The sequence below is a fragment of the Pinus tabuliformis genome, chromosome J (genome assembly GCF_031772625.1).
Source record: "Pinus tabuliformis cultivar Carrire ecotype Pingquan chromosome J, CPIR1, whole genome shotgun sequence".
Classification (NCBI taxonomy): Eukaryota; Viridiplantae; Streptophyta; class Pinopsida; order Pinales; family Pinaceae; genus Pinus; species Pinus tabuliformis.
The window spans coordinates 198,103,507-198,175,595 of NC_142295.1; positions in this window are offsets into that span (position 1 = coordinate 198,103,507).

A 72,089-nucleotide genomic window follows, 5' to 3' on the forward strand; every position below is an offset into this window, starting at 1 on the left:
CTTTTTTTGAAATGAGAAATGGTGCAAATGGATTCGAGCCTAGTATGAAATAATCCCTTTATGGTAAAGGCTCAGAGTGCTTTAGTGACATGGCACATACACAATTTTTTGTTTTTTAACTGTTGTCCCCACTCCTTGCAATCATTACCCTTCTCCTTGTGATTATCACCTCCCCCCTTGTAAGCACCACCCTACTTCATTTGACATATCCACATTGTATGGGTGACTTAATATGAACTCAATTAACTACCCTAGGGTGGCCAAGTTCATTGGCCACCTCCACCTCATTAAAATTCCTTTCTCAACAATTAACACATTTTAGCATTTTATGCATAGGGAAGAGGTGAGGGTTTTCATACCTGAGCCTACCCATGGATAGAAATGTTGAACATGGTTGCATGCTGGAGTTGGGCCTCATAACATCATGATCTTGAGGGAGTTTATTTCCTTGGCTTGTTTATGTTCAAGTCTTCATAACTTCATGATCTTCTGACTGATAACCTTGTTTTGTGTGTAGGTTCCTTCCCCGTGTCCAAGTTGTTGTTGGTGGAGTAGATGGCCTACTTCATAAGGATTATGTGCCTCCTCCCCATTGTATAAATGTCTCCATGATGCTCTTTGTAGATGAAAAAAAAGAATTTCAGGTAGTTATGTTGTGACTATATGGGATGATATAGGAGGAGTCTCCTTCATGTAGCAGTCATTTAATCCTCCCTTCAAGTCTTAATTTTGCATGCCATCTTGAGGGAAGTGATGAAAGGCATGTGGAAATGATTAGGATCATGAGGAAGTGGTGTAGGTGATAGAAGAATAGAAAATAGGGATTTTCTTTGTTTTTTAGATGCATGATAGATTGGATTTTTTTAGAAAATTTTGGCTAGATGGAGTGGATGGGTCATGGGGTTGACATTGTAGGATCCATCTTAACATTTACTAGAGACAACATGGCCTTCTGGTCTCTTTTTTCATTGGATCCTCCTCCTATACCCTTACGGGTTCCTCTTATAGTATTATAGGACCTCCTGTAGCATCATAATGAGGTGGCACAATTTGAGTATTTTGTTGATTAGATGATGGAGAGAGGTGATTATGTGAATAGATATTTAGGATATGAAATTTATAGGTGGAATAATGGAGGAATACATTTGTAGATTCTAGTTTGTAACCATGATTCTATCACAGTTCGAAGTCCTGCAAAAATACAGTGTTAGTAGAAGTGGTGTAAGAACTCCTTCCTTGTATTTCTCTTTTTCACTTTTGTTTCTTATTTCTAGTTTTTCTAGATGAGCAACATGCCTCTGTAGAGGTTTTCAACCAGCATTCCTACCCTAGGCACCTCAGAGGAGGTTTTCAACTCACGAGTTGTCCTCAGATTCCTCATGGAGGTTTTCATTTAGGTCCTCTTACTATTATTATTATTATTATTTAGAAATTTGGTCAACTGAGGTCTATAAGCCTCCCAATCACATTTAACTCTCTCCTGACTAAACTGACAAATTCTTCCTTCGATAAAGTTTTCTTTTACAACTTCAACCTATTACCATTTCCAAGTGAATCCCTTCCTCATCAATTGTTATTATTTGGACACACCCATTCTCATGACAATTCTCTACAAAATATGGGCCAAACCATCTTGTCACTCACTTCCCCTTGAAATCCTTGAATCTAGAATCATAAAATAGGGCCCAATCTCCTTCTAGAAAATTTGTTTCCCTATTGTTCTTATCTTTCAAAAACTTCCTTTGTACCTAGATTACCTTTGTGTGTAGGAGAGCTTGCATTGTGAATTCATCTAGTTCACTAAGTTGGAGCAACGTTTCCTGTTGTGTTGTAGTGAGATCTAATTATAATTGTTTTTCCATCCTCGAGGTGTTGTACTCAAATTCAATAGACAACAAGGCCTTATTCCTATATATCAACTCAAATGGAGTGAATGCAGTGTTGGTCTTCCAAGTGGTGTTGTGGGCCCAAGTGGCTTCCACAAGTTTGTATGCGTAAATTTTTCTACCTATACTAACAACCTTAGTAATAATGTTCTCCAATGCTCTGTTTGTGACTTCGATTTTCCAATTTGCTTTAGGGTGATAGGAAGTAGATGTCATGTGACTTACATGGTGGTTCTTCATAAGATATTCACTCAAATTTGATGTAAATTGTGCTCCTTGATCAATGACTATTTCCCTTGGAAAAGCAAAGTTGTAGAAAATGTTTTCCCTAAGAAATCTAGCCAAGTTATGCTTAGTTTTCGCCTTTACTTCTTTTGTTTCATCCCATTTCGTAAATTAATCAGTTTATACCACGATAAACATTTTTTGTCTTGATGGGGGATCAATAGGTCCAATGAAATCCATTCCCCACTTTTCAAATGGATCTAGAGTGACTTGAGGTTATACGTCAATTTCACTCTTGGGTGTTGACTTACCCATTCTTTGACACTTATCACACCTGGTGGTGTAGCTATTTGCATCCTAATGTAAAGGGGGGAAGTAATAACATGATTGTGAAACTGTGAAGGCTATCCTCTTAGTAAAAAAATTTCCACCACGGGGTCCATCAAGGCATGTTGAGAGGATATCGAAGACGTGTTTTTCCCTCACACATATTCTCAAGATATGATCTGGCCCTAATATGAAACGGTTCCCCCTAATACAAGTGAATGGGCAACTCTTCCTCAGGTTCGCTCCTAACCTATCCTCTAGGGAGAAAATAAAACAAAGGAGAATGCACCGAAATGGAAAAGAGATGTTCATCTGCAAGTTGATCATCTATCAGTTCTAGCTTTCTTGTAGGCAAGGTGAGTCTTGACAAGAAATATGAAACCACATTCTCTTTCCCTGGTTTATCAAAAATAGTAAAATCAAATTGATGTAATAATAACAACCATCTAATTGTCATAGTAATGAAAGCAGGTTTATTCATTAAATACTCAATGGATGTGTGATCAGTGTGAACCAAAATTTGATATGCAATCATATAATGCCTAAATTTGTTTAAATAATGTACCACATCCAAGAATTCCTTTTCAGTGGAAGTATATTTTAACTCAGCTTTAGAAAGGTTCTTACTGGTGAAATAGGTAACATAAGGAAATTTGTCTTCCACTTTCCATAAGGCAGCAACTACAACTTTGTTTGAGGCATATGTGTACATGGAAAGGTAATGCCCAGTTGGGACCCCTAATGATAGGTGAAATGGTTAGCATTTCTTTTAGTATTTCAAATTCTTCCTAACAATTGTTTTTCAAACAAAATCTCAATCTTAGGCCAATAGGCCAAATAAGGGTGAAGCGATTTTTCTAAAATATTTAATGAACCTTCCATAATACCCAACTAATCAAAGGAAATTCCTGACATTTCTTTTCTTTCGAGGGATAGGGAGCCTTTTGATGATGGGAATCTTGTTTGTACCAACTTGTATTCCTTCCTCAAATATGGAATTGCCAAGCACAGTCCCTGTATCCATAAAAAACTCACACTTCTCACAACTCAAGGAGAGATTCATTTAAATACATTTCTTCAAGACTTTGCATAGATTAGAAAGAGCTTCCTGGAAGTCACACTCATAAGGAGTGAAATGATCCATGTATATCTCAACGGAGTCATGAACAAGTTCAACAAAAATACTTAGAACTTCCCTTTATGAAAAATAGAAAGGGCATTGCATAGACTGAATGAAAAATTTCTTCAAGACTTTGCACAGATTAGAAAGAGCTTCCTGGAAGTCACACACATGAGGGGTGAAATCATACATGTATATCTCAATAGATCATGAAAAAGTTCAGAAAAGATACTCAGAACTTCCATATGAAAAATAGCAAGGACATTGCAAAGACTGAATGGAAGAACTCTACAAGCAAAGGTACCCCAAGGAAATGTAAATGTCGTGTTATTTTGGTCTTCAAGGCTGATCTGGATTTAGTTGTATCCACTAAATCCATCCAGGAAGGAGAATTTCTTTCCTGTAAGGCCATCTAGGACTTGGTCAATGAAGGGAAAAGGAAAATTGTCCTTCTTTGTAGCCTTGTTAAGTTCTTGGTAAACAACATAACTTCTCCACTTCCCATTCTTCTTGGGAACTAAAAAAAGAGGTGACACCCACTCATTATCTGAAATGGGGTATATGCACCTTGCATCTAGTAGCTTTTGCAATTATTCTTTCCTACTGTCCTTAAGAGTTGGGTTCATCCTTCTCTGGCATTGGTGCATAGGCTTGAATCCCTCTTTGATGTAAATACGATGAGTACAAACTAAGGTATGCACACCTTTCATTTCCTTATAATCCCAAAGAAAAAGCATTCAGGTGTTGCCTCAATACATTGAACATATGTTCTTCTAGTTTTCTCAAGAGAGGGGTTAATATTTAAAGCTCTGGATGGGCCAAACTCTACAATATTGACATGTTCTAGAATAAATTCAATAGATCACAAGTCAATCCAGGTACTACTCTTATAGTTTTTTAGCAATTCATCAACTGGTATGGTAGGGAGGCTGAATTTGTAAGATATGATCAATAAGGTCATCTTCACCAATTTATCCCCCTCCTATAACAATATATAAAGTACTAAGTGGGTAGGGGGTTGTGTAATATAATTCATCATCTTCCTCATCCTTTAACCATATGCGTAAATCATGTTCAATAGAAGGTTGAGAAAGAGGATAAAACACAAGTTGTCTTGATAAATGTCCATTCTTGATAGTCATGTTCCCAACCCTACAACTAATGTAGGTATCAGGAGTGACCCACCAAGTCCTTCCTAAGATGAGAGGATAGCCATTAAACTTGCTTTTTGGCTGGAACACCAGGAAATTAGTAGGTTCCTCCTAGGAGTCAATGGAGACCATGACATACTTAATAATTCCCTTAGGAGTTTCTATGGATATGTTTGCAAGTTGAAACACTGTGTTGGTCTTTCTCAAATCCCCTTGGAGATTGAGATTCAACATGGTTTCCTTAGTCATCACATTGATTGAGACCCAAAGATTAATCATGGTATTAGGAAAGGAAAATTTTAGGGGCAAATATTTGTAGGTGGGCAAATTTTCCATGCTTTTCCAAAAACAATATTTGCTAACTTCCATTTTTTCTAAAAATGATTTGTGAAAGTTTTATAGTATAAAATTATTTCACCTTAAAAGTCACCAAAATTTTATATAGAGAATATACAAAATTATTAGAAATTTGAATATCTTTATAAAAATATTGTCAAATGTTTTATAGATTGCATATGATACACTATGATATTCGCCAATGTTTCTAAACTTGAAGATAAATTTACATCCTTAAAATTTTTGCGCATTAGGGACCATAATGCCATCGATGTGCACATCCACTACTAGAATACTAGGGTATAGGTATTTTGGGGAGATCACACTCCCAAGCATCAGATCAGATAGTTTTTCAACAACATTGATGGTAGGGGTATCTATTCTTATTCCCCCATGCCCGTTGAAACATTTTTCCTTAAGAAGATTGTTGTAGATGGGAACATCTTCAATGGCCTAGAGAAGGCGTATCTTGACACACAAATTCTTCAATTATCCCAAAAGTTAAACCTCTTCTTGGTTGTGTTGGTTAGGATAAACCAACCTTTCAGGATAGGGGGTGTATTCAATTTAGGGTCACTCTCTTCCTTCACTTATTCAAGCTATTCAGGTGAAGAAGGTGGGTAATTATCCAGGAGCTTCCTTCCAAACGGAAGGTTGATCTCTTGGATTTCCACAGCATAGGAAGGATATAATGTCTCTCCAATGTAGACCCGTTGTGCCTACTTATTGTTCGGGTTTGGATTCAGTTGAGCAGGAATTTGACGTTTCTTAGGTGGGGTATGATGAGTTAGCTATGGTTGAGGTCGGGGTGGAGGTAGTAAAGTAGGAGGCTAGTTTGTTGGAGGCCTCCACCCTTGTGAGGGGTTCCCCCATTGAGAATATTGTTGTGGATATGGCTGAAGAGGATGGTTGAAAGGATGAGGAGGATATGGAGGAGCATAATTCCAAGGAGGATGTGTGGACCATGATGGATGACTCAAAGGGTACCAAAGATAGAAAGCTGCATTTGGATTTAGATTGTACTGAGGATAGTGTGCACCTCACATGCCTTGTTGATATGGCTAAGGTCTTGGTCATTTCATTTAGTTAATGAAGCACAACTTTTATAACCCACTCTCTACTCCTTCTTGGAATACAACCTTTAGGCTTAAGAAAGAGGGGATTTTTTCTGTTGCATGATTCTCTTCACATACTAGGAATACTTCTAAGAAATTTAGTGGGCATTCATTCCTAACATGTCTTTTAGTACATCTAGGGCATAAAATAGATAGTTCCCTTCCTTATTCCTTTTTCTTTCTTTTGATTTACATAATATCCATTTGCAGGGAAAAGGTATGCAACATTTCACTCTTGAAATCCTCCAACATATTCCCTATGTCAAGCTTCATGGATGTTGTGGAGGGAGAGGAGTTTATAAAGCTTTGGATAGACCTACCCTTCTCCTAACAACCCTAGAGTAATTCTTGAATATATTTTTGATGGTGTGGAAATTAGTAGATATCTCCTCCAGATAACATGTTGAGGGTACAGTTGGCCCTCTTATAATTTAGTTGAAACCTATCTTCATAACACTCCAAATATTCATCAGGTCCAAGGTTCATCCTAAATATTTCCTCCTTTTCTTCTTTGTACCTACAGTAATCTCAATATCTATCGTTGAAGTTTTGGTACATTTGGGCTTAGGTAGTGATGTTTCCTTCAGGTGCACTCATAAACTAGCACAAGGCTGCATCTTTGAGGGTAGAAAGAAACAATTTCAACTTCGTGTCATCAGAGGAATAGTCATAGGTCCTATAGACAACAACAAACACAAACATGAAGGCGTGAGGATCTTGACAGGTTATGCCATGGAAATGTGGAAGGGTAGAAGGGCTTATATTTTTCATTCTAGCCTCTCTATTTGTTTCCCTGATGGGAAAAATCCCATTGTTCCTATTTTGAGCCCTCGTTTGGATAGGTGAGGTGTGTTATTCTTCTTCCCCAATAGGTTCTTCATGAATTTTAGGTTGCTCAACTAGAGGGTCTTCTAACTCCCCTATAGTCAGAGAGGGAAGTTCACAACCACCAAGGAAGGATTAGGGTTGGCTTCTTTGAGGGTGTCGGTATTTTTGGTAAGAATTTCTCTTGGTTAATCCCTAATTGTACGAGGCATGAAATAACAAATTTTTTAAATTTGTCACTTTCTTTAAGCAATAGGACTGATGAAAAATGAAAGAAAACAATGGTTAATCAGAAACAACACCTACTTATAAACCTCCCTGGAAAAATGCAAAAAAGTGGTGAGCCTTGGTATTGCACAAAGAGTGTTCAACTCCTAAGGGCTCCTCATATTAAATTATCAACTCGGGGTTTGTAAAAAATTACAGGTGAAAGTTTTGTATGCATGGTAGGTCAGGTACTACTCATGCCACGCTTAGTAATGACATCATATCAAGGTGTTCAGATACCATTCTTCTAACTTAACTAGATTGAAAATTCCTGATGAAACTGATTTTAACTATGAAACTGGAAATGTCATTCGTTCAACTTGTAGATGCTAATTGACATTATAGGAGAGGGAAAGGGCTAGTCTAATTGAACAAGTGAAGCCACTCTATTTTGTACATTTCATCAAATCAGTCACTTACATACATGTACCATCGATCTACTTTACATTTGCTTGAAAATCATAAATCTAACTTGTAACATGCTTGACAATAACAACACTAATTCTACTATGTTTTCTAGTGGGTAAAAGAGGAGTTTGGTTTGGTCTAAGAATTTATCTTAATCATCAAATCACATGTTGTGTGTCATTATCCATATTAACCAATCTAAGGTTGAAGTAGGGAGCAAACCAAGTGGAGGAAAATGGTACTATAGGCCTGCTATAGGTGCTACTAAGGGATGTCTTGTATTGCTAACAAGGCCCCTTATTGCTACAGGAGGGGTTCTGAGAACCTATTTGGGGTGGAGACGGTTTTTGAGTGTAGGAGAAGATGGATAAATGTAGGAGGGAGTGAATGAAGGTTCGAGAAGCCTCCTATAAAAGTCGAGGACCTTTTAGAGGTCTATCTTGCACCACATGGATGACCATGGTGTCCTTAATTGCCTAAATAGAATGACTGTGGACATTTTTTTTGCGAGAAGTGTGAAGGGTAAAGGGATAAGATGGAGAATTCAAAGTGGAGATAAAAATATGCACCCACCCTTGCAGATTAACAAAACCCTGTGACTAGCTAAATGGATGCATCAAAGGATCAATAACATAGTGAGATAACTATCAAATATCATTTTTGGGATTCAACTGCGTTAAGTAAGTCATTCACGTACGAACATTTCCATGACAGGTAGTCGTAACTGACTAATTTCTCATGATTTTTGAATAGTTCACATAGCACTCATTTAATCGGGTGATGCTCACAAGGGTGAAGAAGTGGGATTGAAACTAGTGAAATGAATTACATAGCATCAATCATCACTTCCGGGGCTTGCACCTGGTAACCAGGACTTCCCAGGAGGTCACCCATCCCAGATCACCTCTAGCTCAAGTGCGCTTAACTGTGGAGTTTTCCCCACAATCAAGCCCACTTAGCTTGCTACCCCATTTGCAAAACATTAGCAAGTATTGTGCCTCATGAACCATTCAAGTAGAGATCCCTTCACCCTTTTTGAATTTAAGTATTAGTGGGTTTACGTAGTATATTCTATTAGATATCATTTTTGGGATAACAATCATGAAAAATATCAGTTGAATTTGACTAACATCTATTATGTTTCATAACGCTACTCTGATCACTAAAATAACTCCTAATTTTCATAAAGTAATCATGCAAAAGGATAACTAACATCTATATATTTCCACAAAATCACAAACAAATGTTTTTGGAATGAGATTTTGAATCCTTGGTAAATAATCACAAGTTTTTATAGCTTAACATCTACTGCAACAAAAGAAATACATGAAATGTTTTGAAACAAGAACAACAGAGAAATACAGAACAGGGACTAAAGCCTCTAGGTTGCGCCCAAACCCAAGGTTTTTAGCCCTCTAGAACTATTTCAGATGCAACTCAATAATAGGCTTCTCATTAGAATAAAATAGTACTCTCATAGATCACATGAAAGTTAACAATAACAAGGTCAAGCCCTGGCCTCAATATTTACTCTCACCTGAATAAAATATTTGAATCCTAATGATATTTCCAGCTGATATTTATACAAAAAGGTAGATGATGGCAATTCCCTTGAAAGAGGAACAATTCCTTCCAAGAGCTATAAAATTGTGGATTTGCCCCTTATTGAGCTTCACTTGCACTTAGTGTTATTCGACTATTAGTTAATTCGAGCTTGTGGGTCAAGATTTGGTGATCTCGAGCCAAGCTAGAGAGTTGAGGAGGTGGATAATTCTACCTAGATTCTCTCCTGGTTGTCTCCATCAAGCCCTTTCATATTAAATTCCTAAAAAATACTTATTTTTCCTGCAATTTAATCACATTATGCCACATGGTATGACAAACACCATTTACTCTTCTTATTAAGCATATTACGACTAAAATTGTGAATTAATGTGAGAAATGTACAATTATAAGGGTTGGAAGATAGCATAACTAACCTGGAAGATAGCATAACTAACCTCAAAACATACTTATTAATGGGACCCATCATAGTGTAAAAGTAAAAGTGTTAGTTTTCATAGTTATAACATCCTGTTATTCCCCAAGGTTCTAGGAGGATTGTGTTGGAATATATGGACTTTTAGATTATAAATTCTTTTCCTTCTCTTGATAGTTACTTTTGATGTTAGATGGTATTTCTTTACGTCTTTATTTTTTTCCATCAAAAAATTACCAAAACAAGAAATTCACAAAGAGATATAGTACACAAGATATAGGCTCCAAACTAGGGTAAAACTGCTCCAAAGGGAAAACCCTAAAAAAAGCTTCTCTTCTTCTTTAGAACCTCCTTTAGAAAGAGACTTCTAAGACACAAAGAAACAAATCAACTAGCCCTCTAAGACCCAATTCAAGCCCCAAAAATATCTACTTCACAAAAACTAAAAACAATTAATATTGTAGCACATCTACTATAAATTTGACCCCAACTACAATATTTCAAGCTTGCAACTTTGACCCCCAAAAGATGCTTCAAAATTTTGGCTTCTTGTTGTTGGAAACTTCACAAAGCCTAGAGAGATAGAGACAAAGATAATTCTTTACCCACTTTGACTTCTTATCCTCTTCTTTGTCATCCAAACTATCTTATTCACCTTCACTATTGTAGATCAAACTAGCTTGAGGTGAGTGCCCAAATGAGGTCAAGCTTTCTTCTATCTATAGCCATTCTTGACGGTCAAATAGCCCTCCCTTAGGCCTTCTTTTCATTTCTCTTGGGTCGACTAGGTCTTGGGCTTATCCATGGATTTTACATGATAAAAAAAATATTTCCCTCCATTAAAATGAGTCTAAATGGGACTATGCAACATGACCAATATTATTCTTTAGCCTAGAAAGGCATGGAAATACCTAGAACAACTAAAATCATGAAGAACATGGTTTTGACTCAAACTTGAATATGAAACCCATAATTGAAAATAAAATACAATTTCTCTTTCTTTGATTTTTATTTCTTTATAAAGAATACACAATGTCATGATTACAGTTACACCATAATGAAGACCGAACCTTGTTACAATTTTCAACACTTCATCTTAACTAGGGAGGTATTCATGGTACAAGGAATATAAAAATTGAAGTATTCTAATAAGAAGAGTCAGAATTATCAGCCATATTTGTTCAAGCATCTTTATATCGTAACCAACATTGTCCCCGGAGGCCATAACTTGACAAGCTCATCATTAATTATGAGCATTTTGTTGGGAGTCTTTATGTACGTTGCCACACTACCTATTAAGGTACATAGCTCATATGCATGTCTATAAGGAATGTCCTTTTAATACTATTCTTATCTTGGATTCCCAAACTTGGATCCTCAAAGAATATCTATCCTCTTCGACCTCTATTACCTTGGATTCCCTACTTCATCCCCAAAGAATATTGGTCACTAACTTCTTTCCCTAAATTTTCCAGTCCATAATAAGTTTCAATCTAGATGCTTATCCAATATCCCCAGTCTCCATTATTTGTTTATGGCCTTCACTAAGGCTTACAATTGTTAGTCCTAATTTACTACTTGACCCATAAAGACAATAAATATTTGATATCATTCCCTCTCAACTAGGGAAGAGATATCCACGAAACCATACCTTCCTCTCAGGTAGTCAAGCTTCTCGTTTAGTAACACTTTAGTCAATATGTCAACTACCTATTCATCTGTAGGTAGATATTGCAGCTCTATGACCCCATCTTGTTCCAAGCTTCTAAGGTCATGGTACTTGTTTATATTTTTTCTCTTTGGATGAGACACTAGGTATTTCGTCAATATTATGCAACTTTGATTATCAAAATGTATCCATGTAGGGCTAAGTGGTCCTTAAAACAAGTTTGATAGTAACTTCCTGAGCCAAGCTTCTTCCTAACAAACCTCACCTACAACAACATATTCAACTTCAACACTACTCAAAGCAACTGAATCTTGCTTTCTTCCCATGCATGAAACCATGGAAGATCCAAGGATGAAACATCCTCTTATTTTTCTACATTTTTCTATCTCACTACCACCCTAATATGAATATGTATATCTTGTAAGTTGGATTTCATTCACAGTACACCTAAGAAAGTGATGCATAGCCCCATGCAAATACCTTATGATATGCTTAGCCTCAATCGAATGATGATGTTTTGGATCAATCTAAAACTGCCCAAGGACATTGAACTCAAAACAAATGTTCAACTTGCTATTCACCAAATACATTAAGGACCTAATCATTTGTGTCTAGCATTTTGTATCTACTCGAATGGACTATGAACTCCTTAATTTTAAACTTTCTAATCATAGTAGTCATCATGGGCTTGAAGTCCATCATGCCATACTTTTGACGTATCTTGATCACATACTTACCCTAACCAAGATATATATGTCATGGATTCTGCCATACTTCTAGTCCCAACTAATAGTGCATAATCACAAGATCCTTCACATTGAATTTTGTTTCTAACTACTTATTGAACTCCTAAATCTGAAGCTCTACACCTGTAACTAGTAGATCATCCACATTCGCTCTCAATATCCTCTCTCTTCCTCACTCAGAATACCGATCTACATAGATGCAATACAATTCCCTCATATATAGCGAGGGGTTTCCTTATATGGAAAAAAAACCCAAAATTAAACATAACTTCTACCGTCATATTGCTACCCCCGCCCCTGGACCCCCTGCAGCGAATATTTTACAGGCAGCGTTGCCACCCCATTATGAACTGGGGTCCAATGCGGTGATGCCTTTGAATACAGAAGATAACCAGGTTCCACACCCAACAAATTGAATTCGATTGGAATGCTATTTGAAGGGAGTTTATTTAAAATATTTGTGTGGATAAGTTATGTACGTAAATTCATTTAAGTGAGTGTTTATATTGATCTTTGTGACCTCAATATGGTACAAATTTATTTTGTTAGAATCGATGATTTTATAAAATTGCAAAGAATGTATATAGGTTCAAGATAAATGGTTAACAAGATGAAAGGAGAATACAAATGTAGATTTGACAAACTCGTAAAGAAGTAAAGAAGAATTGGTGCATTATAAAGCATAGTGGGCATATGAAGGGGTTGTAACTTGCCGAGAAATTTTTAAAGAATTTAGAATTCTTTTTGTACCTAATATGTATTCTAAGGGGGTACATTATTGGTTGTTCCCGGCACTGAGTAGTTTTTCTTTTTTTTAGGCATAGGAAAATTGATTTTACCAAATATTTTGTAATCCCTTGAGCCAGTCCTACCTAGATTAATTTGGTAGCACATGTAATAATGTAGCATGCATGTATAGAGTGGATGTGACATGAATCTATGGAATTAACCACCCAGATAGGTACAAGGGTGTAAATTGGACTTATATCTAAGCTTGATCTGAATCAGAGAAGCAAAGTCTTTGATTACAAGGTAATGTGAGAGTAAATAACCTCATAATGTAAGTTACCAAGTTAGAGCAAGTTGAAAAAATTGATAAAATATGTAGGTAAAAAAGATTCCTAGAGAAATGGAACATACAGTAGCTGTTACCCATGTATATCAGTAGATGTATTTATTTTTATATTGACATCAATAATCCATTTTATGTAGGAGCAAAATGAATAAATCCCATAGTGAAGAAAGCGTAGGTGAAGATTTGATCCTTGATGTAGTAGTAAAAAGTAGCTCATTGGAGTTCTTTTGGAAGAAATGAAGATGATAGTAGCATAAGTCAAATGACGATGGATAGTGAAAGAAAGTGTTTGTGAGTGTCATGAAATATGCACAATATCACATTGTAATATGATTCACACATTGTGATTGTAAGCAAGTAAATAATGTCATGTTTGATTTGATGTAGTGGCCTTGCAAATTTTTTGAATATGTACATGGTATCTACATGAATGGAGTTGTAGGTACCTAAATAAAAGATAATGTATACCCTCGAGTAGTTCACAATAATCTAGAAACCATCTTGTAATGCATGGATTGTGGTAACCTAAAACAACTTGTTATGAGAGAGGTAAGTTTTTGGTCAGCTAGAAACCACTTGATGTGATGGCTTATGGTCACTTAAATCCACTTATTGCATTGTTAGTGGTAAGTGGATATCACATTACAATTTGATAAAGAAACACATTTTCGGGAGGAACACATTTTTGGGAGGAATAGAGAAAGTACGGACAATGATTCCTATAGTGTTTTTATTCCATTTGAATCTGACACAAGAGCGAAATGAGCATCATTGAGGGTAAGCTAGAAAAACCTAAAGCATGGTTATGGGTATCTCATGAAGACCCATGATTATGATGATGGTAATTCTTGGGGAATTAAAGGTATAGGTAGAGGTATGAAGGTATTATGGTTAAATGAACCATGTGCTTGAAGGAAAATCCTAGTAGACCTATGGTTGCATTAGTTGGTAACCCATACATTCCAATGCATTATTATTTATTTATATGGACTTCAACGTTTTCATAATATTTAATGCATAAATACTAGGTGGAACCATAGATATACTTCTCCAATTGATATTAAAACAAATAATGATTAAGGCCAGGTTGTTGGAATATATAACTACTATTTGACTTAATTGTGATGATTATTTTGAGAAGAAATATATTCCTATGATTTAGGAGTTGATTAGACATAGTTGAGTTTAGAGATATTCTTTAACTAGTTACTTCATATATTGGTGTGTGGATGAGAAATTTTCTCAACTAGTTGATTGTGTGATCACTATAGTTTATTTATCTTTATGTAGCATATGTGTATTTATATTTATGTATTTTTATTAATGTAAGTGTTTTTTCTGAATTTTGTTATTAAATTTATCTCATAATGTGATTTGTAAAGTACCTATTAACATCAATCAAAACATGCACATATGATGCATGAAATATATGTTATCTACTTTGTTGTCTTGTATTTTCAAAGAAAAATTAATAGAGGTAGGACTGTAACAAGGAATATTTGTGAGTATTCTTTAAGGTAAACCGACCTTAAAATATTTTATCACTATTGCGTTAAGACTTGTAAAAAATTGAAGAATGAAATAAGTGAAATAGAACCCTAATTATATGTGAACTTCTAAAATAACTATGTTATAATACTTAGAATAGTAATACTTACATTTGAACGCCTAATAGTGAAATTCCCACCACTTGGAATTTAAGGTACTAATTTAGTAGAATCATTGATTGAGAGGCTGACAATGTGGTATCGAGATACAACTAGTGCCATAGGGATTAAAACACAACCATGTTTCTCTTCTAACCAAGAACCCTTCATTTCTGGTTGGTCTAGACTTTCTCACATATTCAACCATCCCTTCTTCGCACTTATGTCTACACGAAAAAATTATAATTTATATGCCAATATATATCCAAAATTTTGAAAAGATTTCCTTTTGAACAATGGCTACAACCCATAGTAGGGATCAATCTCTCCATCTAAGCTTCAATATTCTTAGTGTGTAGTAGAGATCTTTTATTTTGAACCTCAAATTATAAAATCCATAACTTTGTCTTACAAGCATATTATATCTCACTATTAATCGAGAAAATGCATTGAGAGAAAAAAACTTGGCACAATATTCACATCGTGGATGTCATCCCTGACCTATTAAGTAGGGAACAATGCAATGATACAACATACTAAAGAAAAGAGAGCTTAGAGTATAATTACAATAGGGGAAATGGTAAATATTTAATTGGAGAATGGGATAAACTTAGAGTAATCTAGGTGTGTCAAATATATTATCAAAAGAGATAGCTCATAAACATGACTGACCATTTTCATTAGAGTGAAATCAATGGTTGATAAATATCTTATTCTTATGTAATAGTTATTACCGTCTCATAATATCAATGCCACTAGTGTGTGGTCCATGATGCCAATGAAAAGAAAACATCAAACTCATGAGTTCAAAACAAGTTCGCTCCTACTCATTAACTCATGATTACATATCCTTGAGTCAAATGGGAGGTGGAGAATGGAAAATGACCAGAGAAAGAGCCATGTGTCACTTTGACATTACAATGTGTGCTTCCAACAATCAACTCATCTAAAGTAGTTGATAACACACACACACACACAGACATTGTAGTTCTTCAATGCTTCACAAGGTCAAAATATTGGTGTACCTATCGAACCACCTACTACCAGTATTAACGTATTCATTTAGTTGAATTCTTAACTAAATCACAGTTATTCTAAATACAGAATTATGCTAGAAAACATTAATCGATTTCATGTAGGTGATTCACCCCATGATTGATACATGGTCCATTATCACAAAACATTACAAATATAAGCATAGTCATGGCCAAGGTATAAAAAAGTTATTGATAATGTGTAACCTAGTAATATATTATTTATTTGGTTTAATCAATGAGCTTTTTTTAATTACTTAATATAGATATTTGCAACACTGATTTATAAAATATCATGGATATTCCATTGGGTAATTTAAAAAAAAAAAACTATTGAAATAATGAGAAGTATATACTATGAATGGTCATTTACTCTATATTCCATATATGTTATTATTGATATTTCTTGATTTATGAATGCAATATATAAAATGCAGAAACTAAATAATGAGTAAAATCTAATCATTGAAAAAACATACCGAACATTGAGATATGCTTTATGAAACCATTTCAAGAGAATACCTAGTTGGAAGGTGAGATTTATAAGCTCACTTGTGTCTATAATGGAAATATTGGAATTATAAAGGAATTGGAACTCTCTATAAAGTTGCGTAGGACCCTTGTCTTCTGCGAAGCTATATAATACAAATTTCCTCTACTAATATATATCTTTATCCACACTTAGCTACTCTAATCTACTATGGATCATAATGCACTTGAATGGAATTGAACCCATTTCCCTACTAGTGGCTTAGTAACTAACATAACATGATATCCAAGTGGGTGTTATATTTGACCCATTCAACTCTAAAATTTAGTTACAATTTAATTATTCTAGGGTATTATTCATATCCTCCATGTGGCTATCCCATTTTTTATGAGTAGTGGAGGTTAATAAAGTATCCTCTCAAATTATATTGTTCAATAATAATAGGTCAGATTACTAGACGCCTAAATTTCTCATACAATATTTCATTGAGGCAATTATTACACCGTTGTAAAGGTATTAGTGTGAATATAATGGAGTACGTAAATTAATATTGAAAACTAAGGCCTTAAAATAGATCCAAAAATTTTCACCCCCATGTTTTTACAGTAAGACTACCAATAAAAATGAGCCTACAAGATAATTCCTCGAATTGTTTCCATCTAAAAGCATTGAGATGAATGTAACATAATGTTATAATGAAATTTGGATAATATATCCCAATTTTTGGATGATTTTGATCACCAAAATATTTTATTGAATGAGGTCACAAATTTTCCCTCTCCCTTCTCCAAGGAGTACCCTTTAGTATTTCTTAGAAGTTATCCTTTCTAACCAATCTACCAAAGGTAGTGTTTCCTCTATATTGTATTTTTGGACCTCTTCTATGAAATTGTAACCATTTTTCAACTTTACCCAAGCATTTGGTGCTAAATCCTCTATAGAATGTAGGACCTACTTGTTATAACCCAAAATGTCACAACCTCGGGTTTACCAGACAAGGACAATATCTAGAGACTAAATATGAAAGAATTTATCTATGGAATCTCTATAAGAACCATAATTAGTGCCTTCAATGCTCCCATATCACTAGCAAACAAAATAAATATGCTCAACAATGCTACAAATGGTTTGGTAAGGCGAACTAGTTGGCTAACAATGCACTAGTTGGAGTACAAAACAGAGTGATAATGATAGTGTGAATGGACAAGCCCAAACATGGAAAAAATTGGTCAATCTTAGTGGATAATGATGGAAGTATATATATGGTAAACAAGGTGTCTATATTTAATGTGACCACTCCCTAGAAATATTTATAAAAGCACTGCTATCCATAGATCAAAGAAGAGGAAATTTTTACATGTCGAGGTGTTGTCGAACATAGACCTAAGGGACTCCTTGCAATCAACCAACAATATTGTTCATCTCAATAACAGGTTGTGGTGATAGGGAGACTAGGGATATGGGCTACAAAGTGATGACCGTGTACCATAATATCATCAATTGATGATGTTTCCCATTATATCATTATCTCTTGTTGGTTTATGCTAATGCATTTGATTTCAATTATGCATAAATTCTAATAGAAATTACACAGTGTTGTATTTCGTAAATTAATTGTTTTTGTCGAGATATTGAGTGTAATAAATCAAGGAGTAAGGAAATTGTCTATCCTTTCAAGCTGCTTGCAACAAACATAAGATTTTCTCGATATAAGGTGTGTCTTATTCCTTCACGTTATCGTTTCTTTGTTTTCATGCATGTGTGTTATATTTGCTTGGATGTAAAATTTACTATAATATTTACCATGTGGAAAAGTTAAGGGGAGGCTTGTTGGAATAGAGTAATCTACTCTTGCAAGTGAAAACATCTGCAAACAAAATTAGTGACTCCACTAGGGTAATTTGAGCATGGCCTTCTTTGCATTCCTTTTCTAAAGATTTAGCAACATTTTTTTACTTTTCTTAGTATTGTACATTGTTTAATATCCATGGAATTACTTAGGTTTAAATCCCCATTGCGTGAAATCTATAGATATGGGTTTTACTCTATCATTTCTCCATTCAAATTCATACCAAGTGTTGTTCATCCTAAAAATTCCTTGTTTCTTTTGTGATAGAGAATTGTTGGATGAATAGTGCTAAGTTTGTTTTCTGACAGAGAGTTAAAGCCTCTAACCAAGGGTGTTAACATTGTTTTTCCTACAAATTGTTCAGCTTTCTTCCATATATTTTTTCTTAGTTGTGGTTTCTCATCACACTTGTCTTTTGATGTCTTGTTTGTATGTAAAAAATTCATATCTACCTCGAATAGGTTGATTTATATTCATTTTTTAGTTTTTTGAATCCTCTTAGATTTGATTTCTAAAAGAGGCACTAGGGAATAGATACCACTCTACCACAATTTTCTTGCAACCATTTTCTTGTTTGTTTGCTTGTAAGTGTGTCAAAATAATTGGATACTTCCTTTTCATACATGTTTTCTCATTGTTAGGGTTTTGATTCTCACTAGGTTTTTTGTCTGTTCCCTTTGGTTTTTTTTTCTTATTTGATTTCATTTGTGGCTTTGATTTTCACTATATGTCTGATTAATGAATGAGGTGGTGTAAGGATCATATTTATATTTGCATTTAATAGAAATATTAACTTTCGATAAGCACGTTCCATTGAAAAGTAGAGATTGCATGAGCATTTTATGCTCCGTTTTCCTTGATGACAAGTCACAAACACCATGCAAGTTTTATGTCATTTACCTATAACTTAATCAACAACAATTAAAATGAATTCATAGTAAAATTAATTCAAGATTTTTCCTTTTAATGGTAGCACACCAATAACAGCTTAGGTTGTAGGGAGTTGGAATAGGTCAGTGAGGTATACTCTCCAACACCACTAAAACAAAACATACAATATTGAGTTAGCAAGGGAAAATCCATTTGTAGTTTCACATTGCCTCGAAAGCTCTTCTAACACAAGGTTCAATAACGAGGTCACATCAGGGTGAGCTAACTAATATACCCCTCTTAAGTTGGTCTTTGTGGCATTGGTCTACATGTATTTAGGAGGTCTCCTTAGGCAACCTTTATGGTTGATACATTTCCTATAAGTGTATACATAACAAACGATCCCCCCCCCCGCCAAGTTGCTACATGCAGTAACTATAGTGGCCATAGTCTTAAGGACCTTACATGGGTAGCGACGGAGGGGGGGGATGCTTACTATACCTACAGAAGAAATTGGTTAGTAATCAGTTGGTTCTCCTGGAGGTTTCCAATGTATAATTGTGGGTACTTTCACTAAGTGTAAGAGTCATTAGGTGGGAGAGAAACATAATTGTCCCAATCATATCTTGATAGTCAACTTGGGAATTGATTAACTAAGTTCCAAATGTGGGAAGATCACTTTGATATCTCACTTTGCATGCTTGTTGCTTATATTTGATAAGTTTGTGTTATTTGTTTGTGTTTAGTGGCCCAAGGATATTTATTTAACACATTTGTAAATATATTTTGCAACCACTATATTGGAGTTTATTTTGCATTATTATCGTCACCTGAATGGCCCTACTCAACATGAAGAGGGTCACAAACACATAGACATAGAATTAACCCTTACACCACCATAGGGACACATGTTTTAGTGGTCACCTTGAGTGATACTCAAGGGGGGAAACCTTTAATTCATAGAGTGGTTGGCCAAATTCTTCCATGTCATCCACACTCCTTTAACACTAATACCTCATCACCCATATCTCAAGTGTGTAGACTTCTTTAAATATTTTCAGAATCATTTCCTAGATTTATTTGCAATGAGTGTGACATCCATGATAGAACCGAATGTGTCCACATATATTATCAATAATGGTCTACCTCTAACTACCTCTATAACTTCCTTTATGACCACAAGTCTTATCCACTCTACATCTTCCAAGACTACCTTCTCATTATAGTACAACATTCTAGTATCTTTTTTTGCTCCACCTACTACATCCAGTATGAGTACCTCCACCTCACTAACCATGACCCTTTTGTTCATCTTTGCTGGAAACTCTAGTTCGACTATGAGTAGCATATCCACATCCTATGTAATAGGTTCAAACTTTTCATTCACATTTTCTTCCACAAGGCCCACTATAGGTTTTAGTATTTCAGTGGGTAGTATGTTCATACCCAATGGCATGTTTCCATTTGGTTGGAATCCTTTCTTCCAATGCATGCCATTTCCTAGCTAACCTGAGGGGGCTTTTTTTCCTGGTGGGTTCACATCTCCTTATGGGGGTCAACCATTATGGGGATTTATGTTCCAAGGGATGAGTCCTTTTCCTTGGAATGTCCAAAGGGCTAGGAACACTTTCCCAAATAACATGTCTAATCCTTTGTGTACCAATATTTTTGGTTAACATGTGGACACACTCTTTGCCCGAGGAGGTCAACAACCTTTGAGGAATCCATTTTCTGCTTGGGTAATTTAACATCACATAATTCACCATTATAATGTATACATGGGTGATGGAGTCAACACCTATATTCAACCCACTTCCCTGATTAAAACCACCACTTAGAGCCATTCTATTGGTGGAGCACCTCCTCCAATAGGATCACAGGGGGCACCTAAAACCCCAAAGCATCATTTAAGTTTCCCTTCTTGAAATCACTTGCATCACTTTGTTTTTCCAATTTAATGAACGTTATAATTAAGGAAAATCATGCATGGTTCCTAGTCCCCACTATATTTCCAAGAGACATACTTGATTTCAATGGTAAACCTAGAGAATACCCTACAACCCACATTACCATGAACCACTTATGGTGCATGACCAACTCTTTCATCAATGATAGCATTAGGATGCATCTTTTCCAGATGACTCTTATTGACAGTGCCACAAATTGGTACATCGATCTAGAGATAACCTCTTATGATAAATTTGTTCCTCTAGCCAAGGCATTTGTTAATCATTATCAATTTCATGTTAAGTATGAAAGTAGAACTGACATACTCACTATCTTCCATTAGGACACCTCGACCCAAATTTTCTATTATATTGATGAGTGGAGAAGCAGATGAATCATGTTCAGAAATAATTTTCCTCATGAGTTGTTGCATGGGCGGCTTACAAACTCCCTCTTTCCTATGATTTTTGAAGATATTTCTAAGGTAGGGGCCAAAACTCGGGAAAAAACCATCATGTGTTCCCACAAATTCAACTTGATTTATTATCAAGTGGGTACTATATATGAGATAAATTTTAATTCTCCTTATTCATTTATTGATCCATCAAATCACAAGCCCAAATCTCATGTCAATGGTGTAGTGGGGTCCATATCCTTAGGAAACATAGGCCAATTATCCACAAATATTGGTTAAATGAATATCTCGTCTAGTGCCTTCACCACTAAAACTAACACTGAAATTCCTAGTGCTCCAATTCAACCCTCAAAGGTAAACATTTTGTAGTCCATGCCTATAACTAATACCCACCAACCAAGAGGTAAGAACAAGAAGAACATGTATTATAAAATAATTATTATTGAACAAAAAGCACCTCAATCCAAGATATTGTTGGGAACGACATGAAAGGGAAGAAGAAAAAGAATGCTTTTCCTTACAAATTTTTGGGGAAGACCATATTACTCATGAGTGTCCCTAGATGGAAGAGATCCACCATTATTTCTCACAACAACCAAATTCTTGTCAACCTATTGTTTTGACAAATCACTTTTCAGCCACAGGGGCTTCACTGACAAAGCAATACAATATCACGTGCATTCATATTGGGGCATAAAAAATGAGGAAAAAATGAAATAATATATTGAGCATATAATAGAGGGGTAAAGGGTTTTTATATGTTGTATAACAATATGTGTATTATAAGGTATTTCTTATACAATAAATTGGCCACACAGAGGCAAAAAACAAGTGGGCTAGAAAAATAAATGTTCAAGAGTATTGTAGGAGTATCGAGAGTGAGAGGGAAAACGAAAAAAGTATGGTAATATTAGCTGCATAGTAGATTGATATTCAAGCCTATGTCCTTAGTATTGACATGCAATTCATGGAAATGCTAAATTCTTAAATTAAAAGGGTGAAAATGAAAGATAAAGGAGAATTTATCTTTCATTTTCACCCTTTTAATTAAATTTGTAACATTACCATGAAATGTCTTAGGATGTTTGAGAGTGGTTTTGACCTCATTGTATTTCATATAGAGAAAGTATAATTTTATATCTCACTTAAAATATAGAAGAATTATTATTTTTTTAGGATTTTAGAATTGAGGGGGATTGCAATGTTTCCATTGGATTTTATCATTTACTAGGGTATGGAACTCATATTTAATTAAGATAACAAAGCCCTATATGTACCTTTATGTTAGTTACATTGGTTGTCAAACTCCTCTATCATGACCCTAGAAAAAATGTACCTGTCACTCAAAACAAAATATTTACATGACAAGTTATGATTTTTCTATCTTACATTATTGCTTAGAGGGTGATATTAATGACAAAGATCCCATGATAGGAAATGATTTTGATGATATGTGGGTATTTGTTTTAGCATGACGTTTTTGGATCCTAGAGGCCATCAACAACCTATTTTTGGTATTTTCAATTAAGATATGGATTGCACTCAATGTTATTTTGGTTATGTGCACCCTTACATGCTATATAAATGAGAGCTTGTAATTCGTGGACCCATGGTTGATGATTATTATAACTACTATTTGAATGATGTTATATGGTTTAATCCATTCCTTTATGTTTGTAATTAGAAATTCATAATTATACAAGCTTTTGTTGAGATATATGAATAAAAAGATAAAAAAATACATATTATATAAAATTGACTCCCAAAATTACACCCAGTTTGGGAGCTTTGGAAATGTCACTCCTCACTCCTCCTTCCACTACCACTTCCTACTTCTACTCTCACTTCCTGATTCCACTCTCACTCCCAAGGAACATTGCTCCAGGACAAACATGCATCAGATTACTAATACCTCTATGATCTGTGTCTAATGTGCGTGTTAATATTTTTTACTTGTTGCTAAGCTAGTAGGCCTCCCAATGGTGGGGTAGTAGAGAAGACAACATACATGGCACCTTCACCCTTTCCTTACATTAGTGATGAAAATGTTGAATGAAAGTGAAGGAGACAGTGATAATGACTATTTCTTGGTAGAGGGCACATGTATGCCATAGGAAATAGTGAATTAGACTATTGTCTAGAAGAGTGTGCATGCATGATAAGGGCACACATCTTAGATGTTGTTTCAAATTTAGTAATTTCAGTTTTGGATAGAGTGTTTTTTATTATTAGATATTTTATTTTGTTATTTTTAGCATGGATGATCTATTCTTACTAAGAGGTTGCAGATCCTTAGTCTATTTGAATACTTACGCATGAGAAATTCCAATCTTAGGTAGAGGACACATATCTTAAGGAAGGGATGCATGCTTGCATGCTCCAGCTCATTTTTTGATGGACACAAATTTACTTGGCACTCTTACAATGTAACTATGGTGCACTAGATGATTATGTTAGGGATATGAATTGACAAAGTCCAACCAAATATGATTTTTCATGTGCCCATATTGATTGTAATTTCTCTTCTCTTCCTATTCTATAAGAAAGGTGAAAGGTGAACCATTGTGTCGGTTATCGAGGTTTTATTTTGCACCATTGTCATGTATTTTCTTTAGTATTCAATAGAATATAGATGCAATTGAGAGTTCATATATATTTATTTTCCATTCAAATTTTCTATAGTATGTATTTATAAATAAACCAACTTATATCTGCCTCTTTTTTATTGACACTTTCAACTTTTTAGCTACCTAGTATTTAGGTTATTCTTTCTAAGTGCAAAATTTTCTTAGCATCGTTAATGAAAATAAAGGGTTATACAAAATGTTAATGAAAAAATGGAAACCTACAATATCTAGTGAATTTAGGGGCCTTTTAAACTGGGAATGTGTATTGGGTTTGTATTGGTAGGGGGTTAAATAAAGTAATTTTTAGAAGTATTTTCCAATATGTAGTCAAATTAAGGGTATTGTTTAGTATGCCATGAACACATGTGTTATGTTATAGGTTCACTAAGTGAAGCCTCCATATTTTCATCATAGCAACAACACTTGGTTGTGATATCTACACCTCCTCAGCAAGGACCGAGTGGGGTAAATCATTCTCAGAATGCATCATCATCTATGCAAGACATTTTCATGGTGGAACATTAACTAAATATGTTATAAAACCAGCTCAAGAAAATATAGAAAAGATAGATCAACGCCTTAGAATTTAGCCTCTTCGAGGGGGCAACCTCCTTTACATTACATAAATGAACAATTCTTGGATGATACAAATGACAAAACCTCCTTTCTGTATATAGGAGTCTAAGGAGTCACAACATAATCTAGCCGACCTAACAATAATAATATAAAGCCACAAAAATAACAATAGAGGGATTCTATGGGGCACAGTAATAACAATATGGGGGCAATAGGGGCACAACAATATTAATAAGGGGTATAACTACAATAGTAATGGGGTAATCACTAGTATTATAGGGACCCAACATGCCCCTCTCCTTCAAAAAGTGTTGTCCTCAACGCTTGAGTAGTTCTGGATACTTCTGCATAAAATTCTCATCCTCCCATGTGGAATCTTCAGCGGATAAGTTCTTCCACTTGATAAGATACTCTGAAATTGATCGATTTCGTAGCTGTCGAGTTCTTGTTTCTGTGAATGCTTCCAGTTCCAATATAATTTTTCCTTCCTCGTCAAGTTCTGGCAATATTGTTTGAACTGGGAGCTTGTCGCCTATAACCTTCTTTAAACATGAAACATGGAAAACTGGGTGCAATCGAGAAGCTGCAGGAAGCTCCAATTTGTATGCCATAGTACCAATCTTTTGCAACACCTTGTACGGACCATAATACTTTGGTGATAATTTATTATCCTTCTTAGCTTGCTTGAGGGACATTTGCTTATATGGTTGTAGCCGTAGGAATACCCAATCACCTACATCAAAACTTCTTTCACTGCGATGTTGATCTGCCTGTTGTTTCATTCTATTCTGTGCCAACACGAGGTTATCCTTTAAGAGTTGGAGGACTTGTTGTTGATGTTCGATGTGATGTTCCACTGCCTGAACCTTAGAATTTTCTCTTAAATATGATGTGATGGATGGTGGTTGATACCCATAAAGTGCCATAAATGGGGTCATTTTTGTTGCTGTATGGAAGGAAGTGTTATACCACCATTCAGCCAGAGGCAACCATTTGACCCATTGTGTCTGTTTATCAGATACAAAGCAACGAAGATATCCTTCCAAACATTTGTTTACTATCTCAGTTTCCCATCAGATTGAGGATGATAAGATGAGCTATGAGCTAACTGAGTACCAAGACAAGAAAATAATTCTGTCCAAAAATTTCCAGTGAAAATGGGATCTCTGTCACTTACAATAATCTTTGGGTTTCCATGTAGCTTTTGAATTGTTTCCATAAATGCAGTAGAAACTGTACTGGCTTTAAATGGATGTGATAATGCACAAAAGTGTGCATACTTGGTAAGTCTGTCAACTACCACCATGATGACACTCTTTCCCTCAGACTTGGGTAAACCTGTGATAAAATCCATTGAAACCTCCTCCCAACGTTGGCTTGGAATGGATAAAGGTTGTAATAGACCTGGTGTCTTAATTGTTTCAACTTTATTTTGTTGGAAAACCAAACATTCCGCCACAAACTTTTGAATATCTGATTTAAGGCCATCCCAAAAAAATTCCTTCTTAACCCTGTGGTAAGTTTTTAAAAATCCTGAGTGCCCTCCTAAGGGAGAAGTGTGCAATTCCATAAGAATCTTTTGTTTTAGCTGGGAATTCTTACAGAGGTATAAGCGATCTTTGTACCATAACGAATCATTTTGCCAGCTAAATGTATCAGACGTACTGGAATCTTGTTGTAACTTTCGAATAAGTGCCCACACTTCTTCGTCATTCTTCCATTCCTCCCTTGCTTCGTTTATCCAATCTGGTTGGATAATAGAAATGGCGCACAACAATGCTTCCACATCCTCATCCTTTCTTGAGAGTGCATCTGCCACCACATTTTGCTTCCCTTTTTTGTAGATGATTTCAAAGTCATAACCCAACATCTTTGTGACCCACTTTTGTTGCTCTTCAGAGGATAATCTTTGTTCTAAAAAGTATTTAAGGCTATCATGATCCGTTTTTACCTTGAAGTGTCTTCCCATTAGGTAGGGTCGCCATTTCTTAAGTGCATGGAGTATTGCCAACATTTCCTTCTCATAAATAGCTTTGTGTAAAAACTTTCCCTTGATTGGACGACTTTCAAAAGCAATGGGTCTTTCATCTTGCATTAAAACAACACCAATTCCATTTCCTGAAGCATCACATTCCACAATAAAGGTTTTTGTGAAGTCCGGTGTAGCTAAGACCGGTGCTTGGCACATTGCCTCTTTAAGATGTTCAAAGGCCTTTGTTGCTTCTGGAGTCCATGAAAATGCATCTTTCTTCAATAATGTTGTTAGAGGTGCTGCTATTCTCCCATAATTCTTAACAAACTTGCGATAATACCCTGTCAACCTGAGAAATCCTCGCAGATGCTTTATGGATGTGGGGATTTTCCATTCCTTAATGGCTTTAATTTTGCTAGGGTCTACCTTAACTCCTTCATGAGATACAATATGACCCAGATATTCCACCTCTTGTACTCCAAAGAAACATTTGGATCTTTTTGCATATAATTGTTTCTCCTCCAATAGTTGTAGCACCCTGTCAACATGTTCAACATGATCCTTCCAAGACTTGCTGTAGATTAGTATATCATCAAAAAATACTAACACAAATTTTCTAAGGAATGGTTTGAAAATTGAATTCATCAAACCTTGAAATGTTGAAGGTGCATTGGTAAGGCCAAAAGGCATGACCAAAAATTCATAATGACCCTCATGAGTTCTAAATGCTGTTTTCGGAATGTCTTCAATCTTCATTCTGATTTGATGATATCCTGAACGAAGATCCAACTTGGTGAAGTAAATTGATCCATGCAATTCATCCAGTAATTCATCAATGACAGGAATGGGAAACTTATCTTTAATAGTGAGCTTGTTGAGCTCCCTATAATCTGGACACATGCGCCATGATCCATCCTTCTTGTGCACCAATACTACTGGAGCAGAGAAAGAACTTTGACTCGGTTGAATTATACCAGCCTCTAGCATTTCTGCAACCATACGTTCAATTTCACTCTTTTGGGCATAGGGATATCTGTACGGCCTGATGTTTGGAGGAACACTTCCTGGAATCAGATGAATAGCATGATCATGATCACGCATAGGTGGGAGACCTTTGGGAGTCTCAAATACCTTGGAATGATTGTCCAAGACTTTTGGAGATCTGGAGAAATAGATGATTCCAATGTGGAAACATCTAGCGAACATAATTGTGCAATTACACCTCTTTGCTCCTTTTTTAGAAGCTTTGTCATACCATTAGAGCTGATTATCTTTCCTGGTTTCCCTGCAATACCCCTTAATTCAACTTCCTTTCCTTCCACAGAAAATTTCATGAAAAGTTCTTGAAAATTAAAAGCTATTGTACCCAAGGATTGTAGCCATTGGACTCCTAGTACAACATCAGCACCTCCCATTGGAATGGAAAGCATTGGGCTAGTCAATACATATTCTCCCATGGATAGCTTGATATTATGGCACTTTCCAGAGCAATTTATTGTTCCTCCATTTGCAATCATCACTTGACACTCTGGTGCTGGATATAAAGCAATTCAATTCTTTTGCTACCTTACAATGAATAAAATTGTGGGTGCTTCCTGAATCAATCAACACTATTACCTTTTTCTTCTTGATTTGTCCTTCTATCTTGATGGTTTGAGGAGTGGTAATTCCCGCCAATGCATTACAAGATATGGTCGGATTCATTTCTTTTTTATCTAGGCTTTGTTCCTGGAGTATATCCTCTTCTTTTGACCTTTCTTGCTCCTTTTCTTCTTCCTCTTCACAATCTATGTAGAATAATTTCTTCTCAGCACACTTATGACCTTTAGTGTATTTGCTATCACAACTGTAACAAAGCCCTTTTGCTCTTTTTTCTTCCAATTGTTGTGGTGTCAACCTTATAGGTTGTGGAAGACTAGGGCAACAACACTTCCGTCTTTATAGTTGTGAGTGGTATGCTTCCTGGTTGCCATAATTTTGCTTTCCATTTTTCTTGCTAACCTGAATGCCTTCTCTAATGAATCAGGTTCCCAAAGGCAAACATCATGTTGGATATTATCCTTTAAAGACCCTATGAACACATCAATCCTATGCTCCTCTGGAATATCTTTTACCCTTATGTTCAATTTTTGGAACTCCTCAATGTGCTCCATTATTGAACCCTTTTGTTTGAGACTTATCAATTGGCTAAAAAAAGTGTTGCTTTTTGTATCCTCATAATGTGCTATCAATTCTTCCGTAAAAATTGCCCAAGTGATAAATTGTTTACGAGAGCAAAGCCATTGATACCATACAAACTGATTTGGTTCCAAATATAAAGTTGCCATACGTACCTTTTGTGTGTTTTGCACATTATTGAGATCGAAGAATTGCTCCATCTGTAATATCCATGTGGCGGGATCCTTGCCATCAAACTTCCTCATATCGATTTTTGGAATATGGTGAGTCTTCGATCCAACATTAGAGTCTATGGAATCATGATTAACATTTCTTTTGTTCTCATCATGAGTTTCCTTTAGTACCCTTTCACCCTTAGTGACCATTTCTTGTAGCAACTTATTCATATTTATCTTCAATTCTTCCATCTTATCATCCATGCCATCAATTTTAGCGTCCATGCCATTCACCTTAGCTTCCATGCCATCCATCTTAGCTTCTATGCCTTTCTTTAAACCATCCATCTTAGCTTCTACATCTTTCCTTAAACCATCCATCTTAGATTCTGTTGCTTTTTGTGCAAGTGACACTTGTTGCACTTGTTCTTGTAATTTTGATATATCATGTAGCATTTCTTCTTCTTCTTCATGAGTCATGCTAGAGCTTTCAGGTTCCTTACTAGGTGTTTGCATTTTCTTTCCTCGGGGCATCAGTTATCGATAATAATTCTCTAATATGCCCTTTGAATTCATTCAAAATAAATTTTCAAACCAAGCTTAAGCAAAAATTAAAGAAAATCTACACACCTTTTTTCACTTTGTAGGAGCTTGATATTTCCTCTGATGTATCTCTATATTTTCTAGTTATCTAGTTCTGAATTTGTGACCTATAGTAGCCCTTTGTGTCCTCTTTCCAATGCCACAAGTCTGACCCAAATTGGATTCTCCAAGGAAGAGTTATGCGAAATCTCCCACAGTGACTTGATTATAGACTAGTTCAGTAGAGCGAAATTGTACGACGTGCCACGAGTCACTGTTTCTACTTTTGGATCTGAAAAACACCCACAAGAAACTACAGTCCATCCTCTTTCTGTACCTTCTTACAAAATTTCAATCCGATCCCCAGAGAGAAAGTTATGACGATTTTCCCCAGGTCACCTGTTTTGAATGTAATTCAGGAGTCTGCAAAAAGACCAACTTCCTCAGATCATATCTCCGCAAATATCGTGCAAAAAGCTCTGAAATTTGGATCCAAGGTTCAGCACAATTTCTTCTCAAATGGGTTTTTTTTGTGACTTCGGAAACATCATAGAAAAAAAGTTATAGCGAAAATTCCATGATGACCTGTTTGGAGCAGCGAAACCCTAGAATCCAAAGCTCTGATACCAAATGTTATAAAACCAGCTCAAGAAAAGATAGAAAAGATAGATCAACGCCTTAGAATTCAGCCTCTTCGAGGGGGCAACCTCCTTTACATTACATAAATGAACAATTCTTGGATGATACAAATGACAAAACCTCCTTTCTATATATAGGAGTCTAAGGAGTCACAATATAATCCAGCCGACGTAACAATAATAATATAAAGCCACAAAAATAACAATAGAGGGATTCTATGGGGCACAGTAATAACAATATGGAGGCAATAGGGGCACAACAATATTAATAAGGGGTATAACTACAATAGTAATGGGGTAATCACTAGTATTATAGGGACCCAACAAAATGTCATGACTAAAGAGTATAACTATGAGACTCCTGAGAGTGGTACTTCCATGTAATAACCCATCAATCATACTTTACATAATGAACTTATTCAATTTGATAAACCATTATTCAACATTTTTTTGCATCCTCCTAAAAGCACACTTCATAAGACTATGCATAATCCAAATGCAAGCGAAACTCACAACTATACTATTATTGAGGATTTGAACCATGAATATTCTTGTGTAATGCGCTCCCCCTAATTACCCTAAGTTTGCTGGTCTATCAGGGTTGACATGTAATGAAGGCTTACTATGATATGACCCAACCTCCTAGATAAAATTAAGAAAGTTGGGCCAAAAACTAGAAACTTATTAACTTCCTCAAGAGCTACAGGACCCCCAAGGTCTAAAGAAAGACTCCAATTTCCCTAACCCTAATATAGACTACTTTTCACTGACCAAAACGCCCTGTCGAATGCAAACTTATGTATCCATCCAACTGCAAGCCTCCAATTTCTCAATTCTAAGATTCCAACCACAACATCAGTGCCACCCTTTCAAGGATAGACTCTGGATCACTTATGAAAACTTAATGAGACTTTTCCAAACAATAAATGGCATAAAAACTAAGCCTCTATCACAAAATTTGATCAAGTACTTAACCTAACCAGCCCTAACGATGACAACCATTTCGTCAAACATATAGTGAACTTGAAATCTAGATGTCATCAATGCATATCTAAACATAGGGGTCTCATACTTATTTGAGAACCACCAAGAAGGTCTAATACCCTCTCATAATAGTTGCAGTAACATTTGTTAGTCCATGCATTCATCAACCATTCATATATTCATCAAACATGTCAAGATACATAGATAATACACATCATAATCAAAATATAACCAACATATAAACCATGGAAAGTGATCCATAATATGATCATCATAATTAATACATATATGCATGAGTGACAATAGAAGAATTTTTTTTATTAAGAGATGAAATTACCAACTAAGTTAGGGACTTCCATGTACCACCTGACTATATATTGGATTGAACGAAATATCTCTTTCATCCTTTCACGCTCACACCATATTCCAAGTGTGAATGTGGAATCTCGTTGAATAAACCAATAAAAACCAAACCAGGGCTTTCACAAGCCAAACCACCTCAACCCTCAACTAGTGCTTCAACCTCACAGTGAGAAATCAGTAACACTAATAAGATTAGTCTCTATCCAAGTTTTCTAGGGATCTAAAGTGTTTGTCCCAACTATGGCTTGAAGAAAAAATAACTCAACCCATGACCTTCCATGGCTCCATATATTTTTTCCAACCATGGCTCTAGGACGAGTAGCTCAACCCACCAAGGGATGCAAAGAATTTTTCCAACCAAGGCTCTAGGACAAGTAGCTCAACCCAAGTTTTTCCAAGGCTTTAGAGTGTTTTCTCCAATCAATGACTCTAGGAACTAGTAACTCAATGCACAACCATAGGAACCTGAGCACGAATTAGAAATAATAAGTAGAAACCCACAACACCCTAGCTATCTTAGAAATATAAAGGCTAGGAAAAACCACCATCAATCCAAAACATCCTCCATGCCAATGTTAGGTCATAAACAAATAACCACATTCTTATACAATGCATGCCAAAACTAGCAAGAAACTCATACATGCAACTCGATGTCTGAAATTAATCCCACTCTAGCCACTTGATCTAGCTCTTCCTTGCTTGATATTTTCTTTCCTTTACTTTATTGTCCTTCCATTTCCTTCCTTTCTTCAATACTAGAGTGCTCCAAGAATTCTCTAAGTGTGCAAGAGTAAGAGAGACAAGGAATAGAGAGAGAGAGAGATCCAAGCTAAAACTTATGAAAGTTTATGAACTAATCCTCAGAAGAGTTTTTATCATTGAGGCCTCTATTTTATTCATTTTCCTTAAATTTCCCTCTAATGAAAATTTGTCACCTTTCACCTTCCTTTTCTCCCCTTTTCCATTATTTTCATAAAAATAAAATGCCAATTAATTCTTCTTTTCCTTTGCCAATGACTTTTCCAATTTCCTTAGCCATAATAAACCAAAATTGCAGCCCACTAGGATGCTTTTCCCACCATTCAGCTTGGAATACATTTCCCATAACCTTGGTCTTATATTAACTTTTATATGGAAATTCAACCAAGGGTTGTTACAGAACCCTAACCCTTGGGGGAACATTGTCCTCAATGTTGAATCGCATCTCTGACCAGCAAGCCACACACAAAAAAAAAACATATTGCCCATGGATCTTTATAACAGAACTCATTGCAGTATTTGCAATGGCATCTTGTTGAAAACATGACAATCATACCATTTACCGGAGCTTTATAACATAGCTCATTAAGGTATTTACAATGACAACCACATACATTTTACACATTTGATTCAACCAACAAATAATCATACTTTATATGGAGCTTTATAACATAGATTGATTTAGTATTTACAACAATACACACATATAAACATATGCACATTTTCTCTAACTAGCAAACAAAAGGATACATTTCCCGTATTAGGAACAAAGAATTTGGAGGCTTACACCTCCACCCTAAAAATGTTATGTAACCAACTCACACAATAGAAGAAAAGATAGATCAACAACTTCAAAATCAACCTCTTCAAGGGGACAAACCCCCTTACATTACACAAATGAATAATTCTTGGAAGATACAAATGATAAAACCTCCTTTCTATATATAGGAGTCTAACAGGTCACAATATAATCAAAGTCGACATAAAAATAGTATTATAATGGCACAACAATAACAATAGTGGGCTTTTGTGGGGCACACTAATAACAATATGGGGACAATAGGGGCACAACAATAACAATAAGGGCTATAATGACAATACTAATGGGGGAATCACTAGTATTATAGGGACCTAACATGTCCCTCTCCTTCAAAAAAGTGTTGTCCTCAATTCTTGAGTAGTTCTGGATGCTTCTATATAAAATTATCACACTCCCATGTGGAATCTTCAGCAGGTAAGTTCTTCCACTTGATGAGATACTCCGAAATTGATCAATTTCATAGGTGTCGAGTTCTTGCTTCTGTGACTGCTTCAAGTTACAATATGATTTTTCCTTCCTTATCAAGTTCTGGCAATATTGTTTGGATTGGGAGTTTGTCACCTATAACCTTCTTTAATTACATAGCATGGAAAAATAGGTGCACTCGAGAAGCTGCAGGAAGCTCCAATTTGTATGGCATAGTACCAATATTTTGTAACACCTTGTACAGACCATGATACTTTGGTGATAATTTATTATCCTTCTTAGCTTGTTTGAAGGACATTTTTTTATATCATTGTAGCTATAGGAATAACTAGTCACCTACACCAAAATTTATTTCACTACGATTTTGATCTGCCCATTGTTTCATTCTATTCTGTGCCAAAGTGAGGTTCTCCTTTAAGAGTTAGAGAGCTTGTTGTTGATGCTTGATGTGATCTTCCACTGTTTGAACCTTTGAATTTTCTCTTAAATATGATGTGATGGATGGTGGATGATCTCCATAAAGTGCGATAAATGGGGCCATTTTTGCTGCAGTATGGAAGGAAGTATTATACCACCATTCAGCCAAAGGAAACCATTTGACCCATTGTATCTGTTTATCATATACAAAGGAATGAAGATATACGTCCAAACATTTGTTTACTATCTCAATTTTCTCATCAAATTGAGGATGATAAGATGAGATATGAGCTAACTGAGTACCAAGACAAGAAACTAATTTTGTCTAAAAATTTCCAATGAAAATAGGATCTCTGTCGCTTACAATAAACTTTAGGTTTCCGTGTAGCTTTTGAATTGTTTCTGTAAATGAAGTAGAAATTGTACTAGCTTTAAATGGATGTGATAATGCACAAAAGTGTGCATACTTGGTAAGTTTGTCAACTACCACCATGATGACACTCTTTCCTTTGGACTTCGGTAATCCTGTGATAAAATCCATTGAAACCTCCTACCAACGTTGCCTTGGAATGGATAAAGGTTTTAATAGACATGGGGTCTTAAATGTTTCAACATTATTTTGTTGGAAAACCAAAAATTCTACTACAAACTTTTGAATATCTGATTTAAGGCAAACCCAAAAACATGCCTTATTAACCCTATGGTAAGTTTTTAAAAATCTTGAGTGCCCTCCTAGAAGAGAGGTGTGCAATTCCATAAGAATATTTTGTTTGAGTTGGGAATTATTACATAGGTATAAGCGATCATTGTACCATAATGAATCATTTTTCCAGCTAAATGTAACCGATGTACTAGGATCTTGTTGTAACTTTTAAATGAGTGCCCACACTTCTTCTTAATTCTTCCATTCATCTCTTGTTGTGTTTATCGAATTTGGTTGGATAATAGAAATGGTGAAAAACAATGCTTCCACATCCTCATCCTTTCTTGAGAGTGCATCTGCCACAACATTTTTCTTCCCTTTTTTGTAGATGATTTCAAAGTCATAACCCAACATCTTTGTGACCCATTTTTTCTACTCTTCTGAAGATAATATTTGTTCTAAAAAGTATTTAAGACTGTCATGATCCGTTTTTACCTTTAAGTGTCTTCCCATTACATAGGGTCTCCATTTCTTAAGTGCATGTAGTATTGCCAACATTTCCTTCTCATAAATAGCTTTGTGTAAATACTTTCGTTTGATTGGATGAATTTCGAAAGAAATGGGTCTTTCTTCTTGCATTAAAACAACACCAATTCCATTTTGTGAGGCATCACATTCCACAATAAAGATTTTTGTGAAGTCTAACATAACTAAGACCGATGCTTAGCACATTGCCTCTTTAAGATGTTCAAAGCCCTTCATTGCTTCTAGAGTCCTTTAAAATGCATCTTTCTTCAATAATGTTGTTAGAGGTGATGCTATTCACCCATAATTCTTAACAAACTTGCGATAATACCCTATCAACGCGAGAAATACTCGTAGATGCTTTATGGATGTGGGGATTTTCCATTCCTTAATGCCTTTAATTTTATACAGATGCATCCAGAACTACTCAAGTGTTGAGGACAACACTCTTTGAAGGAGAGGGGCATGTTAGGTCCCTATACTACTAGTGTAACCCCTTATTGTTATTAGTGCAACCCGCTTATTATATTGTTGTGCCCATTTAGTCCCAATATTGTTATTATTGTGCCCCATAGAAGCCCACTATTGTTCTTATTGTGCCCTTACATTATTATTGTTATGTCGTCTCTCATTATATTATGACCCCTTAGACTCCTATATATAGAAAGGAGGTCTTGTAATTTGTATCATCCAAGAATTTTTCATTTGTGTAATGTAAAGGAGGTTGCCCCCTCGAAGAGGCTGATTTTTAAGTCGTTGATCTATTGTTTCTATCTTTTAGTGAGTCGGTTTCATAACATTAAACCAAAGGGGGCACCCAACCCAAATAATAGTAAGGCAATCAAACCCATAATAAAAGCTAAGGTGATATGTACAAATGATGTCCCTTTTGATATGCGACTATGGGAGACAAATTGAAATTAAAATTCGGCACATGTCCCATCATTGTAGATAGCATCCTATAAAAGGAAATGCGTAATATACCACAAAAAGAAAAAAAAGAATTCTATGTTAGTAGCTTAGGACTCTCACATTTCTCCACATCTAATTTATTGCATTCTTAACATTGAGTTTATATACAAGTTTTAAAAAATATTAACAAGGTATTCCAGATATGGAAGAGAAGAATGTTGGATTGCTTGCTATATTTGATGATCCTAATGGCGATGAAGCAAATTCAGTGTTTCAATTGAGGTGCTTAAATCCCTCAATCACAATAAAAGGGTCATAAATCCAGTATTTCAAATTACTAAGTTGGTGGTTTTTTTTGGCTCAAAATGTTGACTTACCACCCCAAAACTTACTTCCGTCAGAAATACTTCCTAGTCCCACTCCTCTTTCTACTCTATTCAAATTCAAAAGTCTTCCCATGTAAAGTCAACCTTCTGTTATTGCCACTACCATCATTCTTTCCATCTAAAGCCAATTTTCTACAGCTGCCACTGCCATTGGCAACTTGTAATATCTCATTGTAGAACTTTGTATATTCTTCTTTTTTGTGAGGACACTATTTGTATCATCTTTGATGTGAAATATTGAATTAATCTTCTTGCGGGTTGATGCTTAAATTTAAGAATTGAACCTAATAATTTTGGTTATAGAATGTTTATAAGAGGTAATGGAAAAAAATAAAAATAAAAATCTCAATTCAAAATGCGTACTGTAGTGAGGTAGTATCAATGGTTTGTAGTACATAATTTGAGCTAGTATCTATCATAGCCAACTATAGTGTGGTGGTATCAATGGTTTGTGGTACACAATTTAAGCAAGTATCTATCATAAATGCACTAATTCATGAAAGTGAAAATCAGTAGGATGAAATGAATGTACTCAAGCTTGGTTGTAGTGATATTTGATGTAGATTTAGTGGCAGGTTCACAAGTGAAAAACCATTTCTTAAACAGATAGAAAAACTGGAGTGTACAAGCGATTTCTCTGCAAATAATATTGTTGAAGGCCCTCCAAATCTCAACCGTTCCTTTTTTTCTCATCTCCAGAAAAGGAATGGTTTATCATTGGAAAGATATTCTTTGCAAAGATGATGAAAGAAAATGTGCAAGTTTCTGGGGAGAAAGGAGCTTTCTTCATGTGGATCATAATCTTTGTATTGACACATTTACCAACCATCTTTTCCAATATGTTAGAAATGGATGGGTCTTGCTTCAGTTACTTAATATAGTGATCCCAACTATGGTAAATTGGAGGCAAGAAAGCAAGCCTCCAGTGAAGATGTCATTCAAGGAACTAGAAGATTATGGTTAATTAGTCATAATTGGAAAGCAATTAAACTTTTAACTTTCTTTACCGTAGACCTCAACATAGCATGGCGAGGTATTCTAGATATGGAAGAGAAAAGTGTTGGATTTCTTGCTATATTTGATAATCCTAATGGTGATGAAGCAAATTCAGTGCTTCAATCAAGGCACTTAAATCCCTCAATCACAATAAAAGGGTTGTAAATCCAGTATTTCAAATTACTAAGTTGGTGTTTTTTTTTGGCTCTAAATATTAACTTACCACCCGAAAACTTGCTTCCCTCTCCTCTAATAGTTTGGGCACCCTGTGAACATGTTCAACATGATCCTTCCAAGACTTGTTGTGTATTAGTATATCATCAAAAAATACTAACAAAAATTTTCTAAGGGTGGGTTTGAAATTGGAATTTATCAAACCCTGAAATGTAGAAGGTGCATTGGTAAGGACAGAGGGCATGACCAAAAATTCATAATGACCCTCATGATTTCTAAATGATGTTTTTGGAATGTCTTTAATATTCATTCTGATTTGGTGATATCCTGAATGAAGATCCAACTTGGTGAAGTAAATTGATCCATGCAGTTGATCCAATAATTCATCAATGACAGGAATGGGAAATTTATCTTTAATTGTGAGCTTGTTGAGCTCCCTATAATCCGGACACATGCGCCATGACCCATCCTTCTTGTTCACCAATGCTACTAGAGTAGAGAAAGAACTTTGACTAGGTCGAATTATAGCAGCCTCTACCATTTCTACAACCATAAGTTCAATTTCAGTCTTTTGGGCATAGGGATATCTGTAAGGCTTGATTTTTGGAGGAACACTTCCTCAAATCAAACGAATAACATGATCATGATCACGAATAGCTGGGAGGCCTTCGAGAGTCTCAAATACCTTGGAATGATCACCTACGTATTTTTGGAGATCTGGATAAATAGATGATTTCAATGTGGGAACCTCTAGCAAACATAATTGTGCATCTATGCCTCATTGTTCTTTCTTTAGAAGCCTTGTCATTTCGTTAGAGTTGATTATCTTTCCTAGTTTCCATGTAATCCCTTTTAATTCAACTTCCTTTCCTTCTGAAGAAAATTTCATGAAAAGTTCTTGAAAATTAAAAGCTATTGTACCCAAGGATTGTATCCATTGGACTCCTAGTACAACATCAGAACCACCCATTGGAATGGAAAGCATTAGGCTATTCAATACATATTCTCCCATGGATAGATTCATATTACGACACTTTCGAGAGAAATTTATGGTTGCTCCACTTACAACCATCACTTGACACTCTGGTGCTAGATATAGGAAGAAATTCAATTCCTTGGCTATCTTACAATGAATAAAATTATGAGTAATGCCCGAATCAATCAACACTATTATCTTTTTCTTCTTGATGTGTCCTTCTATATTGATAGTTTGGGGAGTGGTAATTCTGTCCAATGCATTAAAAGATATTTTTGGATTAATTTCTTCTTTCTCTAGGGTTTTTTTCCTACTATATATCCTCTTCTTTTGATGTTTCTTGTTCCTTTTCTTCCTCCTCTTAACAATCTATCTAAAATAATTTATTCTCAGCACAGTTATGACATTTAGTGTATTTTCTATCACAACTGTAACAAAGTGTTTTTTCTCATTTTTCTTCCAATTTTTTTGGTGTCAACCTTGTAGGTTGTGGAAGGCTAGGGGCCATAACACTTCCATCTTTATAGTTGTGAGTGGTAGCCTTCCTTGTTTCCATAATTTTGCTTTCCATTTTTATTGCCAACCTGAATGCCTTCTCCAATGAATCAGGTTCCCAACGGCGAACCTCATGTTGGATGTTATCATTTAAAGTCCCTATGAACAAATCAATCCTATGCTCCTCCAGAATATTTTTGACCCTTATATTCAATTTTTGGAAGTCCTCAATGTGCTCCATCATTGAACCATCTTGTTTGAGATTTATCAATTGGCTAAAAAAATTGTTTCTTTTTGTATCGTCATAATGTGCTATCATTTGTTCTGTAAAAATTGCCCAAGTGACAATTCGTTTATGAGAAAAAAGCCATCGACACCATACCAACTGATTTGGTTCCAAATATAAAGTTGCAATGCGTACCTTTTGTGTGCTTTGAACATTAGCAAGATCGAAATATTGCTCCGTCTATAGTATCCATGTTACAGGTTCCTTTCCACCAAAATTCATCATATCAATCTTTGGAACATGGTGGGTTTTTAATCCACCATTAGAGTCTATGAAATAGTGATTAACATTTCTTATTTTCTCCTCATGAGTTTCCTTTACTACCCTTTCGCCATTAGTGATCATTTCTTGTAGAAAATTTGCCAAATTTGTCTTCATTTCTTCGATGTTGTCTTTAATTTTTTCTTGTATACCATCCATCTTAGCTTCCACGCCTTTTTTTAAACCATCCATCTTAGCTTCCATGTCATCCATCTTAGCTTCGATGCTTTTCTTTAAACCACCCATCTTAGCTTCTATTACCTTTTGTGAGAGTGAATTTTGTTGCACTTGGTCTCGTAATTTTGATATATAATGTTGCATTTTTTTCACTTCTTCATGAGTCAAGCTAGAGATTTCATGTTTCTTACTAGGTGTTTCCATCTATTTTTTGAGGCATAAATTAATGATAATAATGCTTCACTATGGCTCTTGAATTCCTTGAAACTAATTTTTCAAAGCAATATTAAGCAAAATTTTAAGAAAAACCTACACATCTTTTTTGACTTTGTAGGAGCTTGACATTAAGTCTATTATATCTCTATAATTTCGGATCTCCAAGGTCTAAAATTGGTTCATGTGGTAGCCCTTTGAGTCCTCTTTCCAATGCCACTAGCCTGATCAAAATTGGATTCTCCAAGAAAGAGTTAGGCCCAATCTCCCAAGGTGGCTTGATTATATACATTTTCAGTAGAGATAACTTGTACGAAGTGCCACATGTCATTTTTTCGACCTTAGGACCTGAAAAAAATCACAAAAAAGTATTATCCATCCTGTTTCTGTAATGTCATACGAAATTTCAATCTGATGCCCAGAGAGAAATTTATGACGATTTTCCCAAGGTCACCTATTTGGGATGTATTCGGGAGCCTACAGAAACCCTAAATATCATGGGCCATATCTCCGAAAATATAGTGAAAATTTATCTGAAATGGGTTCTAATTTGAGAGTTTGAATCTTAGTAGAAAATAAGTTATATAAAAACTTCCATGATGCCCTATTTGAGATGGAATTTTGGAGCTTGAAAAATCCCTAACTTCCTTAGATCATATCTCCAAAAGTATAGCGAGACAAAATCTGAAATTCCGACCCGATGTTTAGAAAGATTTCAAGTCAAATGGTCTTTTTTTTCCTCTGAAACTTTGTAGAGAAAACATTATAGTGAAAATTCCACGATGACCCGTTTGAAGCAGCGAATCCCTAGAATCCAAAGCACTGATACCAAATGTTATGTAACCAGCTCACAAAATAGAAGAAAAGCTAGATCAACGACTTCAAAATCAACCTCTTCGAGGGGGAAACCTCCTTTACATTGCACAAATTAATAATTATTGGATGATACAAATGAAAAAACCTCCTTTCTATATATAGGAGTCTAATGGGTCACAATATAATCAAAGCCGACATAACAATAATAATATAAGGGCACAATAATAACAATATGGTGACAATAGGGACAGAACAATAATAATAAGGGCTATAATGACAATAGTAATAGGGGAATAGCTAATATTATAGTGACCTAACACAAAAGTAGTACCAGGATTCACCTCCTTTCCACGAAGTCCATAATCCACTGTCAAGGTCAAAATTTGCATCGACCATCCAACACTATAATCCTTGGGCTATGTTTTCTCTTAGTGAACAATCACTGATTGAATTTTCTAGATCATACTCCCAATGTGCTTCTCATTCAATTTGGAAATGCTAATAACCAAAATATATGAATTCCATAGCCTCTTTTTTCTCTTCTACATGGTCCCTCAGGAAATTCGGTCACCCCCTTCCATGCAATCACACACCTTCCACATTCCATGGGCATCCCCTTCTCTTCTACATAGTCCCTGGGGAGACCCCTCCCTTGGAAAGGTTTCCTCGCATCGGAAGGTTCCAAACTAAGGCATATCCCTACCTAAAAACCTTCATACTAGTCATAGAATTCTCATGGAATTCAATGGACATTATTGGGTATGATTGTCCTGCAATCGCCCTACCCTTGAATGCTTTACTAACATATTGTTGCGTGTTCCATTTCCTTTTTTTGCCACCGCTAATCCATGCAGTCAGTTTCGACCACCCAAGTGAGCATTTTTATGCTTTATTTTACTAAGCACACAATTTTCATTAGACTAAAAAAAATTGAAATAAATTCAAATCATACCTCATTTGTAGCTCATCAATAAGGTACACCTGTAATTCTCTTTACTTCTTCCCACATCAAGTTAAACTAGCTCTTTTATTAAGTCATCGTGTATAAACATATCACATATGGTTAGCTCAAAACTCAACCATAATAAATCAAAATCACAGGTCAGATGCACAGTTAAAAATGAAATAAAATATTTATACTTATCCTTCAATCGGTTCTTTGCAGCTACCTTTTTTCTTTCCATACACATAATGGATTAGTTACCACACCTAGCAAGCACTTAGTGTCTTCGCTTCTCTTCAGTCACGTACACATAGACATAATGTACACCACATGCATAAAGCCAGACATGACATACAACACCACACAATACATGTACCTACATTCGAAATACAATAGGTAAACCTACTACCGGCATATAACACAACACATACACCTACACCCAGTGTATAATATAACACATACATCTACACCCCGTGTACAACACAACACCTACACCTACACCCTATACACACTATAACACAATACATACACCTACACCTAGTTTACAACACAACACATTACATTCACCTGCACCTGGTGTACAACACAAATAATACACATGTCATGATACCATGACTACATAATGCACATACACAATACCACATGTACATAACATAGAATTTACGACGTGCACACAATACCACATGTACACAACACAACATGTATGGCATGCACACAATACCACATGTACACAACACAACATATACAACATGCACACAATACCACATGTACAACATGTACCACATGTAGACAACACCACCTTCACAATGTATACATAATACCACATGTACATAGAGCCACCTACACAATGTGTACACAACATCACTTGTACGCAACACCACCCATACAATGTGTACACAACACCACATGTAGATAAAACCACTTGCACAACTTGTACATAACACCACGTGTAGAAAATGTACACAACACCACATGTACAACATGTACATACCACTGCATGTACAACATGTACACAACACTATATATGCACTGCACCATATGTACAACATGCACACCACACCACATGTACACAACATAACATATACAACATGTACACAATACAATTTGTACAAAGAAGCACATATGCCATGTGTACACAACACTATTTGTTACAACATTGTTTATACGATATGAACATAACACTATCTTAACATAGCACCACATATAAAACATGCATATTGTACCACAAGTACATAACACCATAGGTAAAACATGTACAACATATACATAAGAGTAGCACTGCACATCCAGAGACCGCACTGTCTCTACCAAGAAACCATGCTTCTAGTGTTTTCCCACTATCCATGCTTATCCCAGCATGCCATAGATCACACTAGTTTCATTCTGTTGATGTATCCCTCAGCATTACCTACCCATAACATCAACATAGAAATAGTATAAAGACAATATAAATTCATATCTAAATGATACTGACCTCAGGGCTACTCTCCCCACTTGTTTCCTCATAAGATCAGGAACCTCTTCATGCCATTCACCTGCATAAGCAACCATTCCTACATAAGCATGACTCTTGATGACCCTATTAAATAATGAAATATATATATACATATAAACATTACCATAAAATAATCAGGATCCCTGATCATCATGTCAAAAAACATATATATATATATATATATATATATATATATATATATATATATATATATATATATATATATATATATATATATATATATATATATATATATACACACATATATATATAATCATAATCACAACATAATTACCAAATATCATAATATCAAGGTTAAGAGAACTTCATTTGTCTATGCACAACATGCACAATATTGAGAACAATATGTCCCAATATAGCCAAAACATCTAATTCCTCAGATCCATGTACTTAGTCTTTATGTTACCTTTCTCATGACTATCCTGCCACCATCCATTTATCCCAATGGACCTAGTCAATCAAACCCATTGTCATATTCTTTCCTTTAGCTTCCCTTACTCGTGTACTAACTTCATCTAGGTCTTAAATTACGTATTGGGTTTCATTCAAGTCACCCTGAGCTCCGTTGACTTTCAACTTTCCCAACCAATTTCCAATACCCTCAAAAAATAAAATGCAAGAACAAAAAAATAACGAGAATTAAAAAAATAAAAAATAAACAGCAATACAAGGCTAAAACAAAGTGGCATGGCTATGCGGCATACATGAACAAAATTCCAAATCAAGCACAAACACATCACAAAGCACTGAAAGTACAAAACTAGAAAAAGACACCATAACTAAACTATCATGTTTCCCAATTCTTCCAAGGGAAAGCTTAACCAGAGCCCTCCTCAATATTTCATGGCCATCTCTTTTTCCATGAAATCCCCTCCATCATACTTCAACATACACACAACTGTCAGTGAAAAATTAAACATAACAATATACCATTTACCTTACCTTGTTGTATGCAACACACTAACCTGTAATTGAACACATACATGTATCATCTCTCAAGGGACTCTGATTCCTTGATGAATCCTGCCATAACTAGAAACCAACTGTTATGCATGTCAAATACATGTTGATGAATATAGCACATATCCACATAATTTCAAACAAATCAAGGTTAATAAGACTTCATCTATTCATGAAAAGAACTCATTCATTTGGAGTTGCGGTTTCTAAACATACCGAAAGGAACTCTCACCCAATTTCTTTCTTTTATCTTTTACCTTATTGTAATAGAGTCTTATTAGCTGCTACCACATCACCCAACTATTAGCTATATAGGAAAATTAAATTTTACCTTGCTAGTACCAAGCATGTTGATAAGCCTCATCATTGGGTAACTATATGGACCTTAATACACCTCCAAGCTTATTAAAATCAATTCTTCTCATAATTCCTTACCTGTTTTAATTATATTTTTCTTAATGAGATGAGTAAAAGTAAGAAGTATGTCCTGTGGTCTAATGTGCATTGATTGCAGGTTTTTGAGAGCAAATCGTGGAAATTTCGACAAATTAAGGTCAAAAACTCGAATGATACAAGGAGGAGAGATTATAGATGATAGATCCTCCTCACTAAAATACTCACTCATTTGAATATTCCTCAATCAAATCACACTAGCTCGGAGTTGCAAGCAGCCGAGTAATGGAGATCATGGGAAGTCGAGCCAGTTCATCTTGAGTTTGGGAGCGAAGCCTCCCTAGATTTAAGGAAGTTTTGGGAGACTTTACTTTTATAAATAAGGAGGCCTATAGCCTCATTAGGATTCAGATTTTTTATGTAAGAGCAATAACCATTTTTGAGTTCAAGATTTGTGGCAAAACATTGTTATGTAATTTTTTTGATATGATAATGATAATGAGCATTTCATTGATCCAGGACTGAGTTAAATCAAAGGGATGAAGCTCTTGGGTTAGGGCCCAACCCTAGAAGCAAAGGTTCCCCTCCTTGTATTTTTATGTTTAGGTTATTTCATAGATCAAGTGTTGAATTGATTTTAGCATTGTTTCATTGCAAGTAGTGGTAAATTTGATAAGTTTTCTTCCATGTGTGCATAGCTTCAGTAGTAGTTTAGAAAGGAAATGTAATACCAAAAAGGATGATAGTAGGTGGATTTTTCCTCTCTCCTCTGTTCAGGGACAATGGTTTGAGGAAAAACTCCTATTCAGCCCCAAAAAGATAGAATTATGATTTCTTATGGAATTTAGATTTTTCTGCTACTTAGGCCAGCATCTTTTCAATTTTCATAGATAGGTTTCAATTTTCATTTCTGATATCTTTAGCTTTCTATTGGATCTCATGGTGTTTCACAGTCTTTTGCAAGTTTCTCCATGCATGAACTAGGCAACTAAATAATGAAATTATGTTTTGTTAAGTTGATTGGAAATATTCCTTGTTTAATATGATTCATGGATAAATGCCAGTAATGTATGTATTGCAGGAGTCTCAATAGTGCATGAACATCTCAAGACAAAAACTCCAACATAATATCATCCGTCTATGATCACCAAAAGCCACCAAGTCCCTCAACCAATTCATCATTCCATAAGAACAAGTGCCCAGGTTTGTTGGGAAAATCTAGCTATCTTACAAACTCTATTTTGAGCTCTGAAGAAGTCCTAGCCACTCCCCTTCCCTATTTATTCCATCATTCACCTTCCCTAAGCCCTATACCACCTTCCAAATCACTCATATTTCTCTCCATCAGATCTTGTAGGAATACAGGGGATCTTGTAGGAGGATTAGGACATCTTGTAGGAAGCATTAGGACATCATGTAGGATGACCTGTAGTGGCCTCTTTTGAGACCTATTTGTAGGAAAAGCATCCAGGAAAATAGGAGAAGACCCCTAATTGCCTCCCAAACCATCTGACCTTCCATCACCATATCCAAACCACCTGTCACATCACTAACAAGATTTAGCATTCACATTTTCACAAAAAAAGGTCAAAAGGGAAAAAAGGGTTATTGTGTTCATTCATATGCACAACAGTAGAATGTTTGGTTATTTTAGATTGCATGCCTATGACAGTTAGGATTACACACATGTTCACTTAGAATTCTTCTGAAGTAATATATCTCTTAGCAATTAGTTAGATGAGTGGTGTGTTTAAAGTATTGGTTTCAGTCTTTCCTTACTACAGTAGACAATATTTCAATTCCCCTAATTAGTGCAAAATTCCCCTTCCTTCATTGGTAATCAAACTTCTTCTGAATCAATAGAAGGTTGGTTTGAGAAACCATAGTGGTATATCTCCATCTCAGCAGTGAGAAAGAGTGGACCCATCACATCTACTTGTGTATACAACACTGTCACCTCAAAGTTTGTACGAACCCCAGGTTGATAAATTAAAGTTGGTAGTCCCAGGAGTTGCAGCACTCTTGCTGCAATACTGGTTCTCATTAGTTATTTGCACTATTACTGGGGATGTGTCTGAGTAAGATGTCGTTTCTACTTTCTTTCTTCCATTTCTTATCTCTTTCATTCTGCTATTAGCTTCATTTCTGCAAGAGTAAGTGTAAGTTTGTTTTCTCTCTTTTCCATTCTGCAAGCGATATTTCATTCAACAGTTAGTATCAATTCAGTTTGTTATTTCAATTCTCTAATTACTCTCAAAGCTTCAAAAAACACAAAACAAAACAAAAGCACTTCTTTAATGCCTTGTAGGAATAGGGATAACTTAGGAAAATTTCTGCCAAATAGCCCCACCACTTCAAAGAGCCAACCTTCCCTCTTCTCCTATGGCTGTGAATTGGAAGACCCCTTAGGAAAACAACCAGAGATTTCTGAAGAGCCTACATGGGGAGAAGAATGAAGAGAACCCATTCCAACTGACATAATGGTTGAAAATAGGAATGACAGAGGAGATAGAGAAAGAATTGAGGGTTCTTTTCCCATCATAGAAACCAATGGGGGTGCCAAGATGAGAAACATAAGCCCCTCTACTCTTGCTCACTTCCATGGCCTGACCTCAGAAGATCCATATACTTTCTATTTTAGTTCGTTGTCATATGCAGAACTTACAATTACACCACTGATGATCAGAAGTTGAAATTATTCCCATCCACTCTCAAGGATGCAACTTTGTGCTGGTTCATGGGTTTACCCAGGGATATCATCACAACCTGGGCTCAGATGTAGCAAGCTTTCAACAATAAGTATCAGGACTACTGCATGTCCAAATACACTAAAGAGGAAATCTTTAGAATGACCTTGGGGCAGGATTAATCCTTGGAGGATTATGATGAACAATTCCAGCTTAGCTACAAAAGGGCCAGGTGCACACTTGACCCTAGGTCACTAAAGCTACTCCTACTTAGAGGGGTAAGGGAAGATATTCTAGATACCCTAAACTTGTTCACAAGTGGGGACATTTACGAGCTACCCTATGAAGATATCACGACTGTCTTTAAGAATCACTCTAGGGAAGCTAGGAAAAAGGGTAGGGGTAATCAACCAATGGCCAACTCATCCTCTTCCAACACATCCATAAAAGATGAAATTGGAAATATGCTGGAGGATTTAAAGAGTGAAATTCTACAAACCCTCGCCCTACAGATGGAAACTATGCACATCAAGAGAAAGCAGTAGGAAGCTAAGAGAGAATTAGACATCGTTTACCTTAGATGTACAAAGAGGCATCCTAGGAATGGATTTCCATTAAACCTTATATAAATCTGCTTGGTTTGTGAAGAAAATCATTCCATAGACAAGTTCCCTTCTCTACTTGGACTAAACATTATGTATCAGGGAAGTGAAGGTGTGACTGAATAGCTCTGCTACATAAATCAAAGGAGACCTCACAGGCCTTAACCATACCAGCAGGGCATGCAAGGATCATCCTATGCATATTACAACCCTAACCAAAACACATCCATTTCCTCCTGGGGACCCCTTGCTCATCCCTCCTGGTCTAAACCTTCTCCATGGTATTTTGCACATCAGTACCATTCTCATCTAACCAGCTAGTCATTTCAACCATATACTCTTCCATAGCCTCAGTGGAATGCACCACCCCAGGGGTGGATGCTGCCATACAACAATGCTCCAGCTTTATTTCCTTCACCTTCTACTCAACCATATACTTTACACCCTGCTCCACCTAAACAACCTCATGTGCACAACCAACGAAATCTGAACCCGAACAACAGATAGGCACAATAGGTACATAGTGGAGAGACATCCTACCCTGCTTATGTTGTGGAAATTCAGAAAATCAAGCTAAGGTCTGGGGGAGTACTCCTGGACAACCAACATCCATCTCCAATTGGGGATAGTGACGAGGAAAGAAAGGAAAGTATGCCTAGAGTGAATCCACCACCCTTTCCTCAAAGATTAACTCATCCAGTCCAGCCTACCCCAAAAGAGAATGAACTTTTGGGTTAATTGAAAAATCTATGTGTCAAAATTCCACTTCTCCAAGTTATTAAGGATGTACCTATTTACAACAGACTGATTAAAGAGATGTGATTCAAACATCAAGCGAGGCGAAAAAGAGACACCCGCACCATTAATTTCATTCGATAGTTCTCTAACATAATGCTGGGGCAAGTAATTTGCCCAAAGTATTTAGACCGTAGAAGCCCCATAGTAGATGTGGACATCAATGGCACCATTGTCCCACACACCTTGATTGATATTGGGGCTGCCATTAATGTGATGACTAAGGACACCATGCTCAAGCTAAATCTCTAGGGTTCATTAAGACAGACCAGAAGAGTCTTGCAGCTTGTAGACCATTCCATAGTAGCCCATGAGGGGATTCTTGAGGATGTGATGGTCTCCATTGACTCATGGGAGTACCCTGCATACTTCCTAGTTCTCCAACCTAAGGCCAAGCTTAATGGTTATCCTCTCATACTTGGGAGGCCTTGGTTAGCCACTACCGATGCCTACATTAGTTGCAGGGCTGGAAATATGACTATAAAAAATGGGCATCTATCTAAGTAGTTGGCCTTCTACCTTCCTTCTTAGCCATCTTTAGAACATGGTTTACCTTTATATCTAGAAGAGGAGGAAGAAGATGAAGTATACTCAACCCAACTCTATACCCTAGAAGGTACCATGGGAGGAGGACAATCGAATGAAGATGATTTGATTGAACACATACTCCAACATCCAACTCCCAGCAGCATGTCCTTAGAGGAAGTAATAAAGGAAACCAGAAGAAACCATCATATTGATCTATGCTTAGTTGATTGAAACCAAACTAGTGTCAAGAAAATAGAATTCGGCCCTGAAAGAACTTTGAAAATGAACCCCTCTTTCTGTACACCAAGAAGAAGGGTTGTGCAACATGCTGAGGGAACAACTGGATGCCTTCACTTGGAGTTAAAAAGAAATGAAGGGAGTGAACCCCTTTGCATGTACTCACCATGTTTATATCAAAGAAGGTTGCAAACTAGTCTGACAACCCCAAAGGAGAATGAATCCAACTCTCAAGGATATAGCCAAAGAAGAACTACAAAAGATACTAGATGCAGGATTCATATACCCTATCTCAGACAGTGAGTAGGTTTCTCCTTTGGTGTTGGTTCCAGGGAAAAATGGGAAGTGGAGGAATTTTGTCGATTACAGAGAGTTAAACAAAGCAACAAAGAACGACCATTTCCCTCTACCTTTCATTGACCAAGTGTTAGATGGCCAGGCAGGGAAATTTTTTTTCTCTTTCTTAGATGGGTTTAGTGGGTACGATCAAATCTAGATTAGCCCAGAGGACTAGGATAAAACCACCTTCACCTATCCTTGGGGTACTTTCACTTATAGGGTCCTTCCTTTTGTCGCATGTAATGCCCCTCCCACTTTCAAGAGGGAAGTCTCGAGTATCTTTGTCGAGCTAGTCCATGATGCCATGGAAATTTATATGGATGATTTTACAACCTATGGGTGTGATTTCCAAGAGGCTCTCTCCAACTTGGGTAAGGTGTTGAAAAAATGCATTGAAATGAACTTGTCCCTTATCCCTGAAAAATGTGAGTTCTTGATGACTGCAACGACTCTTCTAGGTCATTCAATATCCTATAAAGGACTGTAGGTGGACACAAATAACATAGCCATCATCCAAAGGGTCCCACCTTTGAAAAAATAGAAGTATGTCAGAAGTTTTCTCGGCTTAGCTAGATACTATAGGAGATTTATAAAAGACTCCAGCAAGTTAAGTTCTCCTTTGTGTGGGTTATTGGCCAAAGACTCCAAATTTTTATGGTTAGAAAGCTATCAAGAAGCCTTGGACACCCTAAAGGACAAGCTGACTACTGTACCTATTCCCCAAGGCCCAAATTGGGCTCTTCGTTTCCACATACATGTTGATGCCTCTCACAAAGACATAGTAGTAAATCTAGGCTAGATAGATTACAAACTACCTTATGCCATTTACTTCATCAGTAAGAATATGTCAAAAGCCAAATTGAACTACACAGTGACTGAAAAAGAGCTCCTAGTCATTGTGCATTCATTGAACAAATTTAGGCATTACATTACAGGTTACCAAACATTTGTACATATTGACCATGCTGCCCTACTGTAAATACTTGATGAATAAACCTAATGTAAATGACCATATTATTAGATGGTTACATTTATTTCAACAATTTGACTTAACTATTATTGATAAGCCTGGAAAGGAGAATGTTGTTGCAGATTTTTGATCCAGATTGACTTTGCATGAAGGGGAGGAAGGAATGGTTGATGATCAGTTACCAGATGAACACTTATTCCCCATTTTAGTTCTCTCTCCATGGTTTGTTGACATAACAAATTAATTGGTGTCTGCACAGTTTTCACCAAATTTGTCATCCAAGGAAAAGAGCAAGCTTGTGAGGAAGAGCGCCACATTCACTTGGATTGGGGGCAACCTCTTCAAACTGGGACTAGATCAAATTCTGAGAAGATGTGTCAGGGAGGAGGAAGTCTTTGACATCCTTCTAACTTGTCACGATGGGCCTTATGGAGGTCACTATGTAGCCAAAAGGACAACATTCAGGCTATTATGAGTTGGTTATTACTGGCCCACTCTTCACCGAGATGTGAAGAGGTATACTAGTCAGTGTCATCGGTGCCAAAGGATGGGGAAACCTACCCAAAGGGGTGAAATACCCCTGCAACCCCAAGTGACTTTCGAGCCATTTGACAAGTGGGTAATGGATTTCATTGGACCCATTGACCCTCCATTTAGGCAGAAGCAGTACATCATTGTGTGCACCGACTATTTAACCAAGTGGGTTGAAGCCAAGGCCATCAAAGTAGCAACAAAAGAGAAAGTGTCTGAGTTCTTAAGGGAAAATGTATTTTATAAGTTTGGCTACCCTAGAGAACTAGTCACTAATCAAGGTAGTCAATTTACATATCACATGATTGAAAATTTGTTGAGACACCACAAGATCAAGCATAGAACATCAACTCCTTACCACCCACAAGATAATGGGCAAGTGGAGGTAACCAACAGACCATTGGAAGGAATTCTGATCAAAGTGATTAGCAACAATAGAAAGGATTGGGAAGATAGATTAGTTGAGGCCACTTGGGCCTACAACACCACATGGAACACCACCACAAGATTCATTCCTTATGAGATGGTCTATGGGAAGAAGGCCCTGTTGTCCATTGAATTTGAATACAACACCTTAAGAATGGCAACATAACTGGATCTAGATCTCATCAGGGCATTGATGGCATTGTGATACAAGTGTTTTTCTTGATGGAAACTCACTCATAGGTCAATTTAGTTTTGGTAAAAGGAAACTCATACTACAACAGGTATATTCAAAGGTAACAGGGAAGTCGTATAGAAGAACGGGAAAATGGAACTAAGGTCTACTTATCAGAATAAAGAAGGTAAAGGAAAAGGTTCATGAAAAGAAGTTTAAGAAGTATATGCAGGTCCACTTAGTCAGAAAAGTGTATACACGCTGGTCCACAGAACAAAAAGAGCGTATATGTATACACGCACTCCCACAAGAGGAAAAGAGTGCACATGCTGGAAAACCAACGTTTTGGTCTGAGGTATTTTGGGTCCAAGGTACTTGGTTTGAGGTATTGACCCTAGGTATTTGGTCCAAGGTATTGGTCCTAAGTGGTTTTGGTCCAAGGTATTGACAAAAGGTCCTAAAGCTATATAAGGATGACAAGATCATAAGGCCAAGAGTGCAAGTGCATGGGTTTCTAAGGAATACTTCTATTTGAAGTATATTTTATGTTACAGGGGCTATGCTTGTGACTTGATCTGAAATATGTTATGCACCTTGAATTCAATCTTGGATCAGGATCATGATACTTGAAATGACTTATTGGTTGGGCTATATCTGATTATGTACACCTGTTTTATTATTTAAATGTCGTGATCTAGGTTTGTCTAAAGTCTGGAAGTGAAATGAAGTTATGAGTTAATATTTGTAGATCTATACGTTGGTTCGTCTCTACAAAAGCGTGTGTACATGCAGGTTCTACTCTTCAAAATAGAATATACAAAAGAAAATCCTCTTCTTCAAATCTAATTGATCTATCTGATCATTTTATTATGTTGTTTTACTGCTGTCTGTCAATGAAGTCTTCTTAGATCTGAATGTAAAACTAAATGCATAAGGAGTTTGGTATCTGATTGATTCATTGAATGAGAAGGGTGATCTCTGCTACTTCCTTTGTAAATCTCTGTAAATAGACAGTACATGATCAGCATACTGCTAGTTGGTACAGACTTGATTCTGAAATGTTATGTTTTAGTAGTCTTGAAGTTATATGCAAGTTTGATTACAGGAAGTAGCGTATACATGTAGGTTGGGTTTAATAAAGTAGCGTATACATTCTGATGGATGATTTTTAAGGTTTCAGATGGTTCTAAATGATGATGCGATTTTTTGGGTTCAGCACAGTGTTCTGGTGACAATGATCTGATTTTTCATATTAACTGATTGTTGGTTGATGCAATTTGAGTTTCAAAGTTCCTGAAGGGTCCCGTATGAAACTTTGATTAAACAAGGCCATCATGTGTATTGTTGTGTATCAAGAACATCCAGTCTGAAAATTTATGAAACGTGGTCCTTGGAGGAAGAGAGAAGGTGGTAGCTTTCTGTAGGCCAGTGCCTACATACTAGTAATCACATTGGTTAGTACAAGAGCTAGGGGGTTGCAGCTCCCTTCTAGTAGAAGCTAGAAAACGAGAGAAGGTTGTAGGCTTCTACAGATGGGTGCCTGTGTACTGGCATGAGTCTACCCCAATACAAGATTGTAAACAGATTTTCTTATTATTAAAAGAAGACAGAGAGGACACTAGCAAGTGGTTTTCACCCACGTTGGGTTTCCACCTTAAATCTTGGTTTTCATGTATGTTTCTTATGTGTGATGGCTTATTCTATTTTTACTGCTCTGTTTAATAAGTTACTGATGCACTGGTTAAATATCAACACATGATAAATTGTCTAAATCACAAGTTTTCTAGGTGTATGTTGGTTTCTCTAATCATAGTTGCATGTACATGCTAGTTCACTTTACAAAAGTAGCGTATAAAAATCAGTTTGAGAAAATAAAAATTATTGATCAAACAATACTGATTCACCCCCGTCTTAGTATTATTTCCAACAACTAGTATCAAAGCAGGTCCTTCTGAAGAATCTTGATCGCTTGAAGGAAGATCTTTCAAGATGAATAATCACGAAGGCATGGGATCCATCATACCACCAATCTTCAATGGGAGAAACTTAGTATATTGGAAAATAATAATTAGAGATTATCTACAACAGTTTAGAGCAGGTGTTTGGGAAATTGTAGATGGAGGATATCAATTTCCAGCAGCAATTCCTACAGTCTCTACAGGTAAGAAGTTATATGAAACCAATGCCAAAAATGTCAATACATTATTGGGAAGTCTCTTAGAATCAGAATTTGTCAAATTCATGCAACTCAAGGTAGCCCAAGAAAAATGGGACAAAATCATTCAAAGCTACGAAGGAGACTCTCAGGTAAAATGTGCTAAGCTTCAAACTCTTAAAATTCAATATGGAACTCTTAAGATGCATAATGATGAGAGTGTTGCTAGTTACTTCTTACGTATATATGAGATTTTTAATTGTATGAAGAATCTGGGTGAAGAGATAAAGGAAGTTACATTAGTGGAGAATATTTTGAGATCTTTGTCTTCTAAATTTGAGTCAAAAGTGTTTGCCATAGAAGAAAAACAGGGTCTTCAAACTATTATAGTGACTCAACTCCATGGAATGCTAACTTCCTTTAAAATGAGAAAAGGAGGTCCATCACATATGAGAGAAGCCACATTTAAAACATTAGCAAAAGGAAATGAAAAGGAAGAGCACCATGAATCAAGACACATTTCAGAAGAAGAATATGAGGTAAATTTTGTCAAGAAGCTTCAAAGAGGTCCCGAACGATTCAGAGGTAAGCTACCTTCAAATGCTTTGGTTGTGGTAGAGTTCGTCACTATTCTGGCAAATGTCCTCATAAAGATAAATATGAAAAAGGGAAGGAATATGTAAAAGGTAATAGAAAACAAGTTGTGAAAAGAAGGAGTTATTATATGCATGAAGAGAGTGAAGGTTTATATGATAGTGATGAAGATGAAACTGAACAAGATTATATACTTCTCATGGTCTATGAGAATGATGATTTTTTGGATGCATTAGAAGAGGAATATTTTCTTGAAGAAATCACTAAACTCAAAATCTGTATAGAAGAAAAGAATATAATCATAGATACTTTGACACAACAACTTGCTAAAAGGGAAAAGCACAATGAAAATCTAGAATGTCAAATTGTGGGTCTAAGAAAATATCTTGAGAAGGAAAAATCTCTCAATATTATATTTTCTAAAGGATCATAAACTTTAAATGAAATTATCAAAGTTCAGCGTTCTCCTTTGATAAAGACAAGTCTTGGATATACTGAAGAATCATCTCAATCACAGAAGTCATCAACCTCCACCAGAAGCTATCTTGATTCAACAAAGACAAGTGAACAGTTTGTCAATCATCAGCAAAGGCATAAAAATACTCGTCAGGTAAATCATACTCAATTTACTCGAAGGATGAATATCAGTAGAAGAAGCAACCAACAGGTAAGCAATGTCAAAAGATTCTATAATCACAGAAGCTTCTTTAATGGGCAATGTTTTTCAGGTCATAACTTTGGACACAACGCTGCTAAATGTGTTGCTTACAAAACCATCATGACCAGAGAAGCACGAAATCAAAGAAGTGCAACAGGAATCAAGAAAAGTTCCTACAATAATTTTTTCTCCTCTTGAAAATGAAATAGAATTCTCGATTTGTAACAACTTTGGTCATGAAGAATCTAAATGCAGGAGCAATGTTTGGCCAACATTTAAAAATGAGAAAATGCCATAAAATCCCAAGATATGGCGGAGGAAGGAATCCCAATAAAAAATATTTGGTACAAATTTGTATGCAGAAGGACAAGTAAATCAGTGGTACATCGATAGTGGATGCTCCAAACACATGATAGGTGATAAAGAGAAACTTCATTCATATAATGCTTTAGAAAATGAAAAGAATGTCTCATTTGGAAATGACACTCCAGCTGTCATTAAACGTAAAGGTTCTATTTTCTTGAAAGAAAAGGTTAAAGCTGGGAATGTCATGTATGTAGATGGTTTAAATCATAACCTATTGAGTGTCAGTCAAATGTGTGATCAAGGAAATGAAGTGGTGTTTCTATCAAATGGATGTGTCATTCGTGAAATTGATACAGAAAAGACTGTGATCAAAGGTACAAGAACTCCAAACAACTTATACATACTCAAAGGAGGAAAACAATAATGCTATCTAAGTAAAACAGATGAAAAGTGGTTATGGCATAGAAGATTGGGACATCTAAGCTTTTCTTAAATAAGAAAAGCATGTAGGTTCAAGGTAGTTTGTGATCTTCTAGATATCAGCATCCCCAGAAAATACCATATGCAAATCATGTAAAATCAGCAAGCAAACCATAGTTCACTTCATTGAAAAGGAAGGGTCAGCAAGTAAGCCTCTTGAACTCTTCCATACTGATTTATGTGGACCGACATATGAAAAAGTCACCTCACGGAGAAGAATAATTTATCTTTTTTATTGATGGATTTTCCAGGATGTGTTGGATAGGTCTTCTAAGACATAAAGATGAAGCATTTGAAAAGTTTAAAGCCTTCAAAGCTTTAGTTGAACATGAATTAGATCGAAAAATCAAATGTCTCAGATCTGATCAAGGGGGAGAATTCATATCAGATGAATTCTTTGACTCTTGTGAACAACATGGAATATAAAGGCAATTATACATTGCAAGAACTCCTCAGCAAAATGGTGTGGTAGAAAGGATGAATAGAATAGTTCACCAAATGGCTCGAGCTATGTTAGATGACTCTAGAACTCCTACAACCTTCTAGGGTGAAGCTACATTTGCTACCATGACTATTATCAATAAAGCGGATGTTAGGGTAAATAGAAATCTAACTCCACATGAACTTCGGTATGGTAAGCCTCCGACTATAAAATACTTTAGATTTTTTGGAAGGAAATGTTTTATCAAAAGGGTTGATGAAAAACTTGGTAAGTTTGAACCTAGAGTAGACGAAGTTATTCTTCTTGGTAATTCTTCCAGAAGTAAAGGGTACAAATGTTATAATAAAAGACTTCCAATTTTTTTTGAAAGCATTGATGTTGTAGTTGATGAAGCATGGAGAAATCTAGAACAACTGAAATCAGCACCGAATTATGATAGTGAGGAAGTTGGGGAATTCTCTCCTACATCAAATCAAAATGATATAGAAGAAGCAAGTAATGAAGCACTAGAAGAAGAAAATACAATGGATAGGGAAAAGGCTCCATTCAGGTATGTTCAGAAGAATCATCTAGAATCTCAAATTCTAGGAGAAAAGGGGGTCGGTATACAGACAAGAAGAACTCTTACAGGGACCTCAAGCTATCTAGCATTACTATCCTCCACCGAACCTAAAAATGTAAATGAAGCCTACAAAGATGAATGTTGGGTCAAGGCCATGGATGAAGAACTTGGCCAAATTGAAAAGAAAGATACCTGGGAATTAGGTCCTAGATCTCATGATAAAAATATGATAGGAACAAAATGGATATTTAAGAACAAGCTGAATGAAAATGGAGAAGTTATTAGAAACAAGGCCAAACTTGTTCGTAAAGGGTATGCTCAACAAGAAGGTATAGATTTTGAAGAAAATTTTTCTCTTGTTGCCAGACTTGAAGCCATAAGAATGTTTCTTGCTCTTTCTAGTTTTTGAGAACTCAAAGTATGTCAAATGGACGTAAAATCAATCTTCCTTAATGGAGATTTAGAAGAAGTTTACATTAAACAACCAGAAGGATTCATTCTTGGAAATGATGCAAAACTCGTATGCAAGTTCAAAAAGGCTCTCTATGGTTTGAAATAGGCTCCAAGGGTGTGGTATTACCATCTTGACAAATATCTACAACAATAAGGTTTTACAAAAGGTTTTGCATATATAAATTTACACACAAAGATTGAAAATGATAATTTGCTAATTATTTTTGTTTATGTTGATGATATCATTTTTGGTAGCAATGAAGAATCCATGAGTTAGAATTTTTCTTTAGTAATGCAACAAGAATTTCAAATGTCCTTACTTGGTGAACTTACTTATTTTCTTCTTCTAAAAGTTCAGCAAACAAAATATGGTATCTTTTTTTCACAAACCAAATATCTCAAGAAGATCTTGAAGAAGTACGAAATGGAAGATTCTAAACTAGTATGTAGTCCAATGGTAATGGGATTCAGTCTCAATTATAATGATGAATCGCCAGAAGTAAACCAACCAACCTATAGCTTTATGATTGGAAGTCTGCTTTATCTAACATGTACGAGACATGACATCATGCATGCAGTAGGAATTATTGGAAGGTTCCAAGAAAATCCAAAAGAATCGCATCTCCAGGGAGTCAAAATAATATTCAAATATCTTCAAGGAACTCATGACTTTGGACTATGTTATCCTAAAGATACGGACCTTACTCTTCATGCATATCAAATGAAGATTGGGCAGGACATGTTGATGATCAAAATAACACTAGTGGAGGTGCATTCTATATGGGTTCTTGGTTAGTGTCATGGTTCAATAAGAAACAAAGTTCGATTGCCTTATCTACAACTGAAACAGAATATGTGGCTGCTGCATCTTGTTGCACACAACTACCTTAGATGACGCAAAAATTGAAAGACATTGATATCACATGTACTCCACCCATATCTATTCTATGTGATAATAAAAGTGCCATCAGTATTTCAAAAAATCCAATAATGCACTCCAAAACCAAGCACATACCCATCAAGTACTATTTTCTATGAGAACAAGTGCTTGAAGAAAAGCTAAAATTTGAGTATGTTCCCTCCAAAGAATAGGTTGTTGATATATTCACTAAGCCACTGCTCAAAGAAACATTTGAATATCTCAGATAAAAGTTGGGAGTAGTTGCTGCATCATCCAACTGTTTAATCCAATTTTTGAAAGGAAGGTTATTATATGCAGGTTTCATGAAGTTTAGTCACGTATACACACAGATTTCTATGGCTGAAGGAACACATATGTCTTTCTAACAGAAAAATAGTGGGTCAAACTCTGATATGGGTGCTCTATCTAACATTGATGACTACAGTCTGACAATGTGCTTTGCTGACTGACAAAAATGCCTTGATGAATGACTTGTTGAAAATGCCCAAGTAGCACAGGTTCAGGGGGAGAATTAGCCTTCACATGCATTCTGCATTGTTGGCAGTATGGTTGTTGAGTCCAGCTATGGCTTCAAATATTTATATCATTTGCGTTTAAATCATGTAAAGGTCTATGGTGTGATATGACTTCTTATATATTTGAATGAACCCTATCTGAAAAATGATGTAATTTGTACTCCCACTTTGTGTGGGATGGATGATGTAATATTTGTTGTATTTATATCATGTATAAACATTTGCTATATCCCCACTTGGTTGGGTGATTGATGTATGTATGAGTCATTGGTCATAAGGAGGTCATACTCAATTAGTTCATTTATAGAGTCATGTTATTCCTTTGAATCATCTTTCTACAGACTTAACATGTACTCAAGGGGAGCATGGACAACATAATGTATATCAAAGGAGGAAAGTTGTTTGGTCCACCCTTTGCCCTTGATGTCAAAGGGGGAGAGTATTTTGGTGCTGCATGTTATCTCTAACAGTTTCTATAGCTTGCAGTAATCAACACCTTCATGGTTGCCATCAAGTCCAAAGGGGGAGATTGTTGGCATTATGATAGAAGTGTTATTCTTGATGGAAGCTCACTCATAGGCAACTCAGTTTCGGTAAAAGGAAACTCATAGTACAACAGGTATATTCAGAGGTAACAGGGTAGTGGTACAGAAGAACAGGAAGATGGAACTAAGGTCTATCGACCAAAATAAAGGAGGTAAAGGAAAAGGCTGATGAAAAGTAGTTTAAGAAGTATACATAGGTCCACTTAGTCAAAACAACATATACACGATGGTACATAAAACAAAAAGAGCGTATATGTATACATGCACTCCCACAGGAGGAAAAGAGTGTACATGCTACAAATCCAAGGCTTTGGTTTGACGTATTTGGTCCAAGGTATTTTGGGTCCAATGTATTGGTCCAAGATACCTTGTCTGAGGTAGTGACCCTAGGTATTTGGCCCAAGGTATTGGTCCTAAGTGTTTTTTGTCCAAGGTATTGAAAAAAGGCCTAAAGCTATATAAGGAGGAGAAGATCATAAGGCCAAGTGTGCAAGTGCATGGGTTTCTAAGGAATACTAATATCTGAAGTATATTTTATGTTGCAACGGCTATGTTTGTTACTTGATTTGAAATACTTTGTGCTCCTTGAATTCAATGTTGGATCAGGATCATGAGACCTGAAATGACTTACTGTTGGGCTAGATCTGATTATGTACAACTATTTTATTCTTTAAATGTCGTGATCTGGGTTTGTCTTAAGTCCAAAAGTAGAGAAATGTTATGAGTTAATATTTACAGATCTGTATGCTAGTTCATCTCTACAAAAGCACATGTACACATAGGTTCTACTCTTCAAAACACCGTATACAAAAGAAAAGCCTCTTCTTCAGATTTGACTGCTCTATCTAATCATTTTGCTATATTGTTTTACTATTCTCTATCTATGAATTCTTCTTAGATATGAGTGTAAAATTGAATGGAGAAGGAGTTTGGTATCTAATTGATTGATTGAATAAGTGAGAAGGGTGGTCTCTGTGACTGCCTATGTAAAGCTATGTAAATAGATAGTAGATGGTCAACATACTTCTAGTTGGTACAGACTTGATTTAGAAATTTTATGTTTTATTAGTCTTGAAGGTATATGAAGGTCTGATTACAGGAAGTAGCATACATGCAGGTTGGGTTCAGTAAAGTAGCATATACATTATGATGCATGATTTTTGAGGTTGCATCTGGTTCTGAAAGATGATGCAGGTTTCAGGGTTCAACACAGTGTTCTGGTGATAGTGATCTGATTGTTGGTTGATGCAATTTGAGTTTCAAAGTTCCTTAAGGGTCCAATATGAAAATTTGATGAAACGAGGCCATCATGTGTATTGTTATGTACCAGGAGCATCTAGTATAGAAACGTGGTCCCCAGAGGAAGAGAGAAGGTCGTAGCCTTCTGTAGGCCAGTGCCTATGTACCAATAATCAAATTGGCTAGTACAAAAGCTAGGGGGTTGCAACTCCCTTCTAGTAGAAGCTGGAAAATGAGAGAAGGTTGTAGTCTTGTACAGGTGGGTGCCTGTGTACTTGTATGAGTCTGCACGAGTACAAGATTGTGAACATATTTTCTTATTATTAAAAGAAGACAGAGACAACAACAACAAGTGGTTTTCACCAACATTGGGTTTCCACTTTAAATCTTGGTGTTCATGTGTGTTGCTTATGTGTGATGGTTTACTCTATTTTTACTGCTCAGTTTAATAAGTTACTGATGCATTGGTTAAAGATCAACACAAGATAAATTGTCTAAATGATAAGTTTTCTGGGTGTACGCTAGTTTCTCTAATCATAGTTGTGTGTACACGGTAGTTCACTTTACAGAAGTAGCGTATATAAATCTGTTTGAGAAAAGAAGAATTATTGATCAGATAATATTGATTCACCCCCCTCTCAGTATTATTTCCAACAGGCATAACAGACAAAATTTCTCCAGCTGAATGGGTTAGATGAATTTAAAATGCAGGCCCTTCTGCACATAGAGGTGACTCAAGTTAAATGGAATATTTGGCATGACAAGAACATAAAGGAAAAATAGTTTCAAGAAGTTCATTGGGCTTTGTTGTATGATTCCTGATAAAAAGATTTTAAAGGAAAATTAAGTAATAGATGTTTAGGGCCTCATGTCATAGAAAAATGTCATGATAATGGTTCAGTACATATAAGAACCATTGATGTAGAGGCTATCCCTTTACTTGTCAATGGGTACAAATTGAAGGTCTACGAGAAGCCCCTGTCAAAGCAAGAATTCATCAATTGCATCAGCAAGACAGTGATGGTAGTGGAGAAAGTCTCAGCTTTTACCCAATCAAGTCCCTGAAAAAAGAAATAAAAAGAAAAAAATAAAATAAAGAGAAAAAATAAAGAGTCTCAGGTGAAAATATCCATGAGGCACTTGATTCCCACTGTTGGGTTCAAAACCTCTTGAGGTGGCCCAATGGTGTTGAAAATAAAAGAAAAAGTAAAAAGAACTTTGGGTGAAAACCTCTTTAGAGGCACCCAGGGCAAGAAGCTAGGGTGAAAACCTCTTGGAGGTAGACTATTTGTTTTCAAAAAAAGAAGAGAAAAAAAAAATAAAAAAGGGAGGAAAGAAAATGTTTGAAAATGTGGTTTTCAGGTCAGCAGGAGGAGGCTCATCGCAACTTCAGAGGAACAAAAGGACCTAAAAAATCCATGTTTTCATGCCTCCATCCCATATTCTTCATTATCCCATCAAGCCCTCCATTTATGAACTCCTCCAGCTCAGTTTACATAGGCTCTATGTTTTCTACAGGATTCCCTGTAATCCTATAGGACTCCCTGAAAACCTACAAGTGTTTCTTGTAGGAATTACAATGGGTTTGGAATCCCAAGAAAAGTGACCCTAGAGTAAGGGGATGACTAGCCTGTGTCAAAAAAGAATAGTAATCACTGCACCACATCATCACCATGGATTTCCTCACCTTGTTACCCCTACATCCATACATAATGTTGGTTTCATGTAGGAAATCCTCTAGCATCCTATCCAACAAAGGGAGTTTCACAGGGTTGCAACCATCATTAGCATAGATATTCCAAGATTAAGGAATCTCCTCCAGAGCTGAGAAGTAGTATCAAGATGATCAACATCACTCTCCAGTTCCTACATATCTGAGGAAACACACATCAAGAGAGGCCAATAATAAAAAGATATGCAGCAAATACACAACACAGGGACATCATTCGCTAATGAGCATCATCATCAATAATCTTACCCATAGGTATGTCATCTTACTCATGCTCTCTCGTTACAACGATATGCCCAAATGTAGCATTATGTAGCATTATAAACAAAGGTGGCCAGTTAACTTGGCCACCTTCGACCAGTCGATGAGGGGAAAACATTTAGAACACTACACACGTGGAAGAAGTCAAATCAGAAGAAAAAGGAGATAATGCCAAAAAAGGTTAAGTTACGAAGGAACAAAATGGGAGATGATTATGAGGTAAGTGAAATGATGGACTGGTAGTGGGACGAATGGGCAAAAAGGAGGTTCTCATACTTAGACAACCAGCACACCATCCCACATGATCATCCATATAAGCAAATAAAACATTGATTCCCACACTAAAAGTGCATTAGAAATCTCAAGAATTCATCGAAAAAAAGGATTTCCTTGGCCTTCTTGAAGTGGCACCTACAAGAGACAGTGAGAATTTTGCAGCACAGAGGCACCTACAGGATCCTATAGGAGAACCTACAGCATCCTACAGGAAGACCTACAAGATACAAAGCAGTCATCTACAGGATTTTTAGTGGGCATTAAGGGAGGAGAGATCAAAGGTTGTCCTCATCAAACAATAACCTGTGAGGTAGGAGATATACCTTCCCATATTTTCTAGTTAAAAAGGGAAGAAAAATCCTCCGTTTAGTTAAGGAAGTTGCAGTCTAGGAGAATTATATTGCAGAGTTATCATTTAAATCTCTCACCCACTAGAATTATTGAATTATATCCATACAAGCCTCCACAAATCCCAGTGAAGGATGACAGGGGGTTTTAACAAGAGGGAACCCACAAACACAATAAGAATTCATTAGAACTCTCATATAGTAGAAATTTTCAAAAGGCACAATTGGATGGGTTTCTTTGAAAGAATGAGAGGATATGATGATGAGGCGGCTAGATGCTTTTCTCTCTCAGTCATACCCTTCACTAGGACCCATGCCACTACTGTGATGAAAAGCCTATCAGTAGAAATCACCCATAAATTTATAAGCAGAATCACCACACTCCCTTTAGGGTTACCTTGGATTAAAAAAGATAAGGGAAACAACACCCTTGCAAAGAAGAAATTCATTTTGTAAGGGGAGGAGTTAATGGAGGACAAAAATGGAGTTAGAAGAGAAATCCTTTGATACCCTTGGAATGAAGTTAGTTACCAACTCATTAAATATATATTATGTGAAGGGAGATATAGTTTGGTGTATGGATACCATTTTAGACTCCTCCAAGAACTGATATTTGACCAGACACACCTCCTCAAAGCACGTTAAGTATACCCTACTTTCTTCTTCAATCACTGATAGATATGAGCATCAAAGTGCAGGAGGGAAAACATCAACAACTAGCTCATCATGGGTTGATCAAATTAATCTTAGAAGATGATCTACAAAACCAAAGACTCCCTATTACATGGAAAAATTTCAGATACATGCAAGAAAAGGGAGAAAATAAAGATGAAACAGAGGAGGAACAAGATGAAGAAAAGGAAGAGGAAAATGCAGAAGAGGCAAAAGAAGAAACAAAAGAGGAGATAGATGAGCAGAGTGAGGAACTAGAGGAAGAAGAGATAGAGAGAGAAAAGGATGAGAATGAGAATGGGAAAGAGGAGACAGAACAAAAGGATGAACAAAGGTCTACAATTAAAGGCAAAGAAGGGGAAGAATTACCAAGGGTATCTCCAAAACCCACAGAGAAGGAGGCAGTAGCTGCTCTTACTGCCCTAAGTACACATATCAAGTCAAAAGGAAAAAGACAAAGACAAACCCCACTATACTTTAGGATAAGAAAGAGCACAAGGATTAGACAAGGAAGACCTCAGACACCCACTAAAACTCCTATTTTAATTGAAGACTCGCCAAAGCAGCAATAAAATATAGCTCCTCTTTAGAAAAATCAAGGAGAAGGATCATCAAGACAAGCCTCTCCCAAATCTCCCATCACATATGTTAGGAGGCCTGTCACAAGGTATTCCTCATCAAAGGGAAAAGGTCTCATATAGGAGACATAGAAAGGCCTACAGGAAGCAGAGGCCATCCTACAGGAAAACTCTGTTAAACCTATAGGAAACTCAGAAAATGGACCAAGAAGGTATTACTTGGCAAGAAACAGAGAAGGAAGACCCAGATCTTAGAGAGCCTGGTCCACAACCCAACCTCAGCTCTTGCTACAAGTTCATTGTAGGGGGTAGGTTCATCCCACAAAAGTTTTCCATACCCTTATTCCTTGAACTTGAGAAAGAAAGGGAAAGAACACATAAGTGGATGTAAATTTCCAAATCAAAAGGAGTGGAGGATGTACGCCACATGGAGGAAAAATTGAAGGAGAGGGGCAGAGAACTAAGCAACATAAGGGAGAGATAGGAGATGATGAAAGCTCAGTTAGAAGTAGAGAATGCATGAATAAGGGGATAGTTACAAGAAAGGGAAAGCTAGTTGGAAGCTATGGCCAGTGTATCCTTAGAGGCAATCTAGTGTAGGATTCCAACTAAGTCTTATGCCTTATATCTCAAGGAACAATGGCCATAATTCCAAATTAAGACTTTAGCACGGAGAGGCATTATGCCCTTCTAAGACTATAGACAATTCATTGATCTCTTAGTCTTACCTACACAACTTGTCCTTGACAGATTTGAATGTGTGGGACCCAAATTCAAAGCTTGGATACTTGCAATTGATGGCCTTAGCATTATGGATGAATCATGAGGAGGCAAGAGCTACAAATATGAAAAAGGTAATGGAAGGAGAAGAGACAGAAGCAATTATGATCAAAGCTGAATAATCCAATCCAATGGTTGTCATCAGCACCCACAGCCTGATTGAAAATGATCCTAAGCTTGCACCTAGGTACCTTGTTGCGCAAGAGAAAGCAGTCACACACTTTCAAGACATGTTCAGGTTTCTAGGAGATGACAGCATGCAAGCTTGCCAAAGAATATGGAACACCTTACCTTACAACCTGAAAATCGAAGAATACCATTCTCCTCAGACAATGAGAGAGGCACTAAATAGAACACCCACGTACATGAAAGATCTACAAAGACTCAAAGTCAATTGGATTGGCTTGAGACTCAGTCCACCACTGATTTTAGGAATGTTGGAAGGAAGGAAAGAAGAAGAAGAAAGAAAGCAGTGGGAAGAGGTAGACAGCAAGAAAATATTTTATTCATAAGAAGAAGAAACTACAATAGAAGCATGGGATGTCAGGGAGGCCACTGGAGCAATGAAGGACATGGATATAGATTAAGTTGCTCAGAGGATGAAGAACACATTCAATAGGGGGCTGATGATGAGCCTCATCATTGGGTTACTATATGGACCTTAATACACCTCCAAGCTTATCAAAATCAACTCTTCTCATAATTCCTTACATGTTTTAATTATATTTTTCTTAATGAGATGAGTAAAAGTAAGATGTATGTCTAGCGGTCTAATGTGCATTCATTGCAGGTTTTTGAGAGAAAATCATGGAAATTCTGGCTAATTAAGGGATTAAACTCAAATAATACAAGGATGATATATTATTGGATATCTATCCTCCTCATTAAAATCCTCACTCACTCGAATATTCCTTAATCAAATCACACTACCTTGGAGTTACAACTAGCCGAGTCATAGAGATCATGGGCAGCCGAGCCAGTGATAGTTAAGAGCCAGATTGTCTTGAGTTTGGGAGCCAAGCCTCCCTATATTTAAGGAAGTTGTTGGAGACTTCAATTTTATAAATAAGGGGGCCTAGAGCCTCATTAGGATTCTGATTTGCTATGTAAGAGAACTAAGCATTTTCGAGTTCAATATTTGTGGCAGAACATTGTTATGTAATTTTTTTGATATGATAATGAGAAACAGCATTTCCTTGATCTAGCACTGAGTTGACTTAACGGCCCAAAGCTCTTGGGTAAGGGCCCAACCCTAGCTACAAAGGCTCCACTTCTTGTATTTCTACATTTAGCTTATTTCATAGATCAAGTGTTGAATTGATTTTAGCATTGTTTCATTGCAAGTAGTGGTAAAATTGATTAGTTTGCTTCCATTTATGCATAGCTTCAATAGTAGTTTAGAAAGTAAAAGGAATACCAAAAAGGTTGACAGGAGGTGGATTTGGCCTCACTCCTCCCTTCAAGGACCATGGTTTGAGGAAAAACTCCTAGTCAGCCCCAAAAAGACAGAATTCTGATTTCTTATGGAATTTAGGATTTTCTGCTACTTAGGCCAACATCTTTTCAGTTTTTAAAGATAGGTTTATATTTTCATTTCTGATATCTTCAACTTTGTATTGGATCTCATGGTGTTTCACAATATTTGCAAGTATTTCCATGCATGTACTAGGAAACTAAATAATGAAATTATGTTTTCTTAAGTTGATGGGAAATCTTCCTTGTTTAATATGATTCATGGATAAATGCCAGTAATCTATGTATTGAAGGAGTCTCAATACTGTAGGAAGATCTCAGGCCAACAACCCCAGCATAATATCAGCCATCCATGATCACCAAATTCCACCAAGTCCGTCAGCCAATTCATCATTCCAATATAACAACTTTCCAGGTTTATTGAGCAAATCCAACCATCTTACAAACTTTGTTTTGAGCTCTGAAGAAGTCCTAGCCACTCCCTTTCCCTATTTCTCCCATCATTCACCTTCCCTAAGCCCTATACCACCTTCCAAATCACTCCTATTTCTCTTGGCCAAATCCTGTAGGCAGCATTAGGACATCCTATAGAAAAACTTGTAGTGGCCTCTTTTGAGGCTGATTTGTGGGAAAAGCATCAAGGAAAGTAGGAGAAGACCGGTACTTTCCTCTAAAACCATCTGACCTTCCATCACCATCTCCAACCAACCTGCCACATCACCAAGAATATTTAGCATTCACATTTTCACAAAAAAGGGACAAAAAGCAAAAATGAGTTATTGTGTTCATTCATATGCATAGCCATAGGATGTTTGGTTATTTTAGATTACATGCCTAGGACAGATAGGATTACACATATGTTAGCTTAGAATTTTTCTGAAGCAAGATCTCTCTTAGAAATTAGCTACATGAGTGGTGTGTTTAAGGTATTGATTTCAGTCTTTCGTTACTACAGTAGACAATATTTCAATTCCCCCAATCAGTTAAAAATTCCCCTTCCTTCATTGGTAATCAAACTTCTTCTAAATCAATAGAAGGCTGGTTTGAGAAACCATAGTGGTCTATCGCCAACTCAGCAGTGAAAAAGAGTGGTCCCATCACATCTACTTGTGTATACAACACTATCACCTCCAAGTTTGTATGAACCCTGGGTTGACAAAGTACATTTGGTAGCCTGAGGAGTTGCAACATTCTTGCTGCAATACTAATTCTCATCACATGTCACGCTGTAACTGTTCACACATGTCAGTCACATGTTTCAAAGATCAAGACATCATATCTTGATCCTAATTTAAGCAAGAACACAATAAAGTATAGAAATAACCATAAACACAGAGATGCGGCAGAAATAATACTTCATTTCATTACTGTAAAATACTGGAATATGCTTACAAATATAAATGTAAATAGACTAGCTAGGGCGATGGTAGCTTATATCTGAGAATAGATGTGGAGGCTACATGCCTCTAAAATGTGTTACAATGAGGCTCGAAAGCCTATTTATTGTTGAGAAACAATGGAAAACCCTAAACATCCAAAAACATAACCCTAGAAGATGAAACGCCAAATTGTGGGGCCCGTTTTGGTAAATTGGTACATCAACTTCCCGTGGTCGTAACTTTGGCATACGATCTCCGTTTGATGTGAAAAATATCTCGTAAGAAAGATCTCTCTCAGAAATAAAACTTTGGGAAGAGCCAAATGTTGCTCCCAGCTTTCCTAAAAAACATCATTTAGGGCCTCAAGACGGCTCCAAAAGTTCAGGACCCAAAAAACTGCTAAAATTAGTAAATTGTGCTACAATTAAGGAAACTGAAAAGCTAAAAGAAACAATGGTGGGGGTTCAAGTGGACTTGGTGGGTAGCCACCAATATCCAGATGGATCATTCCTCCCCCCTTAGGAAGCAATGGTCACCATTTCATTGAGTTCGTCCATGAGATGAAGAAAATTTTGTTGAGCTTGCTCCCTAGTGAGCCACTTGCCCTGGTGAAGGAGTTGGCCTGCTTTCGCAATTTGATATAGTTGGATATTCTGCTAGTGAGTGTGCTTGAGCTGTGTGTCCATGATCCAATTAGTTGTAGCTTGTTCCATGCAATCTGGATTTAACTCTGTGGGTGTTAGTTGTTCTGCAATGTCGGATATGTCTAGAAATGGTGGGAAGTATGGCCGAAGGCGGTCCACATTGAACACTGGGTGTAGGCCAAGGAATGGGGGAATGTTGAGCTCAAATGCACTGCCTCTCATAGCCTTGGTAATGGTGTAAGGACCATATGAGAGTGGTCTGAGTTTCTGATAGGCTTCGGTAAGGTGTTCCTTTTGGAAATGCAACCAGACTTTATCGCCGACCTAAAACTTGTGTGGCACCCAATGTTGATCATGTCGCTGCTTGTACTTGGCATTTTATTTCACTAGAATTTCATGGACCTACTGGAAAAAATGTTGGATGTGCTAAATGAAGCTATTTTCATTATCTGTTTTAGACTAGACATGAGCCAAATCTGCATGAGTAGCTGCAAATGCCATGGCCACATCAATGGGACAGAGTGGCTGGAATTCCAAGCCCACCTAAAATGGGTTGTGTCCAGTCGAGCTATGGAGAGCTCGGTTGTAGTTGTGTTGAATATAGGGGAGGCTCTCATCCCATGTGCGTGGATGCTTTCAGTTGTACATGCGCAAAATGTGTACGATCATCTTGTTCACAACCTCTGTCTGGTCATCAGTTTGATAATGGAAGGTTGTGGACTTAGTGAGTTTGGTGTCCAGCATCGACCAGAGACTGGAAAAAAATTTAGTAAGGAACCTCCTATCCTGATCTGAGATGATAGACTGTGGGATCCCAAAGTGTACCCACACTCGTTCAAAGAAGAGTTTAGCAATGGCTTCTACTGTGATATTCTTCTTGCAGGTCGCCATAATGGCCATCTTCGAGAACCTGTTGACGACTACAAAAACATAGTCGTTTCCATGCTTAGTAGAAGGAAGGCCCAACATGTAATCCATGGAGATGGATTCCCAAGGTTGACTAGGGGTAGGAAGTGGAGTATAGAGGCCTTGCTTCTTGATGGTCGGTTTGGAAATGGTGCAGGCAGTGCATGATCTGATGTACTTCTCGACATCCTATCAAAGATTCAGGAAATAGAAATACTTCTGTAGTACTGCCACCATTTTCACAACCCAAAAATTCCTAGCAGCCTGACTGTAGTGTGCTTCCCAAATCATCTTAGCACTCTCACTTGAAGGAACATAAAGGTGACCCAGGTGGCATAAGAAGGCATCATGGAGGTGAAAATCTCGAACATGCTGACCCTCCAAGAGTGTATGCTATGTGTGGCTGAATTATGGGTCGCTTCTATAGAGAAGTGGCCAATAGGAAGTCTCATGCCCATAAGAGTTGAGCATGGTGGTTAACTAATGGTAGTCTGGGTACAGGTAGGAGTGTTATTCTCCCAGGTTGTGAGATTATATCTTTTACTTCTGGTTTTGGTTGTGATTTCCGGTTCAATGAGCTCTCTGTCATCCACAGATAACCTTAGAGCTTCCACACAATTAGCAGATTTCTCCAAAAACCGTAAAGTTCCAATCAACTTCCACTAGACCGGACCCGACAGTAATATAAACCATGACTTAATAAAATTTTAAATCCACCTTCTAAAGCCTGTCATCACCTCTTCGCCATTGATATATTCCAGATCCAATGGTCAACAATACTCCCCCGACCTCAAACCTGCTCTACACCTATCAACCGTCGATCTTGCTCCGCAAGATCTAACGGCTCAATCGAATATCGATCGGTTAATGTGCGCACTTTAAACCTGCCCAATAAGCGGTTTCACCCTTTCTCCTCTCTGCTACATGTCACGATGTGTATGGAATCTGAGCAAATTGGAAAATACCACTACCAGCCTTTCTTCCGCACGATAACCACTTGTGGTTATCTCCAACCGCTTCGGCTCGTTAACTGTCAGTTAACTTCTGCGTCAGAACAATATTAATCTGTCTCGACCAAGATCTAATGGTCCAAAACAAATATTCATGCACTATGTCCTTGGGTTTTCTCTGCTGATCTCAACCGTTTGCTCCACTGATCTCATCCGTCCACTCCACGCACTCAGAGTTCACGAAAAACACAGTTAAAAAACATAGAATTTAACACAGTCAACACCATTTCCTTCCATCTCATAGAATACCAGTTTACCTTCGAATTGCACAATAGACACAGAGGTTTCAAAGGAGATTATCCTTCGAGATTTGACAGGAAATTGATCATTCACATACACAGAAACTAAATTTTCCCAACCTACTGGATTCACTCCAGGGAAGCCAAATTTCTTCAACAGTCAAAATCCCTTTACAATAGTGTGAAAATTACATAAGTACTTGTTCATCCTAATGACCAGATCCTAATTCAAAGGCTAAAATCTATTAACCCTATCTATTCTGCGAGGCATTCTCCTTGAGAATCTCCACTACATATGACTAACTAAAACTTATTACATCATGATCAAATCCTATATTCTAGCTCTATGCTTAACTAGAAAAACATGGAAATTGATGGCTAAGGGATCCCACTCCTTTGCTTGTAATTTTTTTTTGTATTTTTGGAATAATTCTTCAAATTTGTCTTCAAGCCTTATGCTCCTGCATCAGACTCCTGAGGACAAAATTCTTCATGGGCTCTTGTCCATGAGCTCTTCTACAGAACTGCCCAATTTTTGTAGCATGTTTTCTATTATCCAAGTAGCTACAGCAATTCGTTGATCCTTCCATTTGACCAAATACTGAAAGTACTCCTATCCTCTGGTTTTCTTGAACACTTTCTTGCTTAAAATCCTTTCTGGTTGTAATTCCTTTGCTGTAGGTAATTGTTTTACCCAGTTAATTTCCTGTGTCTCTGGGTCTTCTTCTATATCATTTGCAATTTCACCTTCATACTTGTACAAATCGGCAACATTGAAAATTGGAGATATTCCAACATCAGGGGGTAATTCAATTTCATATGAATTTGTAGAAAATTTTCTTAATATTCTACATGGTCCAATTTTCTTGAACTTCAATTTGTTATACTCCCTCTTTCGAAATCTTTCCTTCCTTAGGTGTGCTAAAACCAAATCCCCAACTTCAAAGTACACTTCTCTTCTTCTCATGTTTGCTCTGTTTTTGTACTTGATGTTGCTATCCTGTAGCTATTATTTTACCTGTTCATGTATTGCTTGTATTTCTGAAGCAAAATCTTCTCCCTCAGCACTTATCATCTCATATTTTCCCA